Below are 58,259 nucleotides of genomic sequence, written 5' to 3'. Positions count from 1 at the left end.
ACCCACTACATGAGTTTTGCTATTACGGACTATCGGCTTGCGACATCAGCGCAGGTTATGACGCCTTTAGATGTTCGAGTGAATTACAAAAGATTATGAAGGAATCTTTATTACTTGATATAAAAGCAATTTTTCAATTTACTTTTCATACCAACTGGCAGATCCGGTAATTTTATTCCGAGTTCATACTACTTGCATACCTTGTACCCTGTACTGTAAAGCCCTCTACCCTCTCTATACCCTCTACCCTGTACCCTGTACCCTGTACCCTGTAACCCTGTACCCTGTACCCACTGTACCGCCCGACCCACTATACATGAGTTGCCTATTACGGACTATCGGCTTGCGGCCTGCGCAGGTTAAGACCGACGACTAAGAGTTCGAGTGAATCTACAATAGATTAAGATTGGACATCTTAATGTACTTGATATAAAAAAGCAATTTTTTCACAATTACTTTCATACCAATGGCAGTCGGTAAATTTATTTCCGAGCCATACTTGCATACCTTGTAACCCTGTAAACCCCTGTACCATACTGTACCCCCTACCGACCAATCTCATCCCATCCCCAATACTCTTAATGCCTAAGTTTATAATATGGCAAATTATATATATATGATATTGCTCAATATAATAGCTAATCTATATAAATATATATATAACATTTTTTTCTGGTAAATTATGGCACCAGATAGACAGTATTCTTACAAAATTGACAACTTTTACAAAATTAGAAATCACTGTGACCTTATTTTGACACTTAAGTTTTATTTATCAAAAAAAGTTTTTATTTTTAACATATAAATGCATGTAAAATCATTCAAAAATAATCATTTGTTATCCAACAAAAACTGGACCCAAAACCCAGAAAATTATCCATCCATGTTTTAACCCCCCATAACTCACAAACGGACTCCGACCTGACCTTAAATCATATTTCATATCATGATGTCCCTAAACCCCGGGTATCTGTAAACAAAAAATAATGCTTATCGGTCATGCCAACCAGAGGGGCCCAAATTGACACTCCTCCTTTAAATCAATTCTTATTGATTGTATTGATTGAAGGAGGAACAAAATCTGCAAAGGCACAAGATCTTTCACGCAAAGGCGATTCAAAGACAGGGCCCCCAGAAATAATTAGGTATATTGACGTGTCATTCCTATCCCGTGTGCGAAATTTGACCCATCAACGACATCGATCAAAGACTGACTGTGCAAGAGAAAGAGGGTAAGGACCTCATTAATAATCGTATCTAATAGTGAATACACATTTAATGATAGGTTATGATGAAAATAGTATATATTGTACTAAAATGGTTTGACAATACTGAAAATCTGGAGGAGAATATTCAATTATATTATATTTCCTATCTGAAAACAGTAGAAAACAATATATCCCATTCCGCTACAATGTACTATTTCATTCAAATTTACCTAAAATCTTAAACGTTCCAAATCGCTATATTTGTCACAAACTAATCAATTTGACTTTGTCCGATATTCGCCAGACTATAAATTTATGTCTACTTAGGCGATAATCCGCCACCAAAGCATAGCCTTCATATCATTGTAAGATGTAAAACGAAACGCATCAACAAAAAGGGTATGGTTTATAAAATTAATTTTCTGTATTTAATTATCTCAGATGACTCTATTTATTTGCTTGTTGGTATAAACATGTACATAAACTCGCATTAAAAAAAGTAGTTTTCATCTTTTTTGTTTCCAGTTATGCACTTTGTTGCTGTAACTATCTGTAGGAGGTTCCCATTTCATTGCCAAGATCAAATTTGCGGGATCCTGGTACGAGTACGACGGATTAATTGAGTCCCATTAAAGCAGGGACCAGCTTTCAAGGCACAATGAACTTTGCTGTTTTTGTCTCCTGTTAGATTTGTTAGACTTCTCTGCTGAAGGAAATTTTGTTCAAACCTTGTCGAAAGGTTGGTTGTGACATTTGAGTGTTGTTCAAAGTGGTTTTAATTGTTAATATTTAAGCATTAATGTTTATTTAGATATTACATGTATTGGGTTTGAAAAACAATTTGTTTGCAAACTGTGTGAATCAGTGATTTTTTAAGGGATTCATTTTTCCGAATCAATACGCAATGTCTTTGTGACGTCACGATAACGTCGGGTTTCGCGCCATTCTCGGATTCAAAAACGTATTGACCAATCAGAAAAGCCAGTTTAGCTATGAAAACGAAGAGAAATTAAATATAAAATGTTTCGAAAAGCAACAAATATTGTGATTGGAAAAAAAAGCCCAACAAAATATAACCTACCCTCAATTTGTATGCATGTTTTTATATAATTACTTTTTAATTGTTTTTATACTAAATTCTACTATTGATTGGTAGGTTCTTTTTCTTCGTACTATTTTGAAGAAAATTCGAGAATGGCGTGAAAACTCGACGTTATCATGACGTCACAATAGAGACGTCGACGTTGCGTATTGATTTAGAAAAAACCCATTGGAAAATCAATGGAATCGTAAGTATAAAATATGTCATCAGGTAGTCCACCTTCAGTCCGTGGTCTCCCGTCCACCTTTCAGTCCGTGGTCTTCCGTCCACCCTTGAGTCAGTGGTCTCCCGTCCACACATGATTCCGTGGTCTCCCGTCCACACATGATTCCGTGGTCTCCCGTCCATCCTTCAGTCCGTGGTCTCCCGTCCACCTTTCAGTCCGTGGTCTTCCGTCCACCCTTGAGTCAGTGGTCTCCCGTCCACACATGATTCCGTGGTCTCCCGTCCACACATGATTCCGTGGTCTCCCGTCCATCCTTCAGTCCGTGGTCTCCCGTCCATCATTAAGTCCGTGTTCTTCCGTCCATCCTTCAGTCCGTGGTCTCCCGTCTACACATGAGTCCGTGGTCTTCCGTCCACCATTATGTCCGTGATCTCCCGTCCACCCTTCAGTCCATGGTCTCCCGTCCACCCTTGAGTTCGTGGTCTCCCGTCCATCCTTCAGTCCGTGGTCTCCGTCCATCCTTCAGTCCTCGGTCTCCCGTCGTCCACCATTAAGTCCGTGGTCTCCCCGTCCACCCTTGAGTCTGTGGTCTCCCGTCCACCATTGAGTCCGTGGTCTCCCGTCCATCCTTCAGTCTGTGGTCTCCCGTCCATCCTTCAGTCCGTGGTCTCCCGTCCATCCTTCAGTCCGTGGTCTCCCGTCCATCCTTCAGTCCGTGGTCTCCCGTCCACCCTTCAGTCTGTGATCTCCCGTCCATCCTTCAGTCCTCGGTCTCCCGTCCACCATTAAGTCCGTGGTCTTCCGTCCACCATTATGTCCTGTGGTCTCCCGTCCACCATTATGTCCGTGGTCTCCCGTCTATCCTTCAGTCCAGGGTCTCCTGTCCACCCTTGAGTCCGTGGTCTCCTGTCCACCCTTCAGTCCGTGGTATCCCGTCTATCCTTCAGTCCAGGGTCTACTGTCCATCCTTCAGTCCAGGGTCTCCCGTCCACCTTTGAGTCCGTGGTCTCCAGTCTACCCTTCAGTCCAGGGTCTCCCGTCCACCCTTCAGTCCGTGGTCTCCTGTCCACCCTTCAGTCCGTGGTATCCCGTCTATCCTTCAGTCCAGGGTCTCCTGTCCATCCTTCAGTCCAGGGTCTCCCGTCCACCTTTGAGTCCGTGGTCTCCAGTCTACCCTTCAGTCCAGGGTCTCCCGTCCACCCTTCAGTCCAGGGTCTCCTGTCCACCCTTCAGTCCGTGGTCTCCTGTCCACCCTTCAGTCCGTGGTCCCCTGTCCACCCTTCAGTCCGTGGTCCCCTGTCCACCCTTCAGTCCGTGGTCTTCCGTCCACCATTATGTCTGTGGTCTCCCGTCCACCATTATGTCCGTGGTCTCCCGTCTATCCTTCAGTCCAGGGTCTCCCGTCCACCCTTGAGTCCGTGGTCCCCCTTCCACCTTTCAGTCCGTGGTATCCCGTCTATCCTTCAGTCCAGGGTCTCCTGTCCACCCTTCAGTCCGTGGTCTCCCCTCCACCTTTCAATCCGTGGTCTCCAGTCTACCCTTCAGTCCAGGGTCTCCCGTCCACTCTTCAGTCCGTGGTCTCCTGTCCACCCTTCAGTCCGCTCTAATAGGCAATATTGCATATTGCAATTTTGGAAGAATCGGACAAGAAGGCCGGTAGTTGGCCATCTTGAATTTTGATATAGTAGGAGTTTGTTACTGCTTTTTCTTAAAACATTATAAAGCCATCTTTCTGAAATTTCAAATTTAGGGTTTATATTTGTCCCAAGACATTGTAATTATATTTTGAATATTAAAAGTAAACAATAAGACTGATTAGCAGCCATCTTGAATTTTGCCACTTTGTCAGAAAGTACTGAAAAGGTCTAGCTTCCTCAAATTTAACTTTTAGTGTCTTTTTTGTCAGAAGTTTTGCATATTTATTTGGGAACAAAGTCGCGTTTTTAGGCAATGCGTCATCAATCGACGTGTGCAGTCCACCGTGGATAATTTTTCCATTAAAAAATATGTTCAAATAAATGACCTTGACCTTCATTCGAAGCACAAGGGTCGAAAAGGTTTTTTAAAACGACTTCTTGTCAATATGTAAGAGCCATAGAGATATTTCATTTCCTATGTAGCATGATAGAGGACGGGCTACCAAATGTGTTCAAATCAATGACCTTTACCTTCAGTTGAGGTCACAGTTCAACTATAGTCTCTCTGTGTTTTGTGTCAATAATAAGATTACCGTTAATACACATGGACCTCTTTTTCCAGGATATAATTTTTCGAACGAATACATTCCATTACTAACCAAACTTATCGTAGTGATATATCGTGCTCCGTTTACACCCGGAACCAGACGGCAACGTACATAGTATAGGCTAATTACATTGGTTACTGACGATGGTTCTGTTCTGAAGATACTGTGCGACAAGTATAATGTAAAACATGGGTTGTGTGTCGGTTTTTGTTATAATTGTATAGTCTGATCAATACTTAGATTTTTAATTTTTGAATGCTTAGTTGTGAGTTATCATATCTTTTTTTATACTTTTTTTTTCTCATTAAGCTAAAACTTTGCCTGAAATCCTGACCTGGTCATGACCAAGTAGTGTTATTGTTTTCGATTTATCCTAAAGCCAGGATGGCCACCATTTTGAAAACGTATTTTGAACCTCTTCTCAAGCTTGCCTGGAATGATCCTGATATAACATAGACCCAGTGTTGCTATATTTACAGTACAATCTGAAATTAAAATAACCGCCATGATGGCATCTTAAAAGCACATCTAAAGGTGTTCTAATCACTAATGATTAAAATTGGTTTAATGTGAAAGAAGGCAGCTCAAGCAGTGCAGTTATTAAAATCCATGATTGATACCACATTCACTAAAATTACCACATTGAAAAAACATTATGTCATAGGACTGCACTTCTTGTTTGAAGTATTTCTGGTCTAGATAAAACAATCTTCAAAACCATGCTGTAAATGTTTATCATAGATTACTATGCAACATCTAGATCATGCTTTAACGAATTTAAATCTTCCACAAATACATATGGACACTCCAGTGGTTCAAATATAACTATAATCTGTAATTGTTTCTCAGATCCCTGTAGTCATTCCTTGCTATAATATTATTATAAAGAGGTATACTTATATAATGGGCCTCACACGTTTTAGTTGGATGTACATAAAACATGTATAAGAAAATGTTTATAGGACATATTCTACAACATACCTTTATAATTTACTAAATACATATGATATTTTGATAACTTTGCAATAAGAATTGCATATGGAATAATAATAGAAGTGAGAGATTATGTCATGTGGTTATGCATACTTGTATCAAGATTTAATGTTTGTTTCACATACTTTTATCAAAACATTTGGTTTTGTGGTTTGTTTTAGATTATTTAATAATTGTATTTATTCCAAGAAATGTTGGCCTTAAAGAAGCTTTGTATAACTTGTTGTTTCATTATCAATGTACACATCTAATTTGGTTAATTTCAAAACATTTGATTTTGAAGTTAGTTAAATTACCAAACAATTCAAGTTATTCCAAGAAGTGTTGGCCTTTAAAAAGCTTTGAAAATATTTTTGTTTTATAACCAATTTACAAAGCTACTTTGGTTTATTTCGGAATATTTTCTAGACCTACACTCCTATTGCCTTTCATAGAATAAGGTTGTTATTTTTTAAAGGATATGTAAAATATACATGAACACTTTTGAGCATAGTTTATTATAAATTGCATCTCGAATTAGCACATACTTTATTTAAACTATCAGTATGCAATGGCAGTTTCACGCTATACACATATCGTCCATGATTGACCCCCAGGGAAAACTTTTAAAACATCTTGTCACATTCCTGTTAAGGTCCATGGGCCCTCTTGTTGTTCAAAATACATATTGCAAGAGCTAAATCTTTCTTAACAAATGTAAATTGTAACATATACAGTCGCGAAAATATACTTACCTGCTGAACGACATACAATAAAAGTTGTGCAATGTATTTGATTTAACATTCTGTAGATCATTACATTATATCTTTAAGCTTGTAACTGTATGGATATAGAATATGGTGATTTTGAATCTGTGTAAAAAATGCGTGCATGGTGTAATTTTGACAAAGTTAATGTAAATGCTAAATTGGGAAAGTGCATTGCGGACGTTTCGTCATCCGTTAATGATTACATGTTCTTGAGTTTGAAGATGTGAGAGCAATATTACATATTACATGTACCTATGTACAATTGTAATTAATGATATTAAGTCAAATAAAGCATGTTTTTATTATTTGCTGTCTTCGATGAATTTAACAAGCAAAGTGCTAAATACAGCAGTATTGGTATTGAAACATCAATGACGCTCGCATGCGTGTATAAACGTATATTGGGTGAAGTTGCCCCGCATACAGGCTACATTTTTCAAAAATGAAAAAAGGTGAACTTTGACCCGATAGCGAACTTTTTTATTTTGATCTAATAACGATATATTAGAAAAAAAAGTAAGTCTTTAATACTACTTACATTCATCATGAACATTTTTTCCTGTATCTCAATCATTTTTTTATTTATAGCTATTTCAAACTTTTGCGGTATGACGTTACGGCAGCCGTATTTAATTTTCGATCAACATCAAAATGCGGTCACCCCTTCCAACTCGTGCTATACAACATGACAATACATCTAATGACTGACTGCCATTGTCAGGAAAGTAATTGAGAAATATCTTGATTTTTGATTAATAAGATGTTCCTTGAAACGATTCCTTTACAATCTATTGTAATTCACTCGAACACCTAAGGTGTCATAACCCGCGCATGCGCAAGCCGATAGTCCGTAATAGCAACTCATGAAGTGGGTAGGGGGTACAGGGTAGAGGGTACAGGGTAGAGGGTAGAGGGTACAGGGTACAGGGTACAAGGTACGCAAGTATGACTCGGAATAAATTTACCGACTGCCATTGGTATGAAAGTAATTGAAAAAATTGCTTTTATATCAAGTAATAAGATTCCTTCATAATCTATTGTAATTCACTCGAACATCTAAGGCGTCATAACCCGCGCATGCGCAAGCCGATAGTCCGTAATAGCAACTCATGTAGTGGGTAGGGGGTACAGGGTAGAGGGTACAGGGTACAGGGTAGAGGGTACAGGGTACAGGGTACAAGGTATGCAAGTATGACTCGGAATAAATTTACCGACTGCCATTGGTATGAAAGTAATTGAAGATTCCTTCATAATCTATTGTAATTCACTCGAACATCTTAGGCGTCATAACCTGCGCAGGCGCAAGCCGATAGTCCGTAATAGCAACTCATGTAGTGGGTAGGGGGTACAGGGTAGAGGGTACAGGGTAGCGGGTACAGGGTAGAGGGTACAGGGTACAGGGTAGAGGGTACAGGGTACAGGGTATAGGGTACAGGGTACAAGGTATGCAAGTATGACTCGGAATAATTTTACCGACTGCCATTGGTATGAAAGTAATTGAAAAATTGCTTTTATATCAAGTAATAAGATTCCTTCATAATCTATTGTAATTCACTCGAACATCTAAGGCGTCATAACCCGCGCATGAGCAAGCCGAATAGTCCGTAATAGCAACTCATGTAGTAGGTAGGGGGTACAGGGTAGAGGGTACAGGGTACAGGGTACAGGGTAGAGGGTACAGGGTAGAAGGTACAGGGTACAGGGTACAAGGTATTGCAAGTATGACTCGGAATAAATTTACCGACTGCCATTGGTATGAAAGTAATTGAAAAATTGCTTTTATATCAAGTAATAAGATTCCTTCATAATCTATTGTAATTCACTCGAACATCTAAGGCGTCATAACCCGCGCATGCGCAAGCCGATAGTCCGTAATAGCAACTCATGTAGTAGTGGGTAGGGGGTACAGGGTAGAGGGTACAGGGTAGAGGGTAGAGGGTACAGGGTACAGGGTACAAGGTATGCAAGTATGACTCGGAATAAATTTACCGACTGCCATTGGTATGAAAGTAATTGAAAAATTGCTTTTATATCAAGTAATAAGATTCCTTCATAATCTATTGTAATTCACTCGAACATCTCAGGCGTCATAACCCGCGCATGCGCAAGCCGATAGTCCGTAATAGCAACTCATGTAGTGGGTAGGGGGTAAGTAGGGTAGAGGGGTAGAGGGTACAGGGTACAGGGTACAGGGTAGAAGGTACAGGGTACAGGGTACAGGGTACAAGGTATGCAAGTATGACTCGGAAATAAATTTACCGACTGCCATTGGTATGAAAGTAATTGAAAAATTGCTTTTATATCAAGTAATAAGATTTCTTCATAATCTATTGTAATTCACTCGAACATCTAAGGCGTCATAACCCGCGCATGCGCAAGCCGATAGTCCGTAATAGCAACTCTTGTAGTGGGTAGGGGTACAGGGTTAGAGGGTACAGGGTAGAGGGTACAGGGTACAGGGTACAGGGTACAGGGTACAAGGTATGCAAGTATGACTCGGAATAAATTTACCGACTGCCATTGGTATGAAAGTAATTGAAAAATTGCTTTTATATCAAGTAATAAGATTCCTTCATAATCTATTGTAATTCACTCGAACATCTAAGGCGTCATAACCCGCGCATGCGCAAGCGATAGTCCGTAATAGCAACTCATGTAGTGGGTAGGGGGTACAGGGTAGAGGGTACAGGGTAGAGGGTAAAGGGTACAGGGTACAGGGTACAAGGTATGCAAGTATGACTCGGAATAAATTTACCGACTGCCATTGGTATGAAAGTAATTGAAAAATTGCTTTTATATCAAGTAATAAGATTCCTTCATAATCTATTGTAATTCACTCGAACATCTTAGGCGTCATAACCTGCGCAGGCGCAAGCCGATAGTCCGTAATAGCAACTCATGTAGTGGGTAGGGGGTACAGGGTAGAGGGTACAGGGTAGCGGGGTACAGGGTACAGGGTAGAGGGTACAGGGTACAGGGTACAGGGTACAGGGTACAGGGTATGCAAGTATGACTCGGAATAAATTTACCGACTGCCATTGGTATGAAAGTAATTGAAAAATTGCTTTTATATCAAGTAATAAGATTCCTTCATAATCTATTGTAATTCACTCGAACATCTCAGGCGTCCATAACCCGCGCATGCGCAAGCCGATAGTCCGTAATAGCAACTCATGTAGTGGGTAGGGGGTACAGGGTAGAGGGTAGAGGGTACAGGGTACAGGGTACAGGGTAGAAGGTACAGGGTACAGGGTACAGGGTACAAGGTATGCAAGTATGACTCGGAATAAATTTACCGACTGCCATTGGTATGAAAGTAATTGAAAAATTGCTTTTATATATCAAGTAATAAGATTTCTTCATAATCTATTGTAATTCACTCGAACATCTAAGGCGTCATAACCCGCGCATGCGCAAGCCGATAGTCCGTAATAGCAACTCTTGTAGTGGGTAGGGGTACAGGGTAGAGGGTACAGGGTAGAGGGTACAGGGTAGAGGGTACAGGGTACAGGGTACAGGGTACAAGGTATGCAAGTATGACTCGGAATAAATTTACCGACTGCCATTGGTATGAAAGTAATTGAAAAATTGCTTTTATATCAAGTAATAAGATTCCTTCATAATCTATTGTAATTCACTCGAACATCTAAGGCGTCATAACCCGCGCATGCGCAAGCCGATAGTCCGTAATAGCAACTCATGTAGTGGGTAGGGGGTACAGGGTAGAGGGTACAGGGTACAGGGTACAGGGTACAGGGTAACAGGGTACAGGGTACAGGGTAAGGGTACTAGAATCAGTTACAATAGTTTAGTTAGTCAAGCTATATTCACTGATGTTTGTTGCTCTTCTTATATTGGGATGAACCAGAACAACAAAATAAAATGTCATACTAGTAATATCACGTTAATTTGAAAGATGGACAATAAACTTGCCCATAACCTCCCTAAAACTAAGTATTGCCGACTTTTCACATCAAACAAACAAAAGAAATTCAATTTATGCCATTCCATTTTAAACCTAATTGCCCAACATCTTTAGAATCGCCACAAACGCCCATATTTTAATATATTCGAGCAGGTCCGATGGAGTGATAAAGATCCGAGTCCTCCGAGATGCTGATTCGAGATATTTGAGATATCCTGGCTGTTTCTTCTCGTCGCGAGGATTTGGGGCACGCTTCGGTTTTTCTTAGCGGTAGGTGTCACGAGAATGCTGTGGCTTGATCAAATAGGCTACACCATTGTTTATAGCTGTAGTCCACTTGTTGCTAGAATGACATGTGTTTTGACCATTCTCTGAAGACTCGCAGAAGTCACATACAAACTGATAAAGCATTGAAATGTACATTCATCGATAAAATCTTCTGAAGTATATTTTTATACTTTCCAGTACGTGAAAGGTTCCGTAACAGCCTAAAAGCAGTAGACACCATGAATTTATATTTTATTTATATTTTAAAATAATTAAGTCTTTATTTTATTACTTATTGATTTTTTAATGGATTTTAGAAAGTAATAACATTCAAACTGTGCATTTTATATGGTTATTAATGATGAAGGAATGGACTTACTTATATCGAAGCATTATCTTCGATTACTTGCAAATACATCTATGTACTAAGATTAATACTAATATTAATAAAATTCTACTCTCGAACACTGAATCGTCTTAGATGACATATTCGATTTTATTTTCCAGACTTCTGACTTTAAACTTGGCAACCGAGTTAATAATGCCTTACTTTGTATGCAGTGTGTTGGAGATAGCTCACAGGCCCTCTGGAATTTCAGGAGCCTAACCTACTGGGCCATCAATACAGATTTTATACAATTCTTTTTGTATATTCTGCTGCATCATTTTAAGATGTGTTTTTTAGCGGATTTTTATTAATGTTTTCCAGACTTTCGAAGTTTGCGTAAGCGACCAAGTAAATATTGCCTAACTTATGTATGCAGTGTGTTGGAGATAGCTCACAGGCCCTCTGGAATTTCAGGAGCCTAACCTACTCGGCTATCAATACAGATTTTATAACAATTCTTTTTTGTATATTCTGCTGACTGCATCATTTTAAGTATGTGTTTTTTAGCGGATTTTATTTTGTTTTCCAGACTTTCGAAGTTTGCGTAAGCGACCAAGTAAATATTGCCTAACTTGTATGCAGTGTGTTGGAGATAGCTCACAGTTCCCCACTGGAATTTCAGGAGCCTAACCTTCATCAGCTATCAATACAGATTTTATACAATTCTTTTTGTATATTCTTGCTGCATCATTTTAAGATGTGTTTTTTAGCGGATTTTATTTTGTTTTCCAGACTTATCGAAGTTTGCGTAAGCGACCAAGTAAATATTGCCTAACTTTGTAATGCAGTGTGTTTGAGATAGCTCACAGGCCCTCTGGAAATTTCAGGAAGCCCTAACCATACTGGGCCATCAATACAGATTTTATACAATTCTTTTTGTATATTCTGCTGTTATCATTTTTAAGATGTGTTTTTATAGCGGATTTTATTTTGTTTTTTCCCAGGACTTTCCCGAAGTTTGCGTAAGCGACCAAGTAAATATTGCCTCCCCCCCCCCCCCACCCCCTTACATTGTATGCAGTGTGTTGTGGAGAAAGCTCACAGGCCCTCTGGAATTTACAAGGACCTAACCTACTCGGCCAATCAATACAGATTTTAATACAATTCTTTTTGTATATTCTGCTGCATCATTTTAGAGATGTTTTTTTTTAGCGGATTTTTATTTTTTGTTTTCCAGACTTTCGATGTTTGCGTAAGCGACGACCAAGTATATATTGCCTAACTTTGTATGCAGTGTGTTGGAGATAGCTCACAGGCCCTCTGGAATTTCAGGAGCCTAACCTACTCGGCTGTCAATACAGATTTTATACAATTCTTTTTTGTAATATTTTCTGCTGCATCATTATTAAGATGTGTTTTTTTTAGCGGATTTTATTTTGTTTTCCAGACTTTCGAAGTTTGCGTAAGCGACCAAGTAAATATTGCCTAACTTTGTATGCAGTGTGTTGGAGATAGCTCACAGGCCCTCTGGAATTTCAGGAGCCTAACCTACTGGGCCCCATCAAATACAGATTTTATACAATTCTTTGTTGTTAATATTCTGCTGCATCATTTTAAGATGTATTTTTAGCGGATTTTAATTTTTTTTGTATTCCAGACTTTCTGAAGTTATTGCGTAACGCGACCAAGTAAATATTGCCTAACTTTGTATGCATGTGTGTTGGAGATAGCACACAAGGCCCTCAGGAATTTCAGGAGCCTAACCAACTCGGGTCTATCATACAGATTTTAATACAAATCTTTTAGGTATATACTGTCTGCATCCTATTTTAAGGAAGTTTTTATTGTAGGCGGAATTTATTATAGTTTTTCCCAGACTTTCGAAGTTTGAAGTTGCGTAAGCGAACAATGTAAATAATGCCGAACTTTGTGAATGCAGTGTGTGGAAGGAGATAGCTCACAGGCCCTCTGGAAATTGAATTTCAGGAGCCAAACCTACGTGGGCCATCAATACAGATTTTTATACAAATCTTAGTTGTATATTCTGCAGCCATCATTTTAAGATGAATTTTTTTAGCGGATTATATTTTGTATTCCAGATTTCGAAGTAATGCGTAAGCGACCAAGTAAATATTGCCTTACTTTGTATTGCATGTGTGTTGGAGATAGCTCACAGGCCCTCTGGAATATTCATCTTCTTTTTTTACCCTGGACCAAGAACTACGGGGCCAGATTTTGTCATCGAAATGTTTCGTTCAAGACACAAATCGTGCTTCCAGCTCTGAATTTTATTGGTGCTCTTGAAAGTTTACCCTTAACTATTATTGTTGTTTATACTAACTCCCATAACATTATTTGTATCTATTTACATGCTCGAATATCATACAAAAAATGTTGCGGAGCAATTAGATTCTTATGTTAGAGAAAACAGACCGTTCAAGTAAATCTCACACACTTTTTGGCGGGACTAACTGACGTTTCATTCACTCCTACTAAAACTGACGTCACTGGAATGTTCGGGATCAAATAATCAAAGTTAGAAATTTAATCAAACGAAAGAAATCAAACATTTATTTACTGACATCGTAACATTTTCCTAACACAACTGTTACGGGAAATTCTTATTATCTGATATCGAGTTCTATGCCAGACTAATGTCGATTTATCAGTGCTGAAAATGCAATGGTTCTTGATATTGTTCCGGCTTCTTTATTTGACTTTAAATTCGTGAAATGAAACTTAACCCTCGAAGGCCCTCAGAACGCTTGTTTTCAACGGGAATAAACAGCGCAGTGATAAAGACCTTCCAATGTGAATATTTGCCTCGAGAAAACAGGGACACAAAAAGCTGATTTTCTCTAAAACAAAGTAAATTAAAATTCATTAATAATGCTGGAACACTAAATATTTCATTCTGATTTCAGAACAGTTGGAATTATGAAGATAACCTCTAACAGTATTTTTATTTTTTATTATTATTATATATTATGTAAGTTAACAATTATAATAATATTATTATTACAAGCGTATTTATTCCGATATTTAACATAATATATAAAATTCATTTTTTTCGCAATTTTCAGTCATGTGGACATGACGTAACATAGCAATTATTTTACATGATGAAATAAATTTGCGTGCCCCTGTGCTTGGACCAATATTACATTTCACTGTACCGTGGAATAGCAGTTGAGATGGGTATGTTTTTATCTTGTACACACTTTCCTTCCACATATTCATAATTCTAAATATAAATGTCGAAGACAGATATATCTGGATCAAATTATCGATGAAAAGTTACATAATACATATGTATAAAGACCACGATCGAGTGTATTGTGGGTAGCGATAGGCCTAGGACGTCTCCCTTGCAGGCGGAATATGGGAATTTTCAAATTATTATTCAGATATATAATTATTTATTCTATGGTAATAGAGCTACATGTACATGTAGCCCTCGCCAGATATTGTGAATAGTTTGAATTATGTTTGCATGATATATTACAAAAAAGAAAAAGAAAAAAAAAAAAAAAGAAAAAAAAAATTGCTGCCGGTGGTGAGAATCGAAAGATCAGAAGATCTGCACGTTAACACTAAGCCAGATTTCTGCTTTTTTATATACAGTGATTTTTTTTATAAGAAGCAGATAACAGTTACTTTTTTTTGATGATGTATGATTGAGTATTTCCTAAAAGGAAAAATAAAAATTTGTAAATGTAATGTGCATGTAGCTGTTGTTTCAGAATGAAGAAAAAGTGAAAAAATGATAATAACACATTAATCAAAAATCACTAAGTTTTTTTGTTGTTTTTGTACTTACTAAGTATACGATAATCTTTGTTATTTTATTGATTTTTTTTCTGATATGCTCGAACGTCGGTGAAGATACCCCTTGAGACAAACTCGTGTTACGTTGATACGGAGAAAACGACAGTTTTTATTTTATACCATGGAATATCGAAGTAATAATGCAATGAGAAATTGTACAATACAATATTTTTTAGATTATTTCATTCTAAAATTCTTCGAAGTTGCATGAAAAATCACGATAACTGCAGGTACAGGTAGGCCTAACGTTATACAATGCACAGTCGATGTCGGGAACAGATCCGATTTGATGCATTCAACTCAAATTACAAACAAGAGATCCCAGAGGGATCTTGGCGCCCACCAAAGATTGATCTATGTCTGACAAATGAAAGAGGGATCTTTTCTCTGCTTTTCAAACTTACAATTCTTTTTTCTGCTTTTCAAACTTTAAACTATCAAAATCCAAGATGGTGGTCGCAAAATGCAATAGGCAGAACTAGGGTCCTAGAGGAACCTACATATGATATTTGAGAACAATCCCTTCAATACTTTCTGAGAAATAGCGGTAAACAAACTTTAACTATCAAAATCCAAGATGGCCACCGGTCGGCCATCTTGTTGACCGATCAGTCCCAAAATGCCAATATGCACAACTGGGGTCCTAGGGGAACCTACATATGAAATTTGAGAAAGATCCCTTCAGTGCTTTCTGAGAAATAGCGGTAACAAACTTTAACTATCAAAATCCAAGATGGCTACCTGGCGGCCATCTTGTTGACCGATCAGTCCCAAAATGCAATATGCACAACTGGGGTCCTAGGGGAACCTACATATGAAATTTGAGAAAGATCCCTTTAGTGCTTTTTGAGAAATAGCGGTAACAAACTTTAACTATCAAAATCCAAGATGGCTACCTGGCGGCCATCTTGTTGACTGATCAGTCCCAAAATGCAATATGCACTACTAGGGTCCTAGGGGAACCTACATATGAAACTTGAGAACAATCCCTTCAATACTTTCTGAGAAATAGCCGTAACAAACTTTAACTATCAAAATCCAAGATGGCTGCTTCGGTCGGCCATCTTGTTGACCGATCAGTCCCAAAATGCAATATGCACAACTAGGGTCCTAGGGGAACCTACATATGAAATTTGAGAAAGATCCCTTCAGTACTTTCTGAGAATTAGCGGTAACAAACTTTAACTATCAAAATCCAAGATGGCGGCTTGTCGGCCATCTTGTTGACCGATCAGTCCCAAAATGCAATATGCACAACTAGGGTCCTACGGGAACCTACATATGAAATTTGAGAAAGATCCCTTCAATACTTTATGAGAAATAGCGGTAACAAACTTTAACTATCAAAATCCAAGATGGCTGCCTGGCGGCCATCTTGTTGACCGATCAGTCCCAAAAATACAATATGCACAACTAGGGTCCTAGGGAACCTACATATGAAATTTGAGAAAGATCCCTTCAGTGCTTTCTGAGAAATAGCGGTAACAAACTTTAACTATCAAAATCCAAGATGGCTACCTGGCGGCCATCTTGTTGACCGATCAGTCCCAAAATGCAATATGCACTACTAGGGTCCTAGGGGAACCTACATATGAAATTTGAGAAAGATCCCTTCAGTACTTTCTGAGAATAGCCGTAACAAACTTTAACTATCAAAATCCAAGATGGCGGCTGGTCGGCCATCTTGTTGACCGATCAGTCCCAAAATGCAATATGCACAACTAGGGTCCTAGGGGAACCTACATATGAAATTTGAGAAAGATCCCTTCAGTAACTTTCTGAGAAATAGCGGTAACAAACTTTAACTATCAAAATCCAAGATGGCACCTGGTCGGCCATCTTGTTGACCGATCAGTCCCAAAATGCAATATGCACAACTAGGGGCCTAGGGGAACCTACATATGAAATTTGAGAAAGATCCCTTCAGTACTTTCTGAGAAATAGCGGTAACAAACTTTAACTATCAAAATCCAAGATGGCTGCCTGGCGGCCATCTTGTTGACCGATCAGTCCCAAAATGCAATATGCACAACTAGGGCCCTAGGGGGAACCTACATGTGAAATTTGAGAAAGATCCCTTCTGTACTTTCTGAGAAATAGCGGGTAACAAGAATTGTTAACGGACGGACGGACGGACGGAAGGACGGACGGACGGACGGAAGGACGGACGGACTCACTCATACGACTTGTGATTATTTTCTCTTGTGGGGTGCAGTGGGTACAATATTCACTTAAGTGCTGCACATTAGTGTCCGTTATGTGAGGAATATTATCTGAAATTCATCACGGGGTGCAGCTTACATTAAAAAAATACTAACTGCGTTTAAGGCGTGCATTTGGTAACACACTACTCTAAATAGGAAAAACAATGTCGCTGGTGCTGATGAATGATTTAGGACGACCCAAATGAATGTGGTTACGTCTAATATTGATACTAGCAACTTTGCAAGAACACTTTCATAACATTACCAAGATATTTGTTTTAACTTATGAATTACGAATCTTACCTTGCTCATTTCAATCATTCAATTCTGGTGTATCTGACGAAATCAATGGAAGCATATGTACAAAAGAATGCGCAACTTTGGAGCTCAGCCACAGAGAAAAATATCAAGAAGTTCATTCCATTAAAATAAATCTCGGTAACATCCATATCAAAGTCAGAACAAAAGGACGAAGCCTCCGAAAAGCCATAATCATCGAAGATCGCAAGAAATCCCACTGGAATATCGTTCGCGAAAGGTTCATCAGACATATCTGACATATTTGACATGTGATAATATCCAAACCACTATTCTGTCTCCGACAAAGTCTTTATTTTTCAAACATCAAAATGACATTGTTAAAGCACATCACCCCGAAAGTTGCAGGACGTTTTACGCATAACAGAAACGGATGATTCACGCCGCATTTTTATACAAAGTTATGCCAAATAAACTAAATCTTAAAGCTAAATCTTATCCTCGTATTCATGAGACAAAACTTCCTGAAATCAATTCACCATCAACAGTATTTCACATAATTATATTACATTTTTCATTAACATATTGCACACCTCATGAATTTCAGACTAAATTCCACCTAAATATCGGACAATACACCCCATATTCTATAGCCGTATCTTTGATATCACACCTCACAAACACTAGAGACAATATTCCACCTAAATATCGGACAATGCACCCCATATTCTACAGCCGTATCGTTGATATCACACCTCACAAACACTATAGACAATATTCCACCTAAATATCGGACAATGCACCCCATATTCTATAGCCGTATCTTTGATATCACACCTCACAAACACTAGAGACAATATTCCACCTAAATATCGGACAATACACCCCATATTCTATAGCCGTATCTTTGATATCACACCTCACAAACACTAGAGACAATATTCCACCTAAATATCGGACAATGCACCCCATATTCTATAGCCGTATCTTTGATATTACACCTCACAAACACTAGAGACAATATTCCACCTAAATATCGGACAATACACCCCATATTCTACAGCCGTATCTTTGATACCACACCTCACAAACACTATAGACAATATTCCACCTAAATATCGGACAATGCACCCCATATTCTACAGCCGTATCTTTGATATCACACCTCACAAACTCTAGACAATATTCCACCTAAATATCGGACAATGCACCCCATATTCTATAGCCGTATCTTTGATATCACACCTCACAAACACTAGAGACAATATTCCACCTAAATATCGGACAATGCACCCCATATTCTACAGCCGTATCGTTGATATCACACCTCACAAACACTATAGACAATATTCCACCTAAATATCGGACAATGCACCCCATATTCTATAGCCGTATCTTTGATATCACACCTCACAAACACTAGAGACAATATTCCACCTAAATATCGGACAATGCACCCCATATTCTATAGCCGTATCTTTGATATCACACCTCACAAACACTAGAGACAATATTCCACCTAAATATCGGACAATACACCCCATATTCTATAGCCGTATCTTTGATATTACACCTCACAAACACTAGAGACAATATTCCACCTAAATATCGGACAATACACCCCATATTCTACAGCCGTATCTTTGATATCACACCTCACAAACACTATAGACAATATTCCACCTAAATATCGGACAATGCACCCCATATTCTACAGCCGTATCTTTGATATCACACCTCACAAACACTAGACAATATTCCACCTAAATATCGGACAATGCACCCCATATTCTATAGCCGTATCTTTGATATCACACCTCACAAACACTAGAGACAATATTCCACCTAAATATCGGACAATGCACCCCATATTATATACCCGTATCTTTGATATCACACCTCACAAACACTAGAGACAATATTCCACCTAAATATCGGACAATGCACCCCATATTCTATAGCCGTATCTTTGATATTACACCTCACAAACACTAGAGACAATATTCCACCTAAATATCGGACAATGCACCCCATATTCTATAGCCGTATCTTTGATATCACCTCACAAACTCTAGACAATATTCCACCTAAATATCGGACAATGCACACCATATTCTATAGCCGTATCTTTGATATCACCTCACAAACTCTAGACAATATTCCACCTAAATATCGGACAATACACCCCATATTCTATAGCCGTATCTTTGATATTACACCTCACAAACACTAGAGACAATATTCCACCTAAATATCGGACAATACACCCCATATTCTACAGCCGTATCTTTGATATCACACCTCACAAACACTATAGACAATATTCCACCTAAATATCGGACAATGCACCCCATATTCTATAGCCGTATCTTTGATATCACACCTCACAAACACTAGAGACAATATTCCACCTAAATATCGGACAATGCACCCCATATTCTATAGCCGTATCTTTGATATCACACCTCACAAACACTAGAGACAATATTCCACCAAAATATCGGACAATGCACCCCATATTATATACCCGTATCTTTGATATCACACCTCACAAACACTAGAGACAATATTCCACCTAAATATCGGACAATGCACCCCATATTCTATAGCCGTATCTTTGATATCACACCTCACAAACACTAGAGACAATATTCCACCTAAATATCGGACAATGCACCCCATATTCTATAGCCGTATCTTTGATATCACCTCACAAACTCTAGACAATATTCCACCTAAATATCGGACAATGCACCCCATATTCTATAGCCGTATCTTTGATATTACCTCACAAACTCTAGACAATATTCCACCTAAATATCGGACAATGCACCCCATATTCTATAGCCGTATCTTTGATATCACCTCACAAACACTAGAGACAATATTACACCTAAATATCGGACAATGCACCCCATATTCTATAGCCGTATCTTTGATATCACACCTCACAAACACTAGACAATATTCCACCTAAATATCGGACAATGCACCCCATATTCTATACCCGTATCTTTGATATCACACCTCACAAACACTAGCCAATATTCCACCTAAATATCGGACAATACACCCCATATTCTATAGCCGTTTCTTTGACAATACACCTCACAAACACTAGAGACAATATTCCACCTAAATATCGGACAATGCACCCCATATTCTATAGCCGTATCTTTGATATCACACCTAACAAACTCACAAAATCTACACAATATTCCACCTAAATATCGGACAATGCACCCCATATGCTATAGCCGGTGTGGCATTTTCATTTGTGACCGTTTTCAAGTGTGATCTGTGGCGCATTGCGCATGCGCGAGGCAAAAATAATGGCATAGTTTAATACATGGATTGGCAATGCTCTAGCAGACGAAATTGTTTATTACTACAACGTGAATATGGGAAATGTGGACATTCTAGTCAATATATGTAATAATACATGGTGTTTACAAAATGTAAGATCAATATTTTCCTAAAAAATGTAACTGATAGCATATAAAACTTTATGCTATTGGTCTACACTCATGTAGTATAATAGAATTTGATAATAATAGTAAAACACCACATCAGAGAGCCGTTTATGACACAAATTTGAGGATCATCAATTGAAAATACACAGAAGAAATATTGAGATAGGTGATTGATATGTATATACATGTACAATTTAAGTTATCTTTATATCAACGGACATTTTTAGTAAAATTATGTCTTTTGTATGACCAATTTGTTAATACATGTGCATGCTTGGAAACTGTGACATAAAGAATTTGCCATTTTATTTAAATAAAGTATACTCCTTCCATTTTCAAGTGTCATCCTGACGATTTACAGACTCCACTCGTTTTTAAATGTTACCTCCACAATATACAGACTCCACCCGTTTTCAAATGTGACCCTCACAATATACAGACACCCCCTGTTTTAAAGTGTGACCCTACATTTATACAAACTCCCGTTTTCAAATGTGACCCTCAGAACATACAGACTCCAACCGTTTTCAAATGTGACCCTTACAATATACAGACCTCACCCGTTTTCAAATGTGACCATAACAATATACAGACTTTTCCGTTTTCAAGTGTGACCTCCACAACATACAGACTCCACCTGTTTTCAAATTTGACCCTAACAATATACAGACTGCATCCGTTTTCAAATGTGACCCTTACAATATACAGACTCCCCCCGTTCTCAATTGTGACCCTAAAAATATACAGATTCCACCCGTTTTCAAATGTGACCCTCAGAATATACAGATTCCACCCATTCTTAAATGTGACCCTAACAATATACAGACTCCATCCGTTTTCAAATGTGACCCCAACATTATACAGACTCTTCCCGTTTTCAAGTGTGATCTCCACAATATCCAGACTCCAACCGTGTTCAAATGTGACCCTCACAATATACAGACTCCTCCCGTTTTAAAGTGTGACCCTATCCAACAATATACAGACTCTTCCCGTTTTCAAGTGTGACCCTACAATATACAGACTCTACTCGTTTTCAATTGTGTCCTAACAATATACAGACACCTCCCGTTTTAAAGTGTGACCCTAACAATATACAGACTCTTCCCGTTTTCAAGTGTGACCTCCACAATATACAGACTTGACCCGTTTTCAAATGTGACCTTCACAATATCCAGACTCCATCAGTGTTCAAATGTGTCCCACACAATATACAGACTCCTCCATTTTCATGTGCAACCTCCACAATATACAGACTCCTCCTGTTTTCCAGTGTGACCCTAGCAATATACAGAATCCTCCCGTTTTAAAGTGTGACCCTAGCAATATACAAAATCCTCCCGTTTTTAAGTGTGACCCTAGCAATATACAAAATCCTCCCGTTTTAAAGTGTGACCCTAGCAATATACAGACTCCTCCTCCGTTTTTAAGTGTGTCCCCACAATATACAGACTCCTCCCGTTTTCAAATGTGACCCTAACAATATCCAGACTGCATCCGTTTTCAAATGTGACCCTCACAATATACAGACACCACCCGTTTTCAATTGTGAACTCCAAAACACACAGACTCCACCCGTTTTCAAATGTGACCTTCACAATATCCAGACTCCATCAGTGTTCAAATGTGTCCCACACAATATACAGACTCCTCCCATTTTCATGTGCAACCTCCACAATATACAGAATCCTCCCGTTTTAAAGTGTGACCCTAGCAATATACAAAATCCTCCCGTTTTTAAGTGTAAGACCCCCACAATATACAGACTCCTCCCGTTTTTAAGTGTGACCCTAACAATATACAGACTTCTCCCATTTTTAAGTGTGACCCTAACAATATACAGACTCCTCCCGTTTTCAAGTGTGATCCGAGCAATATACAGACTCCTCCCGTTTTTAAGTGTGGCCCTAACAATATACAGACTCCTCCCGTTTTTAAGTGTGACCCTAACAATATACAGACTCCTCCCGTTTTCAAGTGTGATCCGAGCAATATACAAAATCCTCCCGTTTTTAAGTGTGACCCTAACAATATACAGACTTCTCCCGTTTTCAAGTGTGACCCTAGCAATATACAAAATCCTCCCGTTTTTAAGTGTAAGACCCCCACAATATACAGACTCCTCCCGTTTTCAAGTGTGATCCTAGCAATATACAAAATCCTCCCGTTTTTAAGTGTGACCCTAAGAATATACAGACTCCTCCCGTTTTCAATTGTGACCCTAGCAATATACAAAGTCCTCCCGTTTTTAAGTGTGTCCCCACAATATACAGACTCCTCCCGTTTTCAAATGTGACCCTAACAATATCCAGACTGCTGCATCCGTTTTCAAATGTGACCCTCACAATATACAGACACCCCCCGTTTTCAATTGTGAACTCCAAAACACACAGACTCCACCCGTTTTTAAAAATGACCTCCACAATATCCAGACTCCACCCGTTTTCAAATGTGATCCTAACATTATACAGACTCTTCCCGTTTTCAAGTGTGACCTCCAAAACACAGACTCCACCCGTTTTCGAATGTGACCTCCACAATATCCAGACTCATCCCGTTTTCAAATGTGACCCTAACGATATACAGATTCCACACGTTTTTAAACGTTACCCCAACATTGTACAGACTCTTCCCGTTTTCAAGTGTGACCTCTCCAATATACAGACTCCACCCGTTTTCAAATGTGCCCTCACAATATACAGACGCCTCCCGTTTTCAAGTGTGACCTCCACAACATACAGACTCCACCTGTTTTCAAATTTGACCCTAACAATATACAGACTGCATCCGTTTTCAAATGTGACCCTTACAATATACAGACTCCCCCCGTTCTCAATTGTGACCCTAAAAATATACAGATTCCACCCGTTTTCAAATGTGACCCTCACAATATACAGACTCCTCCCGTTTTAAAGTGTGACCCTAACAATATACAGACTCTTCCCGTTTTCAAGTGTGACCCTAACAATATACAGACTCTTCTCGTTTTCAGTTGTGACCCTAACAATATACAGACTCTTCCCGTTTTCAAGTGTGACCTCCACAATATACAGACTTGACCCGTTTTCAAATGTGACCTTCACAATATCCAGACTCCATCAGTGTTCAAATGTGTCCCACACAATATACAAACTCCTCCTGTTTTCCAGTGTGACCCTAGCAATATACAGATTCCACACGTTTTTAAACGTTACCCCAACATTGTACAGACTCTTCCCGTTTTCAAGTGTGACCTCTCCAATATACAGACTCCACCCGTTTTCAAATGTGCCCTCACAATATACAGACGCCTCCCGTTTTCAAGTGTGACCTCCACAACATACAGACTCCACCTGTTTTCAAATTTGACCCTAACAATATACAGACTGCATCCGTTTTCAAATGTGACCCTTACAATATACAGACTCCCCCCGTTCTCAATTGTGACCCTAAAAATATACAGATTCCACCCGTTTTCAAATGTGACCCTCAGAATATACAGATTCCACCCATTCTCAAATGTGACCCTATATATACAGACTCCATCCGTTTTCAAATGTGACCCCAACATTATACAGACTCTTCTCGTTTTCAGTTGTGACCCTAACAATATACAGACTCTTCCCGTTTTCAAGTGTGACCTCCACAATATACAGACTTTACCCGTTTTCAAATGTGACCTTCACAATATCCAGACTCCATCAGTGTTCAAATGTGTCCCACACAATATACAGACTCCTCCCGTTTTCATGTGCAACCTGACCCTAACGATATACAGATTCCACACGTTTTTAAACGTTACCCCAACATTGTACAGACTCTTCCCGTTTTCAAGTGTGACCTCTCCAATATACAGACTCCACCCGTTTTCAAATGTGCCCTCACAATATACAGACGCCTCCCGTTTTCAAGTGTGACCTCCACAACATACAGACTCCACCTGTTTTCAAATTTGACCCTAACAATATACAGACTGCATCCGTTTTCAAATGTGACCCTTACAATATACAGACTCCCCCCGTTCTCAATTGTGACCCTAAAAATATACAGATTCCACCCGTTTTCAAATGTGACCCTCAGAATATACAGATTCCACCCATTCTCAAATGTGACCCTATATATACAGACTCCATCCGTTTTCAAATGTGACCCCAACATTATACAGACTCTTCTCGTTTTCAGTTGTGACCCTAACAATATACAGACTCTTCCCGTTTTCAAGTGTGACCTCCACAATATACAGACTTTACCCGTTTTCAAATGTGACCTTCACAATATCCAGACTCCATCAGTGTTCAAATGTGTCCCACACAATATACAGACTCCTCCCGTTTTCATGTGCAACCTGACCCTAACGATATACAGATTCCACACGTTTTTAAACGTTACCCCAACATTGTACAGACTCTTCCCGTTTTCAAGTGTGACCTCTCCAATATACAGACTCCACCCGTTTTCAAATGTGCCCTCACAATATACAGACTTCTCCCGTTTTCAAGTGTGACCCTAGCAATATACAAAATCCTCCCGTTTTTAAGTGTAAGACCCCCACAATATACAGACTCCTCCCGTTTTCAAGTGTGATCCGAGCAATATACAAAATCCTCCCGTTTTTAAGTGTGACCCTAAGAATATACAGACTCCTCCCGTTTTCAATTGTGACCCTAGCAATATACAAAGTCCTCCCGTTTTTAAGTGTGTCCCCACAATATACAGACTCCTCCCGTTTTCAAATGTGACCCTAACAATATCCAGACTGCATCCGTTTTCAAATGTGACCCTCACAATATACAGACACCCCCCGTTTTCAATTGTGAACTCCAAAACACACAGACTCCACCCGTTTTTAAAAATGACCTCCACAATATCCAGACTCCACCCGTTTTCAAATGTGATCCTAACATTATACAGACTCTTCCCGTTTTCAAGTGTGACCTCCAAAACACAGACTCCACCCGTTTTCGAATGTGACCTCCACAATATCCAGACTCATCCCGTTTTCAAATGTGACCCTAACGATATACAGACTCCACACGTTTTTAAACGTTACCCCAACATTGTACAGACTCTTCCCGTTTTCAAGTGTGACCTCTCCAATATACAGACTCCACCCGTTTTCAAATGTGACACTAACAATATACAGACTCCACCCTCCAATATACAGTTTTCAAATGTGCCCTCACAATATACAGACGCCTCCCGTTTTCAAGTGTGACCTCCACAATATACAGACTCCATCCTTTTTTAAATGTGACCCTAACAATATACAGACTCCATCCATTTTCAGGTATGACCTCCACAATGGACAGACCCCCCCCCACCCCCCTTTTCAAGTGTGACTCTACAAATATGCAAACTCCCGTTTTCAAATGTAACCCTTAAAATATACAGATTCCACCCATTTTCAAACGTGACCCTAACAATATACAGACTCCACCCGTTTTCAAACGTGATCCCAACATTATACAGACTCTTCCCGTTTGAAAACGGGAGTAGTCTGTACATTGTGGGGGTCACACTTGAAAACAGGTTGAGTCTGTAGATTGTGGGGGTCAAACTTGTAAACGGGAAGAGTCTGTATATTATGGAGGTCACACTTGAAAACGGGTTAATCTGTATATTGTGGAGGTCACATTTGAAAATGGGTGGCGTCTGCACATTGTTAGGGTCACACTTGAAAACGGGAGAAGTCTGTATATTGTGAAGGTCGCATTTGAAAACTGGTGAAGTCTGTAAATTAATGGGATCACATTTGAAAACGGGTGGAGTCTTTACATTGCTAGGGTCACACTTGAAAACGGATGGAGTATGTACATTGTGGGGGTCACACTTGAAAACGGGAGGAGTCGGTATATTATGGAGGTAACATTTGAAAACGGGAGTGGTCTGTACATTGTGGGGGTCACATTTAAAAACGGGTTGAGTCTTTATAATGTGGAGGTAACATTTGAAAACGGGTGGAGTCTGTGCATTGTGTGGGTCACATTTGAAAACGGGATGAGTCTGTATATTGTGGAGGTCACATTTGAAAACGGGTGGAGTCTGTATATTGTAGTGGTCACACTTGAAAACGGGTGGTGTCTGTACATTGTGTGGGTCACACTTGAAAACGGGTGGAGGCTGTATATTGTTAGGGTCACATTTGAAAACGGATGGAGTCTGTATATTGTGGGGGTCACATTTGAAAACAGCTGGAGTCTTTACATAGCTAGGGTCACACTTGAAAATGGGTGGAGTCTGTACATTGTGAGGGTCACACTTGAAAACGGGAGGAGTTTGTATATTGTGGAGGTCACATTTGAAAACGGGTGCAATCTTTATATTCACACTTAAAACGGGTGGAGTCTATATATTTTTGTGGTCACACTTGAAAATGGGAGGAGTTTGTATATGTCTAGGGACACATTCGGAAACGAGAGTAGCTATATGTATAGTCTGTGTATTACTAGGGTCATGTTTGAAAACAGCAGGAGTCTGTACATTGTGGTGGTCACACTTGAAAACGGGAGGAGTATTATATGTTGCGGGGGTCAGACTTAACTGGTGGGTCTGTATATTGTTTGTGTATTGTATAGATTTATTGTTAAATTGAACGTGTTTTTTATATTCTTATATTCTAAAAGAAGTTACGAAACTAGACAAAATATTATGATGAATTATCTCTTGATCTCATACTGATTTTGTTCTTATATGTTATCAAGTAGATTCTAATTACATATATTCTCTAATTTAAGAAACTTAAAAAAGTCCTCGCCGTACATGTATATTACCGATGATGTTAATGTGTACACTTAATCATTTATTGCATTCCACCTCCGGTTCTTTTATTTGTCTCTTTACCACATGCTATGAAGCTTCTTAACTGCTTGTTGATTAAGAGATACTAAATCACCATTTCTCCCCCAAAAAGTATACATTTGAAACGTATTTCTGTCATATATCCATTAAGTGTTACATAGTATTGCGGTACAGATCGATAAAAGTCTTAGTCCAGTCCATGTATTGCATAGTGCCACAGGTCACACTTGAAAACGGGTCACAAATGAAAATGCCACACATTTCTGCTGGAGAGTGTCTTACTTACTTTTAAAGTCACCGATTATTTTCGTCCCATGCTTTTGTTGAATGATAGGAGTAACTTTCAACCAAAATTATGATCGTTCCTTTTTGAAACATTTATCTGTTTAAATATGATGTTGTAGCTATTAAAACATTTCATGAGTGGAGGAACTTTAACATTAAAGAAACAACAATGTTTGTGTGTGTTGTTATTGTTTTTAATCAATTCGAGATCATAAAATACAACAAAATAAAAAGAAATTTGATGTTAAAATGAAATGAAAACATTTGTAGTTTATCTATTTAATTCTGTAACTTTCTAAGACAGTTTCTTTGATTTCATACCTCGTCAATTCCAGACAAATTCCACCTAAATATCGGACAATGCACCGCACAGCCGTATCTTTGATATCACACCTCACAAACTCTAGACAATATTCCACCTAAATATCGGACAATGCACCCCATATTCTATAGCCGTATCTTTGATATCACACCTCACAAACACTAGAGACAATATTCCACCTAAATATCGGACAATACACCCCATATTCTATAGCCGTATCTTTGATATCACACCTCACAAACTCTAGAGACAATATTCCACCTAAATATCGGACAATGCACCCCATATTCTATAGCCGTATCTTTGATATCACACCTCACAAACACTAGAGACAATATTCCACCTAAATATCGGACAATGCACCCCATATTCTATAGCCGTATCTTTGATATCACCTCACAAACTCTAGAGACAATATTCCACTTAAATATCGGACATTCACTTGGCATTAGCTAAAAAGTGGGTTTTTCATAATAGAATTAGTCAAATGTCACCCTTGACCTTTTCATAAGTCAAACAAACAGCCATAACAGTTTTGATTTTCCCCCTTATCAAACAAATTCCATCCCTGAAGACATTGGTCATGGTAATCAATTTGAACAAACTTTGCAGACAGTTATGTAAGCATGCTGCAGCAAATCAGGTATCTTGGTTATTGTTCAAATATTTAAGCACATTTGACACTTGCAACCTTAAACATAGATCAAGGTCATCCATTTGAACACACTTGATAGCCCTTTACCTCACCATACCTCAGGCCAAATATCAGATGACTTGAGTCTTTTAGCTATTCTGAAATTGTTTGAATGAAAAGTTGAAAACTGACAGACAGACGGCAAAAACCACCAAATCACAAGTTCACTTGATCAGGCCAAGTGAGCTTAAAATCAATATTGAAGTAATCAGTTTGTTGTATTAAAATCATGTGGCTAGAAAAGTTTTGCGAAACCACAACAGTATTCTCAAATCGGCTGTTGTAACTTTGAGGATATGCATTTTAAAGTACAGTAATCAAATTAACAGTATCTCTGTTAATGTATAATACAGATTTGAGTATGTGTTGCAATGAAATGAAATGTTCATTTGGCTCAAAATATAAAATCATACGAAGATCAGCTGAACAAGTAATAAAAATGAAGTTGAATTCTTTAAACAACATAAATCAATTCACACTGGTCCTGATAGAAACAGCAGCTGAAGCCTTATTCACTTAGAACTGTTTTTGTCAATCATTCGGAAAATCTTCTTCTTTAAAATATCCACTTTTCTCAAATGTATTTTTCCCCCATTGGCTTTGCTTTGTAGCATCATTTTCCGAATATTTACGGGTTTTGGCTTTTCATTTTTAGAAAAATACTTCTGGAACAGACTTTTAATCTCTTCTTCCTCTTCCCATTCCCATCCTTGACGAGGGACACTCTTGATCTTCTTTCTTGGTTTCTTATCCTCAATGCCTTCTTTTTCTACCTCCTCCTCCTCTTCTTCTAGCCCCATTTTTTCTGAGACATCCAATACATCTTCCATTTCCATGTCTTTATCACACCCCTGATCAGCAACTAGATCTACAAACACAATATAATTATTTTGAGGGGGTGATCAATAATGAAGATAAAACATTTACAAACATTGCAAACAACACTTTTCCCAACACTGGATTGCTTCTGGCTAAATATGGACAAAATAATGAATTTCAAACATTTTCTGTGATGCCCCTATCGCTCTCACAACACTAGAGATATCCTATCATTAGTGCAATTTGTATTACAGAATGATACTAGGTAGATGAGGTAGGTCCCCCTAAAAATTGTGAAATATTGAATTTCAAACAATTGTTTACATTCAAATAGACATGTTTTCAAACTTGTTTGCAACGACCTTTTTCATTAAAATCAAGGGGCCAAAGCCCCTAAAAAAGGTCAGGGGTTTGAGATGGTAATATTAATTAAGAATTTAATTTATGGCAAGAGAACTTGAGCATGAAAACATGAAATTAAGATTAATCAAAAATATCTTGGTTTACAGTCTTTAAAATACTGACTTTTCAAATATTTCCTGTTGACATTCAATGTTTACCATTGAAACCTAAATTAGAGAAAAATATAACATACTGTATTTCATGAGGTTTGGGAATTTAAAAAGTCTTATGAAAATGAAATTAAAAAGCTCACCCTCAAGCTGAATATCTGTAAGGGTTTTGTTGTGGTACTTTCCCATCAAGCCATGATCTTGAAGCAGGAGTATCTTTGCGATTTGAGCTTTTTCCAGTACATCACTCGTGCACCTGAGGATCATGGCCAATCAGAAACCCATATCTTGTTACCATGGCATCGAAAGATTTTGAAAATGTTATCATTGATCTGCATCCCCAAAACCATTATATACAAACTTTTATTCAAATAAGACAATATCTAAACTTGATCAATCAATAGACTACAAATATCCCATATAAACTTGATGAAAGTAATCAAAAGTACTCATTTTTGCATCCCGATACAAAACGTACGCATCGTTTATTCAGATGAAAAATCGATGTTATTGATATATCACTATCAGTGTATCATTTCAGCCCTAGACAGCATTCAAACTTTTATTGTGTCAACAGTAAGACTAGTAATATTAAGGTCTTAGTCTCAAACAGAGTGATCAAAATGAATGTATTAATTTACAATGCTCTCTCACACAAATGATATATTGTACACAAGAAAAAATGCCTTTCAAAACTATATACAATCTCTTTCTGAAGTGAAGGGTAAAACAACACAAATAACTCACCGATAATGGATCTTGTGAACATCTAATGTGTGCCCTAAATGGTTTAGGACCCAGTTTAGTTCATTCTCTTTCAAATCAAGGACCTGTAAAAAGTAACGTTTTAAATTTGTTACATCAATTTCCTGCACTATTCCAAATAATTCTATAAAACATTGTTACGTTTTCTAGTATTATTTAATGATTAAAATTTCAACACTTTCCTAATGTCAAAAAGCAGGGATATGAATGCTCTTTTAATAATAAACAAGAGGCCTTAATGGTCACCTGACTACCTACATCATACCTATCTAACACACAAACTCAATCGTTACAATGGTACTGAAATTACAAGAATGACATATAGGATCTTAAAATGTTACAGATGTAAATAACGATTTTGGCATTTGGGCAATATCTCAATGGTTGAGAAGAAGTTAAAAATTATTGTGTAAACGTGTCACAAAATGGCCACTTTAGCTGCCATGCCAAATTTGTTTTGAGGCCAAAAAGTAAACAACACTTCATGGGCTACCCTTCGAATTCCTTAACATCCCCATTTCCAGATCAATGGCACCAGCCAAAAAGAAGAAGTTTTTTAAGATGGCACAATCTTGGGATTTCAGACCGACCCAAAAAATAATAACACTTGGTCAGGACCATCTCTGCATCATTCCAGGCAAGTTTCAGCTCAAACCCAATGGTGGAATTTGAGAAGAAGTTTGAAATGTGAAAAGTTTACAGATAGCACACAATGACAGACAAAATACGATGGCTATAGGTCATCCTGAAGTTTCAAGTATCACATAGATAAATGTGAGCACATAGCTGTCTATATCTTAATAAAGGATAGCCAGAAAAAATGTTAACTTTCTTGAGTTATCTTGTACTTTTATTTAACGAACATATGTGCAACTATATCATAACGAAGTTATTTACTTGGTCCCCACACATTTGTTGTATCATGACAAAATATTATCCAGTAAAAACACTGATTTCTTATATTCATTCACTTCAATTTCTGGTCAGTTAACTCTATGTTTAATTTCTATCTACTTTACCTAGTATCATAACATGCTCACCATTGAATAGAACACAAAATTTGACCTCAATAAACTCTGCTTTGTAATGTCCCAACAAAACAATAACCAGTAATAAAAAAAATAAGAAAAAAAATAATAATAACAATAATATTTTGACCTTGCCATTTGATCAAATGACATCTTGGTCCTAGTTTAACTCCTTTTTTAACTTGCTTGACTTTTGATTGACTTTACTTCAACATGTCAGAACATAATTTAATTTGGAAAATGATGACCTTGACATTTCAATCGTATGACATTTACCTTTGACCCAGGCATCATTTGACCCTGACATTTCACCTCTGCCAGTATTTGTTGTGAACTGAACATTATGTGAAAGTTTCATGTAATCAGCTAGCCCATACAAAATTAATGAATGAACAGATACACAGGGTGATAAAGCCCCTAATTAGTTTCATTGTTCTCCAGAATGTTATAATCACTTAAGTTGTGGACCTTAAGTGTTTACATAGAATCAGGAGAGACAGACATTTTAACAACATGTATTTGCCCCTCCCCTAGCCGATGCAAAAGAATCTGTTGTTGCACCAAATGACAACCAGGTATTAGGGCAGGTGCATGTTGATATTGCATCAAATGAATACATACTAAATATAACCCTATTTATTTTCTCCTTACCTGGGTCATGGTGGCCATATACTTCCGCAAATTAGTGCTGGTTAAACATTTATCCAAATCTGCCCTTCTACACGCCTTTGCCAAAGAGTCATAAGCTCGAACCACACCATCTGATGTTGAACAAAAAACCAGAGTCCGAAATTTATTACATAAACTAAGATCCTCAATGTTTTTAACCTTCATGTACTGATGACCTTGAACATAAATAACATAACATTATATTAATAAATACACCTTGCGTGAGACCAAAACAGGTAATTACTTGCCAAACAACATCAGGACAAATATGAGTATATATATATAGTGACATATGCTGCATGGTAATTCCTGCACTATACAATAAGCTCACTGAAACTTTGTGATGTGTTAGCTAAAATCAAGCCACAGAAACTGTGAATACAAATTCTCTCCAATACATGTAATAAGCAATGCCTGCCATGATTATCCTGCAATATATCTTGCGGTTCTGTACATAAACTCTCACTTTACATTTACTTTAATAGTTACATTGACTTTGACCATGACCAAGACACAAACGTCAGACCATTGGAGATATTCTCATGTGTACCGACCAATATGCAAAGTTTGATCAATATTGTTTAAAAAATAAGCAAGTCCTTATAATGATGACCAACTTCTGTGAAAAAAGTAATCACTTGAAACATTTTCAAACTAAACCATGTAAGAACTTTAGTTAAAATCACCTTAAATAAAATCAAGTCACTAATCAAGAGCAATGAGAGAAATTTGATATATGCATTATGTATTGTACAAACTAAAAAAATTGCAATTCTCAATTTAATTAACTGATTATTGGAAGTGTCATATACACCAGGAAAAAATGACATGAATAAACGTCTCTAATATGTATAGACAATAATCGTAATTGCAGTTGTTTTAGAAGAAATTTAAAAGAAGTATTCTGGTATCTCTTAAGGCTATTGCCTGGTTTCTCCTGAATAAGCATATCATCCATCATTTCCTGGGCTAATTATGCAAGCTTTTCTGACTTTATCATAATACTGTACCTTTATATGCAAAGATGTATTCATTGCTTTCTGCAATACCAGCTGCTCGTCTTATTTGCTGATTACAGAGGAAATGCAATCCAGAACGACAATCCTTCGGTATTATAACTGGGACGCCTCTTCCAGTCTAGAGAAACCAAACCCATTGCATTATTTACAGGGCTATTGCTTAAACGTAAGTTTTAAAAATCAATATATTCAGCTGGGCTAGTTGCATGAAATTAATTTTATTATCCCAAATGCAAATTCCAAAAGCCCATATCTGCATTAACCCAATTGACCCTTAAACATTCTATTATTCTCCTTTATTACAAGACTAAATCTCGTAGCAAGGTTTTGCTGATTTCTCTTTTACCTTCCCTCGTACAGTCATTAGCTCCTGATCATCCAACAGTTTTTTTTCCAGGGCTGTGCATTCCCCCAAGATTTTCTCAGCAGCTTCAGCATCACCTCTTTTTCTTTTCTGGTAGTCCTCCAATCTGTAAACACAATCACATAAAATTGTCAGTTAGGCTGAGAACCGACCAGAACAGTCAAAATCATTCACAAGGGACATTATTAGTGTTGAGATATGTAGATGCCTATCTACTTGACAGACATGACATGTTTGATTGTATTTCTTCCATATTTATAAACAGATTGCAATCAGACTAACTTTACTTTGACTTCGCGTTTTCTCAAGTTGTTAAAGAGAGAGGGGAGGGAGGGGTACACCAAATCTAAACCATTGTATGTTACGTTGTCAAGGAAGCAATCCATTTATACCATTATGATCACAATTTCATAATTAGTCTGACATCATCACTGTTGAGATAACATAAAAAGTTGTCTTTCCCAATATATCCTGGTAATAGATCTTTTTCCCCTACATTATACCAAAGCAGAGATCTCCCTGTGAAGTATTGAAGAAAAAACTAAGGTCAGCATATCTCTAAATACAGTACATTAACTATAACAATACATTATAATTACAAAATGTATTACCCAATGGCTTGTAATTCTCCTGTTCGTCGTCTATTATACATGAGAAGTCTTGCCGACATCACCTCTGCAACATGTTGAAAGTTTTCAGGGTCCACACTGTCCAAGTCTAGCTCAGTGATAGTTTTCTTCAAGCTGGTGCTGAGTTTCTCTATGTCTTCTGGCATTGGAAGTTGTTCTCTCTTGTTATATTTCCTTCTTTCAAGTAAAACTCGGGCCAACTTTGTTACTTTACTGCCCCAGAATATCTGCATTGTTTTCAGGAGGTCTTCCGCATCTTGCCTACTCTTCTGGTCATTTCCCATTATTGACAAACCAATTTTACAGTTTATTAGTCTCTTCAAATCATAACCCAACTTTACAGCATTGCTTGGTTTTGCTAGGTCTTCAGCATCTTCTTTTGATGGATCAGCAATTGAAAGAGTAGCTTCAGCCAAAACATCAAAATATTGAGGTTGAAGGTAATCCCAGAGAGTTTTACCATCCGCAAGAGGTTTCATCTCTTTGAGTTGAAGAAATAGTCTTGCCACCAGTCTAAGAATTTGGGATGTGTAACATCCTCTCTTAAGTTTATTGTCAACATTCTTTTCCATCCATATGTTTCCAAGATGTATTAACAAGGGATCCTCTCTGGCAACTTTTCCGACTTCATCGTTTAACATCACTTGGAAAACTTCAGTCACTAGGTTTTCACTGGCCTCAGCTGTCAATCGTTTGGATATTATGTCTGATTGTGTAATGAGCATCGATGAGGCTGCAGTGCCTGTTCCTCTTACAACGCAGGATTTTTGATGTTTCCTCATGAGTTTTTTTGCAATCCACAACAGGCATTTTGGACAAGGTCCAAAGTCACTTAAATTAAATGCTTTTGTTGGTCTTCTTTCCAGTAGTATTTCTCCTTTTCCTTTCTTTAATGTTTCCATATTGAAAGCATTATTGAACTTTCCTCGTAATATAGTCCGCAAGTCATCTTTTTTCTTTTTGTCAGTTTCCTCTTGTATTTTTTTTATTTCTAGAGATTGTTCATGTGACCTTTTATTTCTCTCAATGTGCTGTGCAAAATTTGACACTTTTTTTCCACAAACTCCACAAAATTGATAACTGTTGTAAACTCTTTCATTTTTTTTCACCTTACCAGTTTTTGTTGTTGCACTCTTTGACACCTTCTTGATGTATATTCCTGGTTTTTCCTTATCTCGTAATATTTCATCCTCTGGTTCTATGTCACTGTCACTGTCTCCTGGTTCTATCACAGCTGGTTTATTAATTGCCACCTCTAGATCTGTAGATATCAACATGGGGAAAACATCACTGCCATTGTCATCATCTGATTCACTGCAACTATTAGCGACTACATCTGTATATGTAGACGTGCACACTGTTTCTCTCTCAATATCAAAACTTTCCTCATCACTATCCCCAGATTGTGGAAGGTATTCCGAACCACTTGATATATCTTTCTGTAATAAGAAAAATACATGCAGTCATTTAAAGGCAGGAAGTAAAATAAATCTTTTCACTAACTTTAACTGATAACTCTAATGGTGTTTAACTGCTTAGTAATAAAGAATATCATAAATCTGTCAAATTTTAGTCATTTTTGTGACTAGATGCCATTTCCAATAATGTTTGCTTAATATAAATTAAAGAAAGTCTAGTGTCAAGATTGACCAGGAAAAAAAATAGTTGAAAATGTAAATTAAAAACAAGTTTTACAGGGTTCATAAAGAAATGTAATTTGCTCCGTCAGGGTTCATAGCAATGTAATGTGATGTCTAAATTAAAGACCTTTTAGGGCCAACTTAACTCAAATTTAGGGGCTTTGTTTCTCTTCAAATACTTCAAATGGAACTGAATTCAACATTAAAGATCTATTACTAAGTATATCTTCAATTTATATTGTATGATTTACAAGAGCTCTGCAGAAAACTGTCTTCGAAGTTCTCATATATGTAATTTCAGAACAACACTATTAATTTAAAAGCACTTTGGAAATATTTAAAATCAATTGCATGGCTCCTGGATTAATTCAAACTAATGTTACTACGTATACTTATAGTGTCATGATCATACTAATATTCAACAGTAAAAGAAAATTTGACCTTGACTTTTGTAACTAAATAATCTTTAATTTAGAGTCTTAATTGGTTTTCACAAACTAAACATCTTAGCAAAAGATCATGTTTTGGGCCAGATGGCCTTAAGATCAAATTCCAGCATCAACTTTAAGTTTCTTTACTTACATCTAAACTGATATCCAGACTGTCTTCCAGCTCAATATCCGCGCTCTCTTGCACTTCCCAACTACCCCTGGAAAAGATTGGGACAGTTTCAACATTTTAACTCGAAATCAAATGGATCTTTGCCATCTTCATTTTCAATTTCTTAAAAATTACTATCTTGCATGACATGTAGTACAATATTTTGAAATCAGTAACAAATCACATGTCAGTCACTTATTACTACACCAGGTCCACTTCGAACTAATGCTACACAAGCCATTTAAACACTTTAAACATTATTGCTTTCAAGCAAAGACAATAAGCAGAAATCAAGAGTTTCAAATGGCCAGCTAGCATTAATATTGCTTACATACTAATATTTCAATTATCATGGAAAAACAGTATTATCTAATTATTTTTTTTACATCCACTTTTGGATGATGAAGGTAATGCTTTCCTAACATGTGATAATTAAGGTGCAGATTGTGATGCAACAAAAATCTGTATATATGGACGGAATTCTTCCTCAAAAATGTTTTTAAAACAAATACAGATTCAGAATATAGGATGGGAAGGTATTCATGTGTACATGGAAAACACCATGCTTTCACTCAGAAAAAAAGCTGTCTCACAAATTTGGATTGTCCCTATCATCAACTGTCTTATGAAGTATTTAGAGTCCACTTTGGTTTTCGGTCTATACAATGTACATCGATAGACCAAATTATCATCAAGTGCAATCCTTGAATGATCTTGAATTTTATGAATAAATATTATGGTTTTCATAATTACTCTTTTTATAAGTGTTCATTACTATTTTTTAAACAAATGATAATTCCAAGTCTACAATTACAGATCCATGCATGGTCCAATCGCAAGTACCATATTTTCCCTAATAAGGGCGCCGGGCGCAGGTAATTGACTTAAGGGGGCGCCGCTTTTTGAGACCATTTTTTGCTAATTTTTCTGAAACGGACATGATTTCATAGGTTATAAAATCATGAAAAATTGACGGAGAGATGTTTATTAAACAAATTGTAAACATTAAAACTAGAATATTTACAAGATATTCCATGTATTTTAGGGGTATTTATTACATGAAAATAATTATGCCGCGATCCTCGTGTTGTTTACAACATTATTGACATTATTGGCATTATTGACGAGAAAAGCACAATTAAACTATTATAAACGATTGAATATCCACAAATCAGTAACGATCATTGTCAAAGTAAAAAAGGAATACATCTAACTGTTACATGCAACGAAAAAACGATGTTACAAATGAGTGATAAAGTCTACACACGTGTGACACGGTGAACAGATGCCGCCCTTATTAGGGGACGCGCTCTCAATAGGGAAAATACGATAATAGTACATTTTTCTATACAACCAAAGCTGACCATAAAATGAACTTCAAAAATTCATAATTATCAAATGCATGTTACTACTTACTGGTAGCTCAAAAGATCAAGTATGAAAGAAGGTTCCCCTGGAATGTCACCACCACTGCCACTCGGTCCTGGTTCATCATGGATATCAATGCCACTGCCACATGTACCACTATCACTCTTGGCTGTTTCCCCTGGAATGTCACCAACACTGCCACTCGGTCCTGGTTCATCATGGATATCAATGCCACTGCCACATGTACCACTATCACTCTTGGCTGTTTCCCCTGGAATGTCACCACCACTGCCACTCGGTCCTGGTTCATCATGGATATCAATGCCACTGCCACATGTACCACTATCACTCTTGGCTGTTTCCCCCTGGAATGTCACCACCACTGCCACTCGGTCCTGGTTCATCATGGATATCAATGCCACTGCCACATGTACCACTATCACTCTTGGCTGTTTCCCCTGGAATGTCACCACCACTGCCACTCGGTCCTGGTACATCATGGATATCAATGCCACTGCCACATGTACCACTATCACTCTTGGCTGTTTCCCCTGGAATGTCACCAACACTGCCACTCGGTCCTGGTTCATCATGGATATCAATGCCACTGCCACATGTACCACTATCACTCTTGGCTGTTTCCCCTGGAATGTCACCACCACTGCCACTCTGTCCTGGTTCATCATGGATATCAATGACACTGCCACATGTACCACTATCACTCTTGGCTGTTTCCCCTGGAATGTCACCACCACTGCCACTCGGTCCTGGTTCATCATGGATAAGAATGCCACTGCCACATGTACCACTATCACTCTTGGCTGTTTCCCCTGGAATGTCACCACCACTGCCACTCGGTCCTGGTTCATCATGGATATCAATGCCACTGCCACATGTACCACTATCACTCTTGGCTGTTTCCCCTGGAATGTCACCACCACTGCCACTCGGTCCTGGTTCATCATGGATATCAATGCCACTGCCACATGTACCACTATCACTCTTGGCTGTTTCCCCTGGAATGTCACCACCACTGCCACTCGGTCCTGGTTCATCATGGATATCAATGCCACTGCCACATGTACCACTATCACTCTTGGCTGTTTCCCCTGGAATGTCACCACCACTGCCACTCGGTCCTGGTTCATCATGGATATCAATGCCACTGCCACATGTACCACTATCACTCTTGGCTGTTTCCCCTGGAATGTCACCACCACTGCCACTCGGTCCTGGTTCATCATGGATATCAATGCCACTGCCACATGTACCACTATCACTCTTGGCTGTTTCCCCTGGAATGTCACCACCACTGCCACTCTGTCCTGGTTCATCATGGATATCAATGACACTGCCACATGTACCACTATCACTCTTGGCTGTTTCCTCTGGAATGTCACCACCACTGCCACTCGGTCCTGGTTCATCATGGATAAGAATGCCACTGCCACATGTACCACTATCACTCTTGGCTGTTTCCCCTGGAATGTCACCACCACTGCCACTCGGTCCTGGTTCATCATGGATATCAATGCCACTGCACATGTACCACTATCACTCTTGGCTGTTTCCCCTGGAATGTCACCACCACTGCCACTCGGTCCTGGTTCATCATGGATATCAATGCCACTGCCACATGTACCACTATCACTCTTGGCTGTTTCCCCTGGAATGTCACCACCACTGCCACTCGGTCCTGGTTCATCACGGATATCAATCCCACATGTACCACTATCACCCTTCGCTTCTCTTTGACAACTGGCTTTGGATGCTACTGAATTAAAAAAAATAATTGCATTATACCTACAGTTAATCAAATTAGTGAAGGAAGGCAAGACTGTTCAGCATTTGAAAATTTCACAATTTTGTTTACATGACATATTTAAATTTCACCGTACAGCAATTTGTACAATGCCTAAGCTGGATCTACTAATTTTTCATAATAATTAAGGTTTGAATTCAATTAATAACAACTATTAATTGTATAACTCTTTTAACACCAATCCTAGACCTGTAATAAAGGTCCATACCAAATCATAACTGTGGGCTAATGCATATACACTATTGAGTTATGAACCTAGAGGTATTTGAATAAACTAATATTAAAGTGGAAACTGACATGCAGATCATCACTGGATTGACAGCATTAGCTCATGGTAACAGGTGAGCTAAATTATATGATAATCGATCCATTCAACAAACTGCTTTGCATACCTTCAATTTGCTTCAAATCCTCTATGTATTTGTTTTTCATATCCTGGGGCAACTTTTCTAGAAAAAAAAATATAAGTATAAACTGTAGATGTCTTTTGATTAACTGACACAAGTATGTCATTGCAGAAATGATAACATATAATCAAAAAATAGTTTCCAAATGTTTCAGTGATTTATATCAAATTCAAAAGTGCAAATAGAGTTGCCAATCAATGCTTAAATCCCCACTGTGCTTTTGACAGCGAAAAATGTTATTTCTGCGAAGTAAACCTCATTAATCCTAAGACTAATTAATTCATATTCACAAAGTTTCCTTCAAAGCTACATTGTATATATTTATGCCACAAAATTTTATGCAAAAATATCTCGCAAACAGTAGTGGGATATTTAGTGCAGTGATTTATTTGATATCTTACATAATTATATGATTACAATGTTAACACCCATAACAAAAATTATATTTTGAAAATAAAAACAAAATGCTTCAGCAGAATTTAACACTGATCCATTCTCACAATTTTATACATTGGTACGCTTATAGCCTCATAAGTAGACAATCCTTCTTGAATTTCTGTGAATTGGACAAGTGCTGTGTCAGTTTAATCTACTGGGTATGTGCACTGTGTATGTTAATTACTAATACAGAGTATAAACCAAGTTGATAAATTGAAAGATTACAGTTATTTTGAGTTATTCTGATATCGAATGTCATCAAAACCCCTGAAAATCAAAATCATGACCATCACTTGTCAATATCTAATAATAGTAATGCAACAAGAATATCACAGTTCAAAACATGTGTGTTTACTAGTCTGTCCAAGGCTTATTTACAAATACATAATTATATAAAGAGAGAGAGGTGTGCATGTGGCAGCAACAATTCAAGCTTAAGAGATTCCCTGTAGGCTATTATACTATTGTGTTTGTTGTCGGGTGATATTGTCATGGTGTTATTTTTATATATACATCTATCGTTAGGCATAATTTGGTATTTTTGCAATTAAGTATGTAACAAAAACATAATTTGACTTTAAAGCCTCTCTATATGTGACTTTCAAAATAAATAGGTAAAATCACATTAAACTTCCATCATCCCCAAACAGGCTTTTCATAATTGTGTACATGATTGATCTATCTCTGAGTCCGATAGTGGTGCACCAAATAGGAGATTCCCTGTATACAAAGGGTAGTTTTCATGTCTTCAATTGCAATGATGAAAACTTGAACTATGGTGGTTATTTTATAATCATATTTCATCATAAGGTTATCATTTAACACTTCTTGTAATTTCCTCATAGTTTATATTATTCATATGTTGATTTATATGTCACGAAAACAGTGAGGCTTTAATAATTCCTTGTAAAAATGTGCAATAAGTTGTGATATTATATTAATAACAACATTTCACGATAGCTCATGTCATTACTCCCAAACTGATATCAAATAGGAATGTGGGTTCAGAGCAGGTCAATTCAATTTGTCATTGACCCAACAGGCATGTTGATTTATCTTTTAACATATGGAGTAAAAGCAAATTTGCCTTTAAATGTTATCATTTTCACTACAGTTACGGTAGTACAACAAAAAACTCACAAAAGCACTGACTGAAAGAGATCGCGATGCTTTACAAGAGTAAAGCTATAATGACTTCAATGTGCTTTTTTATATGTACCAAATCCACATTATCAGGCAATAAACACATGACTTGAGCTATAAGTGAATTAAAATTTACCATGTGAGATGGAAATCAACACAGGCTTACTGCTGAACATAATATATTGAATTTGTGGTTAGTATCAGAACAATAACAGATAAATCAATTAACTTTTCATCTGACAGTGTTAGTAATGAGAGTGTAGGACAAAAGCTTCCCCGGACAAAAGCCCCTTGGGACATAAGCCCCTAGGACAAAAGCCCCTCCGGACAAAAGCCCCTTCTTTATAAAATATTTTTTTTCTTATTTATTTAAAAAATATATTTATCTGCTGTATGGTACATTTTAATGTTATTAATGAAGAGTGTCAAACGTAAGAAAATACATAATTATGATGTGATCATTTGAATTCTTTTCATTTTTGAGTTATACATATCAAAGAAAGATTAACAAAACATGTACACATATGTATACATAAACATTTGAATGTTATATATACAAGAAGCCATTAATGTTTTCTTTATAATAACACACCTACCAGGCTTACAGCTTGATGTTTGCATGCATAGGATTATGTAGATAATTAGGAAAGTATGTTTGATTCCAAAATGTTGTTATCATATAGTGTCATAATTAGTGTAACATCAAAATATTTTTTTTGTATAAATCATTAAATCAATTTATCAAAATCCCAATAATCCAGTACATTTCTATATTGTGTCTTATTTTTAACTATATTTGAAAAATAAAATTATTTAAAAATGAAAATGTTTTTTTATTACTATTTTTTTAATTTAATATTTTTTGAAAAATGAAGGGGCTTTTGTCCTCTAACAAAGCTACGATAAATTTACATAATAATTCATACACAAAACTATTTCTCTTTTTAATTTACACTATGCTCCGACTAGATTAAATCGTCAATTTTGTCATTTAAATCAATGAAGAAAATGGGATGCCCATACTTATAAATGTTCCACACATTTTTTAAAAATGGTTATGATTAATTATTTTGAGATTAAAGATTTATTAAAAAAAAACAAAAACAAGAGGCCCATGGGCCTTAACGGTCACCTGAGTTAGAATATATAATGAAACAAATAATGAAACAAATTAAAGACATATAAACACTATATGCTGGGCCTTGAAGTTGGTCAGTGAACTTGACCCCCTCCCCAGGGGGAAACGTGAGACCCCAGGGTCATATAATTTACAATTTTTGTAAAGGACCTTAAGACCTTTCTATTTATGAAAAGTATTTGATTCTACCATTTCCAGAATTTCAGAAGAAGATTTTTGAAGTTTTAGCCTATTTGACCTCTTTTGACCCCGCCCCTAAGGCCCCAGGGGGTCAGTCATAGAAAATTTGTTAAAGGATTAAATGGCCATCTCATATTGATAATTCTGACAACATTTGACTCATTTCCTATTACAAATGACCAAATAATGCGCAAAAATGTGTTTTCCCAATATAAACTATAGTAAACTTAACCCCCTCCCCAGGGGGAAACTAGAGACCCCAGGGTCATATAATTCACAATTTGTGAGTAGAGAAGAAGATTTTTGAAATTTTACTCAATTTTACCCCTTTTGGCCCCTCCCACAACCCCCTGGGGGGTGGGGACCATATAATTCACAATTTTGATTGGCCTTATGCATAAGAAGGTTTGGGCAAAATTTCATTGAAATTGCTTCAGCAGTTTTGGAGAAGAAGTCGAAAATGTAAATTGTTTACGGAAATACGACGCACGACGGACGACGACGGACAAAAGGCGATTAGAATAGGTCACTGGAGACTTCGTCTCAGGTGACCTAAAAAACCAGCCATAGTTCGATAATTTATACATTTTCTGTTTTATTGGGGAAGATAGTGTTTTAGTGACCATCTTTATCTATTTTTTATTTTTTTATGTTTAAAACGAGTTGTCTGCCTTAAGCAATAGCTTGCTGTAGCAAATTTATGTATTTCCAGGGCTTGTTTTATGCATAATTGTAGTGTATGACCAAAACAGTGATGACTTTGGTGTCATCAAATTTATCCATAGCACCTCCATATTTCTTGCATTGTCATGAACATTGCATGGTGTTGACATTTCCCTTAATATCAAATTGGCTTCGATCTGTAATGGGTATGAAAACATCGGACCTTTGCTTCTTACTAACCTCGGAGGCAAGTACTATCTATAGTAGTCTTACCTGACCATTGTTTATACATGTACCTTACCTGTGAATTTTTCAATCAGTGCAGATCAATAACCAGTCGTCGATAGTCGAGCGAGAGGGGCTACGTAAGGGATATTTCATATCGGTTTAATAGTGTTTTCCTATTCAAATAGTAACCTATATAGCTATATGTAACAAAAGAATATTCGAATATTCATTGACATCCCTAATTTATACACAAATTATTTGATAGTCAATGCATTGATTTTTTTCTTTTCAAAAACAGCAAATAATTATCATGTACAAAATGTACTAACAATAAACTGTAACAATGTCAAAACAACTTTTGATACCTAGCGAACTTTCAATCTTTGTACAGTCTTTACTGTATTCACAATGGTTTGTCTTCGTTAGTCGAATACTGAAAGAAAACATCTAATGAATATATATGTTATATTAACCAGCAAGGCAGCATGCTTAGTTTAGAAATGTGAATTTTTTGTTGAAAATAATTTCTTTTAATATGAAGACTCAATTTTGAAAGAGGTTACTTCTAGTTCATATATAATTATGAGGTCAAATATTACTTTTAACATTGTCACAAAAAGAAACATTTTTGTTTCAAATATTCAAAGATATGTTTATCAAAATATATTCAAGTATTTCAATTTCTTTATTGATAAGGAGATGCAGAATCGACTGGAAAATATAGATTCTAGTTGAATAAATAGGTAGCAAATTAAATAGCTGTGACGTATACATCAGTTTGGCTATAATAGATTCTTACACAAATAAAGGTTGAATAAACATTGAAATCTTAAATTAAAACTGGTTTTGCAATTTTGAAACAACCCATTTGAGTCTTCATATTTTTCAGAATATAGAATTTGTACTGGTTAAAGAGTTAAATTTGTGTGCAGCAGTCTATTACCATGCAGAATGATATATAAATCTGTAAGCTAGTTTTACATGAAGTATGATTTAAATTATTGAAGAAAGAAAAGTAAATGAAAAAATGTGCTGTAAAATGGTCGTAAATGCAAGTATAAAACTGTTAATGATAAATGCTAAAGTAGGTAGCTAAATATGAATTGATAAACAATATGTATTAGAATATTCCTCCAGAAGATTTTCACTGTAAGCAGTACTAGTAGCAATCAAAGTGCCAAGGCCTGGTTTACTCATAGATGCTGTGATTGAAGGATCCAAACCAAATAATAAAGAAATTGGTTTTTCATTTAAATATTGAATTTAGTATACTTTAAGTGTGCAGTGTTGAATTTCGGAGTTTAACAAAATATACCACAATTATTTTATGATATTTAAAGTTTTTCAGGATTAATAAGTTGAATAATTCATTTTCCTGAAATAACTGTAATAAATTTTATATCTAAATTATTTCTGAAATAACAATTTCGACACCAATGAAACCATTCAGAATCTGAGTATCATTTTTTATAATTCTTTTTTAATTACTAAATCATCAATTTCATCAATGTCTCTTCAAAGACAAAAAATAATAAGTAAACATATCCGTATCTTAATATCCACTTAACATTGAAGAATATTTTCGGAAAAATATAACATTAGAAATATTACCATTACAGGGGTGTACAATTCTGAAAATTTTGCACTAGCCCAAGGGCTAGTAGCATCAATTTTTCACTAGCCCTGATCAGAAGTCTACTAGCCCTATTTTTCGTTTGTTTTTATATGTGCATTTTACTCTATCTGGATTTTTTTACAAACCTGTACAAAACAAGTGCATGTCTAACAGTGTGTTAAATACCATTCTAATAATAAAGATATAACACCGATTGTTCACAGGTACCAGGTATTCATTTAGTAAAAACATTCTTGAGTCAATATTGATAATGCAACAATGCCATCGCATGCAAAATACTTTAGATTTGAAATTATGGTTCTTATTTCACTCAGATACTTCCTTTAAAACTATCATTAGAAAGAAAACATAATCAGTATATCTATTAAAGTTTAACTTTGATATTAAAAGCTTAGCAGGAAAATGTAAAGTGAACAATCAGTATCTATTATCTGCTAGCTGTGTTCATTTTATAGGTATGATGAATTTAGTAAATAGTACTGTTCATGAAAATTCTGTAAAAAATCTTTAATTGAAATTACTGTTTTACTGAACACTTACTTATTTTCCCTAATTTTCTGAGCATTGAAATAAACCTTTATCGAGTAACATTTGCATGATACATTCGTATTTGAATAAAATGATGCCAATTTCATATAGATTTATTCCAAGAACTACACAAAATCAATTCTACAATTTACTAATAAAATATTTTGTAAATGATTATTAATTAGCACTGCTGATTTTCATTTACAAGTTTTCAATATATCATAAAAATATGCGAAAGATAAGATGAAAAATATGCAAAAATATTGTACCTATAATTATGAAACCTCTATTAAAGTTATTTTGAAAAACATTCAGTGAGTTTATTTGTGTCAGCTGTGTTAACTAAGCATACCTATGTATCTGCAAGTGTATACGTACATGACAACATGTACATTTTACCGTGTATTTTAATTACTTCAAAATGATCCGCTATCCATCTCACAGCAGTAGTACTTTCTGAATCCAACCCCCATATACTCAAATTCATAACACTAAAATGATAATGATGCTAGATAATAAAACTGTCACTTCATAATTGATTCTTATCTAGAGTCAAGAAATCTAGATTTTCCCTTTCCCTGTCTGTCAGCAACCTCGGCAAACACATGGCCATCTGGGTCACTCAAGCGCTTAATTTTCATCAATTACATAACAAAACGTTTGATGCACCTAGATGAAGAATGTTATTTACGTTTGGGAACCACCTGTGGTATGCATCGATATCGTTTGCTTCAGTTTTGACGACACATTTACTGAATTTTAGAATTCTGAACGGCAATAAAAGGCTAAACTATTTACAACTAAAATTTCAATGTGAATATAGGATTTTAACAGAAATTTTCACTAGCCCACGGGCTAGTAATGATCGTGAAGCCACTAGCCCTGACCTGAAATTCACTAGCCCCGGACGTCGGGCTAGTGGAATTGTACACCCCTTCCATATCCGGACATGTTTTGGTTTCCTTTTTAGAAAACTTACATGGGTTGCTTTGACGACTTTTGACTTATAAATCATGGCCAGATACTTTTGCCGAATAAAAGGTACATTATTTCATTACGTATATATCACTCAGATTTCTTTTAAATTCACAAGATCGCTAGCCGTTAACATCAAGAAAACTTCATGTAATGTACCGGACTTTAGCAAGTCTTCGTAAGCCTAACAGTAACTGGTTGGCGAGATATTATCGTGCAGAACATTATACCATGAGTTGTGCTTTGCCGACTTTTGACTCATGATGAAACATGGCCATATACTTTTGCCAATTAAAAGGTACATTATTTAGTTGCTTATAACACTCAAATTTCTTTTGAATTCATAAGAACGCTAACATCAAAAAAACTTCATACAAGACATCGGACTTTAGCAAGTCTTCATAAGGCTACCGTACATTACACGGCAATAGAAGTTTATTTGTCACTTTAAAATGCTCGTACATATATAGATCTATATCATCATTATATTTTGACAGTGACAGACACATACTATTAACTGTTACTGCGCAATAATACAGTGTATCATCGGATATAGTTCGTCAATGCAACCAACACAAAAAACTTTATAAGCGTTATAAGAACTTTCTTTTGTAGTAACCTTCCAAACATTTGATTCCAGTAATCGATCAGTAGCATCAATTACGTAAAATTTAAATAAACATACACAATCCATAATCCACCGAAAGTCTGTCGCGGAGGAAGACAGCGAAGAAGGCGTTGTTCGTGATTTTCGGGAGACTACTATCTTGGAGTAATACCAATATCATAGAGTCCCAACGGAACACTTAAAACACTCCATCCATGGTGTATATGTATGTACAAATTCAATGACTGTGGTTTTGAATATTGGGGTTTTATTTTTCATACCATCAAGAATTTAGTGAAATGAACAAAACAACTTTTAATTTTCATCGCGGAGTGGTTTCATTGTTCTGATGTGCACAGGCTCGCCTAGCGTACCTAAGAATGCTGTTTCACAGCATCAAAAATAGTTTGGAAAACAGTTATAAAATATAATTATCAGAATTTTCTACAGGCCATTATATTACATACTTCTGCCAAAAGTAAATATTTATAGAGTTTGAATTCGATTATATAGATTAACAAGAGGCCCAATGGGCCTTAACGGTCATTTGACTATTTGTTCAATACAACACACCAGAAGTGTACAGTAGTGAAAAAGAAATCTTTAGATCCCAATGGGATGAAAATGCTCACTTTTTCTACGACTTAGATTGTATACTAAGATGTATAAGTTGTCAGATTGTAATTTTTTTAATATTGTGACCTTGAAAGTAGGTAAAGGTTATTCAAGTAACCAAATGGAACACTCTTCATCCAAGCATGCTACAGGCCTAATATCCAGTCCTTGGGCCTCTTGGTTATTGGGAAGAAGTCGTTTAAAGGATTTTAGCCTATATGACCCCTGTGACCTTGAATGAAGGTCAGGGTCATTCGTTTGAACAAACTTGTTAGCCCTTCACTCAAGCATACTACAGGCCTAATATCTAGTCCTTTGGCCTGTTGGTTACAGAGAAGAAGTCGTTTAAAAGGTTTTAGCCTATATGACCCCTGTGACCTTGAATGAAGATCAAGGTCATTCGTTTGAATAAACTTGGTAGCCCTTCACTCAAGTATGTCACAGGCCTAATATCTAGTCTCTGGGCCTCTTGGTTATTGAGAAGTCATTTAAAGGTTTTAGCCTTTATGACCCCTGTGACCTTGAATGAACGTCAAGGTCATTCATTTGAACAAACTTTGTAGCCCATTACCCAAGCACACCACAGGCCTAATATATAGTTCCTGGGCCTCTTGGATATTTAGAAGAAGTTGTTTAAAGATTTTCACATATTTGACCCCCTGTGACCTTGAATGAAGGTCAAGGTTATTCATTTAAACAAAGTGGTAGCCCTTTATTCCAGCATGCCACAGGCCAAATATCAGTACCCTGGGCCTTCCAGTTAATGAGAAGTTGTTTGAATGAAAAGTTTATGAACGGTGCATGACAAGGGACGAAGCACAATGACTATAGGTCATCCTGACCCTTCGGTGATGATGTGGAAAACGGCGAATACCGAGAATGACATTGACAACAACAATGACACATAAATACCTAATTATTAAGTTACAATAATCAGTATGCTTGCTTAAATTAGTGGGTGAAGAAACAGATACATGTATCAACAGGGAATATATACATATGTAGTTACTGTACCTGTACTCGTCTTCTTCACCAAAGAATGTGCCTGCTCCCTCCTTAATGTACCCTGGCCACCAAATCCCACCATCCAAACGGATCATAATGAGTTGGTTTTCTAATAATAATAAAAAAAGAAATGTTTAATGGGTACACCAGCATCATTAACTAATTCCTGTTGCAACATCTAGTGGTTCAAGTGGTTAAAACTAGACCCCATAAAGAACCCTTCATTATCATCTCTGCCAATTTTCATCTAAATGGCATTGATGCAAATGTACTAGTGGATCTAGGGAACTTTAAAATGTGTTTTTCAAGATGGCTGCTATCTATGAATTGATGGACTATTCGTAAAATTAAATAGCAACATTTGGCCAGGATCCAGGACCATCTCAAGACCCTTTCACGTTATTAAGCTGAATCCCAACTAACTTGGTAAGAATTTTGAAATGTGAAAATGTATATATAGGATGTCATATAGCTTTAAATAGCTTACAAGTAATACCAAAATGGAACACAACAAAAAGACTCGACGAGGTCCTTTTTAGATGATGCTTGTAATATTTTTCAAGATATACATTTTAATTGTACTACAATTTACTTCACCATTAAATTAATAGCATATAGGAAATGGTAAGGCCTTGATAATTAATATCCCTTTGTCGTTATTACCTGTTTCTGCTTTACTTTTCTTGCCATCATGCATATGTGGCGTGGTCTTTCTCTTTCGTTTTCTAGTCATTATATATATATATATGATTATGTAATTTCCCAGGATACGTCCAAATTCCAAAACACACTGGTATACTGAAAAATAAAATAAAAGTACCAATATGTTAGGGTCAAGTGTAATTTTATCATTCAAATGTCATGATTTTATTGAAAGCTATTTCACAATGAATACATATCCTAATCAGCAATATGCCATAAAAAATTAATGGATGCTGAAACAGAATGTGATTGTATTTACCTCTTCATTGAACTGAAGTTTCAAAACCAAGTAATGCTATACCTCATTTCCTTCACAAACCCAATAAATATTAAGCATTCTACTTCATCAAAAAAATAAAGTTCAGTGGAATTGTTGTTTAGTATTGCCTGCCATTTCTTCAACCCAAATGCTTTCAGAATCCTGTAAGCATTCTGCCAGTCAAAGAGTTTACACACAGCTACTACATTTAGTTTCATCTTCTTTTCACCTTCCCAAATTTTTCCCACAAAAGAAAAACATATGCTTCAATCTGTTTCAAACATAGGCTTGCTAAATAAATAAACAATGTTTTGTGAAACAAACATTCCCTTGACCATGATAAAAGTTTTTAATAAACCCTGAGTGGGGTGAACTGTCCAATATGTCTGGGGAATATCGGCTGTTTATATGAGGTCCCTTTACTCTAACAACTGTTAAAAAGGATGACCAGGGTGTGTGGGGTGAACTGTCCAACATGTCTGGGGAATATCAACTGTTTATATATGAGGTACCAGCTTGCACTGATCTAGCTTTGCAAAATGTAGAACAATGTCTCATCGATCAGTGTGCTATTTCCTATGATATTGTGCATTAGCTATTATGTTATTGGTGTTGTAATACATTGACTTTCTCCTGATTTCAGTTAATTTGGTCATTTTGGCCCTGCCCTCACCTGGGGGTCAGTCATGGCCGATATGTGCATACCTTGTTTGTTTGTTTGTTTAATAAATTAACGTCCTATTAACAGCTATGGTCATGTAAGGACGGCCTCCCATGTATGCGGTGTGTTGCGTGTATGTTGTGAGAGGTGCGTGTTTTGGGAGACTGCGGTATATTCATGTAGTGTCTTCTTGTATAGTGGAACTGGCCCTTTTTATAGTGCTATATCACTGAAGCATGCCGCCGAAGACACCAAGCAACACACACCACCCGTGTCACATTATACTGACAACGGGCGAACCAGTCGTCCCACTCCCTGTATGCTGAGCGCTAAGCAGGAGCAGAAACTACCACTTTTATAGACTTACGTCCCACCATAGCCGATAGTGTAGCAAGGCCCGATGTGATTCACATCAGGCAGTATTAAGTCTATTATAACATTTTACTCGGATAGAAAGCACATGTAAATTGATAATTCTGGAATCTACTATCAATATCCAATCCACAAACCTGCACATTATGTTTTTTTTTCCCGACAATAAATAGTAAAATCCAAAACGAACAAAACACACGGAGAAATCAGTTCAAATATACCACCATCTTTGATACAAGTGGAAAGGTCAACTTACTTATAAGGAAATAAAAACAAATTGATGCTAATGAGATTACCCGCGAAATTTCAACAAATAAATAGATTCGGAGTTACAAACATCGGCGAGTAAAGTTAAACTATATTCTTAAATTAAATAATTACATAAAGATAATGCATTTTCTTCACAAGACTTACAAGAAACTGTTTTAAACTGTCTCTGGAAATGTATTTTCATCGTAGAAGCTTCATCCATATATGGTCATGCATCCTCGCGAGAGTTTTGCGAGAAGTATCATGGCAGATTATAGTGAGACTGCCGATAGTAGGCCTAGTGTAATATTGGAATATGCGATTTAAAGCTTTTAAGACGTGTCGGTAAGCTAATAAATTGTCAAATTACATGAAAAATGTTTATTATTCCAATTGTTATTGCAAAGTTACATGACATCCACCATTTGTATCATTTTCGAGGTAGATTGTTTTGCAACATTACGAGCAATGGGTGGGAATCGTAGCTCTGACGACGACCATCTGTCAGAAATCGTCCGTCCGAGCTAGTACGTTATCGCAGCTACGTGTATATGTGCATGTGGAGAACAGCTCGTGAATCTTTCCTACTGGAGTGTATGTGCCTTCCCTGTCAGCGTCAGAAATCAGTTATGGTATGGGGATGATCAATGCATCAGATATTATGGTGTAGGCACTCTTTGTAAAGTTGATAGAAATCTAAATGCCCAGAAATACATAAATTTACTAGATGATAACCTTTGGCCTGTTCGCCCAGCATTTCGCAGATAAAATATATATATCGTATAGATTTCAAGACGATAATGTCCCCGCACATCGCCATCAGGCACATGTTACAAACGAATAAGCTGTAAAATAATACCCCAACCATTATATGACCTGCACAATCACCAGACATCAATAAAATTGAAAATTTGCTGCTTAGAATCAAAAGGACTTTGCAAAACAACATCCGGAACATAGAAACATTAGCATTCCCCCAAAACATACAGGTATGTTTTTAAGATCAGAAAACTTTCCACCAAGTCATAATTGATGGGCAGTCATGCCCAATTTTGTTTCTCACACGTTTATAGAGGGACCTTGCAATAGCAGAAAAGCAGTCAAAAACATAAAATCTTTTCGCTACGACAGTGTCTAGCTAACTCTACATTCTACAATACATCAGATCTATTCGAAAAGAGAAGGCTTATTGCAAGCCGTCAGGGAGTAGTATAAGTTATTTACATAAGGATAATATAGAGTAGGGTAGGGTAGCATAGGCTTCTCTGTGACAGTTCTAAAGTACCCCTTCCTTATTTTTTTTTTTTTTTTTTTGGTTAGGACATAGAGCTGTAAAAGAAATGTGTGGCTTGTACATAATGTTAAATACGGTCTCTGTCACTCAGCTGATGGAGCATGCTTCTTTGGATCAGGCGGTAGACCTGTGGCTTATCATGCCGGAGGCCCGGGTTCGATTCCTGTCGGGGCACTCGGCAGGAATGTGTTTTTCCCTATTCTTTCACAGAGCTAAGTTAATCTGTCCTTCAAATTACCATTGGGCCATTTGGTGACAATAAAATGCGGAATTGCTCCCCAGTATAACTTAGTCCACTAAAACTGACCATAATCGCAGGCTCAAAATTCTGACTGATCGCCTGTTTATGGTCAGCTACCTACTGCTCTTAAAAAGTCGGGGATTGTAGTACAAATCTGGCGACAGCGATTATGAGAATTCTGCATGTTGGTTTGGGGTCAAATATGCCTTTAAAGTTAAAGGAAAACGTTTGACACTCACTTTAATACATGTCACATTTCAATTCATCACATTAACGATGCTATGTCCCTAGTTATGTTCGAGACGTCCAAGAATCAGTGTTTCTGTAGCCATCTTTGAAGACCAAAAGTTAATTTTTTTTTTTTTTTTTTTTTTTTTTTTTTTATAATTATTTTATTTTTCCAAAGCATTTTTACAAATACAAAACAAAAGATTTTTACAAATACAAAACAAAAGATTATCATCACTCATCATCTGCCACATCAGTTTCATTCACCATCATCATCATAATCTGATGCATCAACTTCATTCATCATCATCATCATCTTCATCATCATCATCACCATTCATCATCATCACTATCACCATTCATCATCATCACCATTCATCATCATCATCATCTTCATCATCATCATCACCATTCATCATCATCACTATCACCATTCATCATCATCACCATTCATCATCATCACCATCACCATTCATCATCATCATCATCACCATCACCATTCATCGTCATCATCATAATCATCATCACCATCACCATTTATCATCATTATCACCATTCATCATCATCACCATTCATCACCATTCATCATCATCATCATCACCATTCATCATCACCATTATCATCTTCACTATCACCATCACCATTCATCATCATCATCATCATCTTCAGCAGCAACATTCATAATAGTCATCGTTATTACCATTCTTCATCATATTCATCATCACCATCATTATCATTTACAATCACAGTTTCAAGTTAATTTTAACAGCCAATTAGAATCGTCGAATTCCACCGAAAATCGATCCTAGCTGTCTGATTGGGTGTTAAAATTAACTTTCAGTCTTCAAAGATGGCTACCCAAACATTGATTCTAGGACGTCTCGACCATAACTAGAGACATAGTATCATTTATGTGATGAGTTGGGATGTGACATGTATCAAAGTGAGTGCCAAATGTTTTCTTTTAACTGTCAATACCTTTCTGACCCCAATTAAACCTACAGAAGTCCCATAATCGCTGTCGCCAGATTTGTACTACAATCCCCGGCTTTTCAAGAGCAGTAGGTAGCTGACCATAAACAGGCGATCAGTCAGAATTTTGAGCCTGCGATTATGGTCAGTTTTAGCGGACTAAGTATAACCCTGCCCACCCATATACCCCACTTAGTGTCCTAGGCTCAGTTATAACCGGAACAAGGGTGTTAAGCATCATCAATCAATCAATCAATCAATCATCAAATCTTTATATAATTTAAATAATAATACCTGACCGTTTCTTGGCAGTTATAAACAGGTTGGGCACAACCCTGCATATGGGTAACAGTTACCCATTTGAGTAACTGATCAAAGACTCTATGTTTCTGTGGGTGAAATATCATATTCTGTTGTCTAACTTTCTTGTAAGATGACAATTTAGGTGCTCTCCATTGACTTTAGTGTATAGCTATCAGGGAAATTCAGTGCAAATGTCATGGTTGAATGAGTTTCTATTTTTAGCACCATAGTAAGCAATGGAGGTGGTTTATTTTGTGACTTTTACCAAAATTTAGACAATGAAGTTTGTCCCATTTTGATTAATAATGTACTATGTTATGTTAGTAATGGTGCCATGTCAAAATTATTACGCCCTTTTTTGATAAAAAAAGTTTAAAACAACTTCATGCATTTTTCTTACACAATATTCCTCATTTGGGTAACTTATTGATTACTCAAACAGGTAACTGTTACTCAAATGGGTAACTGTTACCAATATGCAGGTTGTGCCCAACCTGATAAAGTCTAAATGTCACCTCACAAAATAGGCCTACTAGGTAAACTGTGCAATTATTTTAATGTTGTTTAATAGATGACATTTTCCGCTAGATTTTAGGTAGCTATGCTTCATGAAAATGACGTCCGGCAACTTGTAAAATCGCGAATACTGTCATGGCGCTATAGATCTAGTTTGTCGATCACTTCAAATTCGTGTTCACATGCCTGTCGTGCTGTCAACAGTCAAGTTATAATACAAAAGTCGTAACCAAATTTAAGATCTAGGTCATACTTTAAAATGATAGGCCTATCTCATGTTATTACAATTACCTGTTCGGTTGATTTTGACGAGATGGAGAGATTTTTTCAGCCAATCGCCATTTGACAGTAATTGATGCGCAATAGGCCTAGTCAATATATTTTAATCTATGCCCGAAGCTTAACACTGAATCGAATGGAAATATTTAATAAATATCTTGTTGATGTATTTTTGTTCCCTTCCAATACAAAACTTACTTTGTTAAGGCCTCATCCTTGTTTTATCAACGAGGCTGCTGCTTTCCACGTAGCCGTCACCATTTCGCCGAGGAAAAACCCCGAGAGATAACGAATACGAAAAACACCAGAGAGACCCCGAAAACACAGACTTCGGCTGACGCACGGTCTCGTCCGAAAAAATAATCGGATGTCCGACGTCCGTCAATGTATGGGGTGCAAGAAGCAAAAAAATAATTTTCATTAAGTTTTGTCCGTTTGTACCATTTTGTGAAGTGATTTTATGCGGTGCACCCCACGAGTTGATTGTCGCACCCCACAAATGAAGTTTTCCTCACAAGTGTAATATATACGCATACTTTTCCCCACAAGTGCCCCTCTATGAGAGCGGACGGACGGACAGACGGACGGACGACGGACGCCGCGCCATGACATAAGCTCACCGGCCCTTTGGGCCAGGTGAGCTGAAAATCATTTATAGTAAAATTGTCAAAATTTGCTAATTCATATTTCAACTAAACTTAATTTTCATACCAAAAAATCCATAACCAGACTAGAAAATCTGTTCACTTAAGTACTTGTATTAGATAAATTTAGGTTAAAAACAGAATTTGCTATTATTCAATAAATAATTGGTAATGTGTTGTACTAAAAACTCATAAAATATTCATATCAGAGCTCTTATAAATAATCAACAATATGGTTACGGACACTACATTTGTTCCATGTGACAAGTTTTACTTACCTTCAAGCAAAATATCTACAAATTCTGCAGTAAATGGCTTCAGGATCTCCTTCAGATGTCTTCAGAAAACCATATGTAGCTTTCAATGCCTCACTACTTGGCAATGTGTGTGTTTGAAAAACCGGAGTTTTTAGGACCCACACGCAAGTTGTTTTCGACATTGTTTGCTTGATAGCTTATTTAGTCAAAACAATATATAAAAAGACATTACACTTTCAAAAATATAAAAATTTGTGGTGTCATTGTTTAATTTTTAGATATTCTACCAACAAAATGTGTAAAGGGTTTGTTTTACGCTATCTGAAAACATGCAGTTAGAAATCAGGTTACGGACACTACAGCAAAATTGTAGTGTCCGTAACCTTCACGACCCTGTACTTCTAAAACAATACTCATAAGGAAATTATTTTTTACATGTTATGGGATATTAAACCAAGTAGTTACTACACACAAAAAAAGAAATAGATCTTCAAAGCATTATATAGGAATAATGGTACTGGTTACGGACACTACACTTTTTTTACTTTTTCTTTTAGAGAGGAAAAGTGTCTCGTAAAACTTCTTTTTTGAAAAAAAAAATAGATTTTTTCGCTGTATCATTTAAAATAACTAGTTGCAAGTAGGACTTAACTATAAAATCCATAGTTTAAGTATAAAATTTTCAAATTTTTAGGTTATAACATGGGGCAAGTTTTGAAAGGTGAAAAAGCATAACGAAGCAGGTAGTTGTAACAAATTAGATTTTTATCGCCATTTTTTATTGTATCATTATGAATGATACATCATTTGATTCGTAAAAGAATATCCTATCTGGTTTTATTTTAATCTTTGCATTAAACCTATTTTACAATGTGTTTATTTGGTCTGGCAAAAACAGGTTTTTTTAAGTGCAACAGCATAACGTCGAAAAATGGGTCATTTTCAGCATTTCCTCTTTGTATAACTCAAAAACTATCAAAGCAATTCTCATGAAATTTGGAACACAGTTACAGTACTATACACATTTGTTGAAAATGGTTAACAAATTGAATTAACTTAGTAATTGAAGCTGGTATGACTGTATAACATTGGATAGTTTTAAAAGAGCCCTTTATTGTGTTTTACCCGATAACCAGGAACACTAGATTACATGGGTCTGTCAGGTGGACAGGGATATCTCAACCCGAGTGAAAGATTTTGGTTGGTCAACCCGAGATTTGCCGAAGATTGACGTCCAAAATCTTTCACGTGGGTTGAGATATCCTAAAGTCCTCCTGACTGATCCATTTAAGATTATCTTCTCCCATACTCTAACGAAAAATGGTCGACATGAACGTCGCTGTGAGTAAAAATGGTCACCGCATGTATTGATGACGTCACTGTCAAGCGCGTGTGAGCTGTCTTTTACCTACCCCGGTAAAGGACAGAGTTATCTTTTCCCAAACTTCGCTAGCCAAGTGTGTTAGTCCGATTCTCTATAGTACTAGAGTAGTAGTACAGCAAAAAGTGCATACACGTTTTACATGCGTAAAACGCATGTTTTACGTATGTTCTAAAACGCATGTTAAACGCATGTTGAGGACCACGCATGTAAAACGTACGTACGAAACGTATGTAATACGTGTGTTAAACATGTGTAATACGCATGGTAAACGGACGT

General features: G+C 36.9%; 1 protein-coding gene across 8 annotated transcripts; it reads right to left on the bottom strand.

The window, feature by feature from the left end:
- Positions 1-27,986: 27,986 nt before the first annotated feature.
- LOC138312666 (uncharacterized) lies at positions 27,987-56,308 on the bottom strand. Of its 8 annotated transcripts, none has more exons than XM_069253448.1 (14): positions 55,897-56,307; positions 50,286-50,420; positions 49,632-49,731; positions 44,622-44,689; positions 40,452-40,508; positions 38,286-40,011; positions 36,852-36,918; positions 34,612-36,068; positions 33,983-34,106; positions 33,628-33,754; positions 32,600-32,709; positions 30,903-30,985; positions 30,299-30,411; positions 27,987-29,692 (listed from the first exon to the last, which is right to left on the bottom strand). In XM_069253448.1, the coding sequence occupies exons 2-14, from the start codon at positions 50,353-50,355 to the stop codon at positions 29,337-29,339; spliced, it is 4,458 nt and encodes a 1,485-aa protein (XP_069109549.1). In that variant the 5' UTR covers positions 50,356-50,420; positions 55,897-56,307; the 3' UTR covers positions 27,987-29,336. The 8 variants fall into 8 exon arrangements, 7 of the variants coding, with proteins under 7 accessions (XP_069109549.1, XP_069109552.1, XP_069109551.1 ...); XM_069253451.1 differs by having other exon boundaries at positions 38,286-40,008; XR_011207012.1 differs by having other exon boundaries at positions 29,552-29,692; positions 30,299-30,442; positions 55,897-56,308.
- Positions 56,309-58,259: the final 1,951 nt, after the last annotated feature.

This window comes from Argopecten irradians, unplaced genomic scaffold (assembly GCF_041381155.1).
Source record: "Argopecten irradians isolate NY unplaced genomic scaffold, Ai_NY scaffold_0416, whole genome shotgun sequence".
Taxonomy (NCBI): Eukaryota; Metazoa; Mollusca; class Bivalvia; order Pectinida; family Pectinidae; genus Argopecten; species Argopecten irradians.
This window is presented reverse-complemented; position numbering and strand designations above follow the sequence as displayed.

Bases quoted from the DNA above. Each gene is read 5' to 3' on its own strand.
- LOC138312666 (XM_069253448.1), bottom strand. From the start codon at position 50,355: ATGACTAGAAAACGAAAGAGAAAGACCACGCCACATATGCATGATGGC. The intron at 49,732-50,285 runs GTAATAACGACA...TATTATTATTAG, and splicing joins GAAAAGTAAAGCAGAAACAG to AAAACCAACTCATTATGATC. The intron at 32,710-33,627 runs GTACAGTATTAT...GTTCAACATCAG, and splicing joins ATACATCTTTGCATATAAAG to ATGGTGTGGTTCGAGCTTAT.